This window comes from Natator depressus, chromosome 24 (assembly GCF_965152275.1).
Source record: "Natator depressus isolate rNatDep1 chromosome 24, rNatDep2.hap1, whole genome shotgun sequence".
In the NCBI taxonomy this organism is placed as follows: domain Eukaryota; kingdom Metazoa; phylum Chordata; order Testudines; family Cheloniidae; genus Natator; species Natator depressus.
The window spans coordinates 11482466-11552120 of record NC_134257.1 but is presented as its reverse complement, the minus strand read 5'-3'; the positions used below and the strand labels follow the sequence as shown (position 1 = coordinate 11552120).

The 69655-nt window shown below is 57.5% G+C and overlaps 1 protein-coding gene across 4 annotated transcripts; it reads left to right on the top strand.

The window, feature by feature from the left end:
- The first annotated feature begins 11316 nt into the window (after positions 1 to 11316).
- On the top strand, positions 11317 to 62846 carry IGSF9 (immunoglobulin superfamily member 9). 4 transcript variants are annotated; one of them, XM_074938971.1, is made up of 22 exons: positions 11317 to 11465; positions 12821 to 13242; positions 14405 to 14596; positions 28373 to 28525; positions 32513 to 32664; positions 33354 to 33509; positions 34234 to 34351; positions 34813 to 34954; positions 37386 to 37531; positions 38130 to 38272; positions 38365 to 38505; positions 48148 to 48264; positions 49227 to 49377; positions 50274 to 50397; positions 50721 to 50896; positions 51827 to 52086; positions 52926 to 53010; positions 53322 to 53492; positions 54485 to 54530; positions 54901 to 56394; positions 60624 to 60769; positions 62021 to 62846. In XM_074938971.1, exons 2-22 carry the CDS (start codon positions 13185 to 13187, stop codon positions 62248 to 62250), a joined length of 4401 nt encoding a protein of 1466 aa, XP_074795072.1. In that variant the 5' UTR covers positions 11317 to 11465; positions 12821 to 13184; the 3' UTR covers positions 62251 to 62846. The 4 variants fall into 4 exon arrangements, with proteins under 4 accessions (XP_074795072.1, XP_074795073.1, XP_074795074.1 ...); XM_074938972.1 differs by having other exon boundaries at positions 51827 to 52077; positions 62021 to 62845; XM_074938973.1 differs by lacking the exon at positions 33354 to 33509 and having other exon boundaries at positions 62021 to 62842.
- The last annotated feature ends 6809 nt before the right edge of the window (positions 62847 to 69655 follow it).

Below are 69655 nucleotides of genomic sequence, written 5' to 3'. Positions count from 1 at the left end.
CAAGACTCATCAAGCCCTAGGATCGCTACACCTTCCTGCTTCTCCATGTGGGCACCAATGATACTGCCAAGAATGACCTTGAGCGGATCACTGCGGACTACGTGGCTCTGGGAAGAAGGATAAAGGAGTTTGAGGCGCAAGTGGTCTTCTCGTCCATCCTCCCCGTGGAAGGAAAAGGCCTGGGTAGAAACCGTCGAATTGTGGAAGTCAACGACTGGCTAAGCAGGTGGTGTCGGAGAGAAGGCTTTGGATTCTTTGACCATGGGATGGTGTTCAAAGAAGGAGTGCTAGGCAGAGACGGGCTCCACCTAACGAAGAGAGGGAAGAGCATCTTCGCAAGCAGGCTGGCTAACCTAGTGAGGAGGGCTTTAAACTAGGTTCACCAGGGGAAGGAGACCAAAGCCCTGAGGTAAGTGGGGAAGTGGGATACTGGGAGGAAGCATGAGCAGGAGCGCACGAGAGGGCAGGGCTCCTGCCTCATACTGAGAAAGAGGGATGATCGGCGAGTTATCTCAAGTGCCTATACACAAATGCAAGAAGCCTGGGAAACAAGCAGGGAGAATTGGAAGTCCTGGCACAGTCAAGGAATTAAGATGTGACTGGAATAACAGAGCCTTGGTGGATAACTCACATGACTGGAGTACTGTCATTGATGGGTATAAACTGTTCAGGAAGGACAGGCAGGGCAGAGAAGGTGGGGGAGTTGCATTCTATGTAAGAGAGCAGTATGACTGCTCAGAGCTCAAGTATGAAACTGCAGAAAAACCTGAGTGTCTCTGGATTAAGTTTAGAAGTGTGAGCAACAAGGGTGATGTCGTGGTGGGAGTGTGCTATAGACCACCAGACCAGGGGGATGAGGTGGACGAGGCTTTCTTCCGGCAACGAACGGAAGTTACTAGATCTCAGGCCCTGGTTCTCATGGGAGACTTCAATCACCCCGATATCTGCTAGGAGAGCAATACAGTGGTGCACAGACAATCCAGGAAGTTTTTGGGAAGTGTAGGGGACAATTTCCTGGTGCAAGTGCTGGAGGAACCAACTAGGGGCAGAGCTCTTCTTGACCTGCTATTCACAAACCAGGAAGAATTAGTAGGGGAAGCAAAAGTGGATGGGAACCTGGGAGGCAGTGGCCATGAGACGGTCGAGTTCAGGATCCTGACACAAGGAAGAAAGGAGAGCAGCAGAATACGGACCCTGGACTTCAGAAAAGCAGACTTTGACTCCCTCAGGGAACTGATGGGCAGGATCCCCTGGGAGAATAACATGAGGGGGAAAAGAGTCCAGGAGAGCTGGCTGTATTTTAAAGAATCCTTCTTGAGATTACAGGGACAAACCATCCCGATGTGTAGAAAGAATAGTAAATATGGCAGGTGACCAGCTTGGCTTAACAGTGAAATCCTTGCTGATCTTAAACACAAAAAAGAAGCTTACAAGAAGTGGAAGGTTGGACAAATGACCAGGGAAGAGTATATAAATATTGGTCGGGCATGCAGGAGTGAAATCAGGAAGGCCAAATCACACCTGGAGTTGCAGCTAGCAAGAGATGTTAAGAGTAACAAGAAGGGTTTCTTCAGGTATGTTAGCAACAAGAAGAAAGTCAAGGAAAGTGTGGGCCCCTTACTGAATGAGGGAGGCAACCTATTGACAGAGGATGTGGAAAAAGCTAATGTACTCAATGCTTTTTTTGCCTCTGTCTTCACGAACAAGGTCAGCTCCCAGACTGCTGCGCTGGGCAGCACAGCATGGGGAGGAGGTGACCAGCCCTCTGTGGAGAAAGAAGTGGTTAGGGACTATTTAGAAAAGCTGGACGAGCACAAGTCCATGGGGCCGGATGCGCTGCATCCGAGAGTGCTAAAGGAGTTGGCGGATGTGATTGCAGAGCCATTGGCCATTATCTTTGAAAACTCATGGCGATCGGGGGAGGTCCCGGACAACTGGAAAAAGGCTAATGTAGTGCCCACCTTTAAAAAAGGGAAGAAGGAGGATCCTGGGAACTACAGGCCAGTCAGCCTCACCTCAGTCCATGGAAAAATCATGGAGAACGTCCTCAAGGAATCAATTCTGAAGCACTTAGAGGAGAGGAAAGTGATCAGGAACAGTCAGCATGGATTCACCAAGGGCAAGTCATGCCTGACTAATCTAATTGCCTTCTATGATGAGATAACTGGCTCTGTGGATGAGGGGAAAGCGGTGGACGTGTTGTTCCTTGTCTTTAGCAAAGCTTTTGACACGGTCTCCCACAGTATTCTTGCCAGCAAGTTAAAGAAGTATGGGCTGGATGAATGGACTGTAAGGAGGATAGAAAGTTGGCTAGATTGTCAGGCTCAACTGGTAGTGATCAATGGCTCCATGTCTAGTTGGCAGCCGGTATCAAGTGGAGTGCCCCAAGGGTCGGTCCTGGGGCCGGTTTTGTTCAATATCTTCATAAATGATCTGGAGGATGGTGTGGATTGCACTCTTAACAAATTTGCGGATGATACTAAACTAGGAGGAGTGGTAGATATGCTGGAGGGCAGGGATAGGATACAGAGGGACCTAGACAAATTGGAGGATTGGGCCAAAAGAAATCTGATGAGGTTCAACAAGGACAAGTGCAGAGTCCTACACTTAGGACGGAAAAATCCCATGCACCGCTACAGACGAGGGACCGAATGGCTCGGCAGCGGTTCTGCAGAAAAGGACCTAGGGGTTACAGTGGACGAGAAGCTGGATATGAGTCAACAGTGTGCCCTTGCTGCCAAGAAGGCCAATGGCATTTTGGGATGTATAAGTAGGGGCATTGCCAGCAGCTCGAGGGACGTGATCGTTCCCCTCTATTCGACATTGGTGAGGCCTCATCTGGAGTACTGTGTCCCGTTTTGGGCCCCACACTACAAGAAGGATGTGGAAAAATTGGAAAGAGTCCAGCGGAGGGCAACAAAAATGATTAGGAGACTGGAACACATGACTTATGAGGAGAGGCTGAGGGAACTGGGATTGTTTAGTGTGCGGAAGAGAAGAATGAGGGGGGATTTGATAGCTGCTTTCAACTATCTGAAAGGGGGTTCCAAAGAGGATGGATCTAGACTGTTCTCAGTGGCAGCTGATGACAGAACGAGGAGTAATGGTCTCAAGTTGCAGTGGGGGAGGTTTAGGTTGGATATTAGGAAAAACTTTTTCACTAGGAGGGTGGTGCAACACTGGAATGCGTTACCTAGGGAAGTGGTGGAATTGGGGACTGGTCCTGCTTTGAGTGGGGGTTGGACTAGATGACCTCCTGAGGTCCCTTCCAACCCTGATATTCTATGATGTCATTTTGTTGCCCAGTCACGCAGTTTTGTGAAATTCCTTTGTAATACTTCACAGTCTGCTTTGGACCTAATGATCTCGAGTAGTTTTGTAACATCTGCAAATTTTGCCCCTCACTGTTTATCCCTTTTTCCAGATCAGGGGTTCTCAGGACAAATTTTTTGGTGGCCTGAGAATGCAGCCACCAACTTTTGCTGGTGGCCGCTCTCATATTTTTTTCCCTAAAATACTTGATTAGCTTTAGGAAAAACTAATAAATATGCACAGAAACATGTCTAAATTATTGTAATTTATTCATTGCTAGGTAGTAAATCTGCTGTGAAAAGTGATATTAACAAACATACAAGTTTCACTTTTCACAGCAGATTTACTCAGCCCTAGCAAGCCTGGGGACAAATTAAACCCTAAATGGGGGGCACTCAGCCCCAGAGACAGGAGGTACTCACAGCCTGGGGGGGGCACTCCCATCCCTGGGGACAGTGGGGCACTCACAGCCCCAGGGATAGGGGCCATGGCAGGGTATCCCAGCCCCAGGTGCCTGGAGATCCGCAGAAGGCGATCCTGGCCCCAGGAGGAAGGCAGGTTGATAAGGGTTCTGTGCTTTCCTGGTGCGCAGGACCAGGTGGGGTGTGAGTCTCAAGGGTCATCTGAGGCATACGGCCCTCCCAAGGCTGCAGTGGGGGAGCCTGCTCCTGCGGGCCTTACAAAGTACTCAGCAGAAATGGGCAGCACCTGTCTCTGGTCAGAAACCCCAAGCCCTCAACTGCCCAGGCTTGCTACCCCCTCCCCCCCCCCACCTCTGCTGTTCGGTACATCACAGGCTCAGACTGAAATTCTCAGGGAAGGGATGTGATCTTTGGGGATGGGAGAAAGCCAGCTGCCCCCTGCCTCCCATCTCTCCCCACAGCCCTGCATCTCCTGAGGTAAGCAGGGCAAAACCCACTCCAATGCACCAAAGGCAACCAGGGATGGCACCTGCTGCTGCAGCCCTTGGGAGGGCAATGGCCCTCTGCTGTACTCCCCACCCTGGCAGAGGCAAGGGGAGGACTGACCTCTCTGCAGCATGCTGACTTGCGTATATCCAATGTGCCAGGCTTTGCAGTGTTCTGCACTGCCCCACTGGGGAGATTTGGTGCATGGAACTCACATCCCCTGAGCAGCTGCTTCTGAAAATTGAATCTACCCTCTGCTGCTTAGACAGGCTAGCAGTGCCAGGAAGGATGTTGCTCCCAAAGTCACCAGGCCACATTCATAGAATATCAGGGTTGGAAGGGACCTCAGGAGGTCATCTAGTCCAACCCCCTGCTCCAAGCATTGACACATTCCACCCGGGCCTGGCCTCACCTGGCCATTGCGTCCAAACGGCTGCAACTGTTCCAGAACCCCTAAAAGGCCCGGTCCTGCCAAGTGCATGGCATGTCACGTTCAACCTGACACTTCGCTGCTATCTCCCATCTCTGCTCCAGGCAGGAAAACGGGTCAAGGCTCTGCGGAGCACAGCACCTAGATCTACACTGGGAATAGCTGCTCGGAAGCTGACGTTGCTGGAGTGGTAAAGTGGCAACCCTGGCACCCTACCCTCAAGAGCAAAGATTCATGGATTCCGAGGTCACAGGGGATCACTGTGATCATCTTCTAGTCCGACCCCTGTACAACACAGGCCAGGAAACTGCCCCAAATAATTCCTAAAGCAGAGCTGTTAGAAAAACATCCAATGCTGATTTAAAAATTGTCAGTGACAGAGAATCTACTACAACGCTCCCTAAATTGTTCCAATGGTTAAATACCCTCACAGTTAACAATTTACACCTTATTTCAAGTCTGAATTTGTCTAGCTCCACTTTCAGCCACTGGATCAGGTTAGACTTTTCTCTGCTACTTGAAGAGCCCATTTGTAAATATTTGTTCCCCACGTAGGCACTTGCAGACTGTAACCAAGTCACTCTTTATCCTTCTTTTTGTTAAACTAAACAGATTGAACTCCTTGTGTCTATCACTATCAGGCCTGTTTTCTAATCCTTTGATCATTCTCATGACTCTTCTCTGAACCCTCTCCAACTGATCAACATCTTCTTGAATTGTGACACAGGATTCCGGCAGTGGTCACGCTAGTGCCAGTACAGAGGTAGAATAATCTCTCTATTCCTACTTGAAATTCCCCTGTGTAGGCATCCCATGGTTGTATTAGCACTTTTAGCCACAGCGCTGGGTTCTCATGTTCTGCTGATTATCCACCTGTAGTGGTGCACAGGACCGGCTCTAGGCACCGGCAAAGCAAGCACGTGCCTGGGGCGGCACAATTCCGGGGGCGGCATTCCAGCCATCCTTTTTTTTTTTTTTTTTTTTTTTTTTTTTTGCTTGGGCAGTTGCGCTCTTGGAGCAGCAAAAAACCTAGAGCCAGCTCTGGTGGTGCAAGTGGCCCACTCCAGTAGGGGATGGGGCAGAACTGGTCAGGGAGGCTGTGGAAACCTGCAGCTAATTGGGAAAAGGCTTGTTAGGAGCCACACAGGAGGCAGCTGCTGGGGCAGCCCAGATCTAAGGTGCTGCCCAGCAGAGCAGAGAGTCTCTTCCTGACAAGGGGGGGGGGGGGGGGGGGCAGGACTGGCTCCTAGGGATAGCACCTGAGCTAGAAAAGTGCTTGGCATGTTCAGGGGAGCCCAGGGTGAGCTGTGGCCCATTACCTGATAGGCTGCAGGCTCCTGCCAGAAAGGGCCAAGAAGGTGCAAGGGCCAAAGGGAAGTAGCCCAGGGACGATAGGCAGACAAGTGGAGAGAAGGAGGGCAGAGAGGCTGCCGCTAGAGGGTCCCTGGGTCTGGACCCAGAGTAGTGGGTGGGCCTTGGTCCCCCCCTTGCACTGCACCTGGCCGCAGAGGGGCATGGCCAATACAGACTGCAACTTGCCAGTAAAGTGGAGGGCTAGACTTTGGGTTGTGGTTGGCCCCTGCGGTGGGTGCAAGCCAAAGGACTGCCGTGACCACTGGAAGGGGGGTAAGAAAGAAGTAGTGGGCAGTGGCAGAGGGCAGTGTCCTGAAGAGGACACCACCGCGTGGGGGAGCAATGTGGGTCTGAAACAGCGGAGTAGAGCAGACAATGGGCAAGACACCACCCGCTGAGGGTGCTCTGGAACGGGACTGAGCTAATTCCTGGGGCAACCACCAGGAGGTGCAGCAGTGGTGAGTCTGCACCTGGTCACACCACCACAACCCCCAAATCTTTTTCAGAGTCACTGCTTCCCAGGGTAGAGTCCCCCATCTGTAAGCATGGCCTACATTCTGTGTTCCAGATGCATACATTTACATGTAACCATATTAAAAAATGCATTTTGTTTCCATGTGCCTAGTTTACCAATTGATCCAGATCGCTCTGTGTCAGTCACCTGTTCCCTTCATTATTTATCACTCCCACAATTTTTGTGCCATCTGAAAACTTTATCAGTGATGATTTTAGGTTTTCCTCCAGGTCATTGATTAAAAATGTTAAATAGTCTGGGGCCAAGACTCAATCCCTGCGGGACCCCACTGGAAACACACCCATTCAATGATGATTCCCTATTTACAGTTACATTTTGAGGCCTATCACTTACCAGCTTTTAATGCATCCGATGAAGTGAGCTGTAGCTCACGAAAGCTCATGCTCAAGTAAATTGGTTAGTCTCTAAGGTGCCACAAGTACTCCTTTTCTTTTTGCGAATACAGACTAACACGGCTGTTACTCTGAAATCCATTTCATGTGTATCATGTTAATTTTGTATCTGTGACCAGTTTGGTCAGAGAGACCCCCTTGGAACTGTCACCTGATGTGCTGAAGTTACCTCTGAGCCTGTTTTCCTGCCAGCTTGGGACTCCAGAACCCTGCCTTGTCGAGCGAGACATGATAGCCTGCTGGAACATAGACCCAGGTCTGGTCCATGCCCCCAAAGCTGCAGACTTTAACCAAAAACTGCTCAGCAGGTCACCTATCTCCAGCACCCAGACACCCAGTTCCCCATGGGATCCAAATCCCAAATAAATTCCTTATACTCTGTTGTGACGATGTGATGCAGCAGGGAGAGGGGAGTGTTGACCTGGGAATGTGCCCTGGGGATGGGAGACCTGAGAGCCTGTAACCTGAGCCAGGAGGGGGAGGGGGAGGTGACACCTCTGCCCAGGAATGGGATCAGAGGCTGCAGGAGGGAGCCTGCTGGGGGGGTTTAGGATGGCTTGCAGGTAAATAAACACAACCAATTGTCCTATTTAAGGGTAGCCATCAAAATTCTAAGCCACCATTAATGGCCCACACTTTGCATAATTACAATAGGACCTCGGAGTTATACGCCATATTTCTAGCTTCAGATACAAGAATGATACATTCATACAAATAGGAGGAATATATTCAGTAGGTTATAACCTTTGTTATAATATCTTATTGCATAAAGCATATTCCAGTTGCATCATATTCACACTCATAAGCATATTTCCATAAAACATATGGAGTGCAAGGTTACAATATCATTGAAGTTTTTTAATCAAAATGTTGAGTGGTACCAAGCCAAACACCTTACAGAACATCAGCACTTTGCCTTTCTCAACCAAACTTGTAATTTCATCAGAAAAAGTTATCCAGTTATATCCACAGAATCTATTTTCCATAAATCCATGTTGCGTGGCATTAATTATAGTACTCTCCTTTCATTCTTTATTAATCGAGTCCTGTATCAGCTGCTCCATTATCTTGTCCCGCTCCCAGGCAGCACACACCACTGGGGGGGGGCGGCTGCTTCACCCAGCCTGAGCTCAGCTACCAGGGCAGTGAGTTGCCAGAGCACAAAGCAGCCCCATAGGGATGGCTCCTGAGAGAAAAAGAGACAGACACAACCCCTAGGCACCCATTGTCTCCACTGCACCCCGGGCCCTTTCCATGTATGCAATCAACCAGGACAGCTCCAGGGAAACATGCATCATCCTGAATCCCAGGCAGGGCCCAGTCCAGGGAAGATAGGCATCTCCTGGCATCAGTTCATCCCACAGTGATTTCTCAGATATGGACCTTTGGAGAAGATCTATCACCAGACACCTTCATTCTCTCTCTCTCTCTCTCTCTCTCTCTCCAACCATCTGTCCCCTACACACCCATCTATCTATCCCTATACACCCCCTCTATCTGTATACCTATCTATCCCCACACCCTCATTCTATTGGGTTGGTACTGGAGCCCATCACCATGTGATCCGAGTGTCAGAGAATATCCACACAGTGGGCGTCTCTAGACGGGGCTGCAGTCATTCACCCTTATCTGTACATCATTGCTGCATCTGGCCTTGGTGAGTCTTGGGGGTTGGAAACTGAGGATGGGGAACACAAATAAATTTCACAAATTGGCACTACCTTCTGGGATGCTATCTGATGTACTGGGGTTTCACTGATCCCCTCCTGCTCCACCAGCCTGGATTCCCTCTCCCTGGTTTGCTGAATTAGGCTCTCCGGCCTCTTGCAACACACACACACACACACACCCCGGTAGGGCCACACCCAGCTGCAGACACAGATTGAAGTCAGCTCTGTGTGAGAGGATTTACCCAGCACTCACTTGCACACCCTCTTTGGGGAATAAACCCAAAATAATACTGTCTAATAATACCGTCTTGCGCTATATAGAAAGATCTGCACAGCGCAAGCTCATAAAAATTTGTCCTCTCCCTCAATGTGAAGAGAGATATGCACAACTTCTTGCCTCCCCCATTTAGAAATTGCACAAACTGGGTTTAAAAATAAACAAAACAAATTTATTAACTATAAAAGGCATATTTTAAGAGATTATAAGGGATAGCAAACAGAACATAGCGATTACTGAGCAAATAAAACAAAACACGCATACTAAGCTTAAGATCTTAAAGAAACTGGTTTCAAGAAGAAATTTCTCACCCTAAATGTTATTTTAGGCAAGTTGCAGAGTTTCTGTAGTTTAGAGTTCCAGGTATTTCTTCTTAAAGACTGGACCCCTGTTTCAGTCTGGCTTCACCCCTGCCTTTCCTCTCAGGCTAGTTCCTTTATCCTTCAGGTACTTTCAGCAGTCTTTCTTCTTGGGTAGGCAATGGAGGAGAAAGTCCTGTTTTCCTTATGCCCCAGTCTTTAATAAGATTTACATAAGGCGGGAATCTTTTGTTTCCCAGTCTTGATGTCCCCCTCCTTTTAGTGGAAAATATCAGTTGGAAGGGACCTCAGGAGGTCATCTAGTCCAACCCCCTGGACCAATCAAAGCAGGACCAATCCCCAACTAAATCATCCCAGCCAGGGCTTTGTCAAGCCTGACCTTGGTGACAGGACCACCTGACCTAGAGTGTCACAGCTAGGTCCCAGGACACCTCTCAGGAAGGAGAGAGATTAGTATTTTTAAAGTCTTATTGTTTCTTCCTAATGGCCCACCAAAACTGATGGCTTGTTGTCTGGCAGGTGTCTCCCAAATACATACACACACAGCTGTGATTATTACATAGTCAATATTCCTAACTTTAGATACATGCATACAAATTGGATAATCACATTCAGTAAATCATAACCTTTCCAATTGTATCTTACAGGAGCCATCTTGCATAAAGTATATCTTAATTATGCCGTATTCATATCATAACTATATTTCTGTAAAGAGTATGTAGCATAACTTCAGAACTATGATGGGCACAGGCCTTGGAGGAGTGTGCCCACCCAGCATGACAGGATGAGTGTGTGCAGGCTTGTAGTTATATTGATCTCAGGATATGGACGAGACAAGATGGGTGAGATAATACATGTTCCTGAACCAACTTCTAGTGGTGGAAGAGACCGACACAAGTTTCCAAGCTACACAGAGTTCAGGTCTGGACTGTGTGGCATCTGTGCAACAATGCAAGGTTCTAGGAGGCCTACGGGGCATCAGCTTGGAGCAGGGGAGGAGAATTGGAGAACCAGAGTGAGCTGTCCTGGTGACAGGCAGGATGAGGGGAGACAGACTGGTCCCTCCTAAGCTTCTGTGATCTCTGTGCCTAGGCCCCAAGCAGCCCTTGGCTTACCTTGGGGGCAGCTGGGTTAGAACATCCCAGGACCCAGGATGGCAAAGCCCAGCTGGCTCCCGCGGTCCCTCTTCCTAGCTAAGGCAAAGGCGAACTCGCTCCTAATCATCCGTGTCTGGTTCAGTCTAGTTTCTAACTCCCAAAGCAGTGAAGCAGGTGGATGGTCCCCCTGGCCAGTGAGTGATCTCTGTGCCGGGGGGCTGTTCAGGAGAGAGCGCCCTGCACTGGGCTGGACGATCCGCTGGTAACTCCCGAGCAGACAACACAGCACTCTGCGGCTGGGCTAGGGGAGGCGGTGGGGTTTGACTGGGAACGCAACCCTGGCGTACCTAAGACCCCGCTGCCGGGCGCTAGCAGAAATGCCTTCAGCCGCACACGCTCACAGACAAGCTCCCTGCTGCCGCTGGGGAAGTTGAGGCACGAAGAGAGGACGCACTTCGCCCCGAAGCCAGAAGCCCTGATTGTTCCCAGCACCGGGTCAACGGCTTCCCACGCTCAGCCAGGGGTTCCCAGCTGGCCGCGCTGCCATCACCTGGCTCAGACAGGAGCCAAGCGAACTTCACACGCCAGCTCCTGCGCTGCCCGGGGGGCGATGACCGAGACCCCGGCCCGGCCCGCCCCGCTGGCCCGTCGGGTCCCATGCGCGGCGCGCACCGCCCCAGCTGCTGTCTGCGCCCCCGGCCCCGCGCAGGGCAGACGCAGCCACCAGGCGGAGCCCGGGACAGTCGCACCCCGCCGGCTCCCGGAGCGGCAGGGCGGGCCCGGCGATTGGAGACGCGGAGGGCGCCCGGAGCTCTCGCAGGGCATTGGCTGTCCCCGTGGCAACGCGCGGCTTGGGGGGGAGCGGAGGCGCCGCCCCCTATTGTGTTGCTGGCGGGATCGGGGCCACGGGGGCCCTGGCTAGCTCCCTCCTGCCCGCCAGGCGCGACCCAGCGAAGCGGCCGGCCCGGGCTGGGGATGAGCGCCGGGGCCCCGGGAGCTCGCGCGGCGCCGACTCGCTGCCCGCCGGATGCGGGTGCCCGGGGAGGCCCTGCCGGTCCCGGAGCGTGTCCGGGCGCAGGCCGGGGGGACTGGCGACCGGACCATGGCGCTGAGGCTGCGCTAGCGCTGCCCGCGGAGGAGCCTTGAGTGCCCATGGCGAGCGCGCGCGCAGGTATCCGGGGGCACCGGCCTGGGGGAGGCGGTTGTGCTGGGGCCGGACTCCTGGGTTCTGGGGGCCGGGGGGTTCTCTAGGTACCTTAGCAGGGATGAGGGACTCCTGGGTTCTGCTCCCACTGCACCCTCTGTGCCTCCGCTTCGCCGTCTGTAGTGACCCAGCCTGGATCCCGTGGGAAGGGTGAGCACAGGGAGGTGCGAGGGAAGAGGCTGCGGTGGGGGGCGAGCCTGGCCAATGGGGGCTGCCCGCGCCGGACGCCACCGTGTTTGTTTTTGAATGTTTTGCACCGGCGATGGCAGTGGGGCGGGGCGGGGGTGGCTGGGCGTGGGCAGGGGCTGGCCTTTGCCGTTGGCTGCAGGCACATTCGATCCCCACAGGAAAGTTGGTTTGTTTTCCGCATAAAAGCAGGGAAAGAAATCTCCTCTCGGGGCCCTGCATGGCAATCGGATCCGGGACCTAGAACAAAGGCAGCGGTCAGGTAGGAGCTCTGCTCAGCGCTGCTCCCCTTGCATGTGCCCAGGAGCACTGGGCCCTGGCAATGCCAGGGACAGGGAGTGGGGCTGGCAGAAAAATGGCCTGGTGGGAAAGGACAGGGAGAGCCTCCCCTGTCGGGTTCTGCCAGGCCGCATGCCCAGATCTCAGCACGAGGGCACTAGGGAAGAGAGGCAGGTCCAATGCTACACCAGGGCACTGAGCTGGAGAGGGTTCCTGCCGGGCATGTGCTTCTTATTAACGGAGTCATCAGCTGGGAAGAGCCCCAGCAAAGCAGAATGCAAAGGCTCCCAACCGCCAGAGGACTGGAGGAGCAGGGCTGTGCCCCCACCCCCATATCCAGGGGTCCCTGGGCTGGGGATAGGTAAGGTACCCAAAGGGGCTGGCTGGCTGAGGGCTCCATGCCTGTCCCCGGGGGGGCTCTTGCTGTACCTAGAAGGGCACAAACTCTGGGGGAAGTAGGTGAGAGAGAAGTGATGAAAAGAGAAGAGCAAATGAAGGATGAAAGAAGGCACGGGAGGGGAGAGCTGTGATGGGAAGAGGAGAGGGGGCTGAAACAGCTGCAGGCAAGGATCTCCCTTTGATTGCCCCACTCTGCAAGACCTCCTCCTGCTCCTCCACAGACAGCTGGCTGATTGAGAGATGGGCTGAGGGACTCTCCTGAAGTAAGGCTAGCAACTCCCTGCACGCCATGTTGCTATTAACAGAGCAGGAAGAGAAAGGGGTGCAATTGGGAGGCAGATGCTTTCTGAGCGCTTGGCTATGCTGTGTCTAGCTAGGGCAGGGACATGCTGGCACTGCTCTGCTCGGACCAGCTAGGGAGCTGCTCCCTAAGGGCTTTGTGCTGGTTTATTTCCTAGGTGTTTCTTCGAGCTCCCGATAGTCCACAGGAGACCAAAGGGCAGCTGGGAGGTGAGACAAGCTGGATCTTGCCTGGACTGCAGCGCCTCGTCTGTGCTAGCTAAGGGCTCTTGGTTTGAGGAGTGGCACTTTCCCATCAGGCCACCAGAGCACAGAACCTAGGAACAGTGCCAAGGAGTCTCCTGCACTCCTGGCCCTAACGGGCCTCACCAAGGGGGACACCAGACCCTTCTGTCCCATCGCACAGCCATTCGGTCCTCCCACCCTCCTCCCCCACCCTGGGTCTGGTCTCTAATTGGGCAGTGCGGCGAGCCGGAGGACTTGGGACAGGGGGTGCAACGTGGCTGTAAAGGGAGCTGTGCTATGAATTGGTGTTTATGGATTGCCTACCTCAGCCTGTTCACCAACAACTTTGCTGAAGGTAAGTGGGTGAACATAGCACGCTGTATTGTGCAGCTCCACAGCTGTATGCACCAGGGGCCTGACCCGGAGCCACTGAACCCAATGGAGCCTTTCTGTGGGTTTGAATTGGATTTGATCAGGCCCCAGAGCTTGGGGTGTGCAGCGGGGAGGGTGCAGGAGCCACTGAGGTCATGATTAGAGCAGCAAAGAAGGCTAGTGCCCCTCTGGGGGACCATGTTCATGAAGAGCAGAGACAGTGATGCTGCTGAACTGCCAAAGAGGAGGGGGTGGGAGGGAATCCGAGACGTTCACCCCTTGCCAGGGAGGTGGTGCCCTGCCCAGTTGCCCAGGCAGCAGGTTACATTAAGGGAGCTCTACTGGGGATGCTCAATCTCACTGACCATGACGACTGGATGCCTGAGGGCCTCTGGCACTGCCCCTGCCCTGGAGTTCCAGCAAGCAGCCTTCAGGGCTATTCGAGAGAGTTATTTCCTGCTGCAAAGGGTCTGGGGTGGGGGATGCAGTACCCCCCCACACACTTACTCCATTCCTTTCCCTTCGGCCCTGCATTCTGCAGTGATGTGGATGTCGGTATCCACGGACCATGTTTGTGGATCAGTTGTGGTTACAGACTTTGTATCCATGCAGAGCTCTAAGAAGGGGGGTGAAGACGGTGCCCTTCTTCTGTGAAGGGCGCTGGGATGTGGGGATGGAACACACTATGTTGTTGTGGCACACACAGCAAAGCCAGGGCCCGAGGCAAAGCCGAGCAGGACGCAACCTTAGCTCTCACCTTCTTCTGCCTTTTTGGAGTGTGAGTTGCACCCCACGGGGCTCCCTCGTCATCAGCAGAGTAGTGCGAGGCACTCTCCAGGAGTCACTTATGGCCCCAGGAGCCGTTCCCTCTCAGGGTTTTGAATCCTGCTCCGACAGCGCCATGCCCAGGGTGCTGGGTGTAATGGGCCCTGCCTCGCTGCAGGGTATTGGGCGGGGCAGGGTACATGGGCTCTCCTTGCATAACCTGGATACCTGTGGGAGCATCCCAACTTGGGGCTTGGCTGGCTGATGTGGTGCTGTGTCTGAGCTCCAGGACATAGCAGGGGCTCCACTGGAGATGGTGGGCTGCAGCTCATGGGATGTCCTCCCCATGAGTATGAAATCTCCCTGTGCTGGCCCTACAGGTAATAGCCAGGTGAAGTCTCAGGCTGTGGTTGGGCGTGTCGGAGAGAGCGTGATCCTGGGCTGTGACCTCCTGAACGCAGAGGAGGCGCGCCCCCATCTCTATGTGATCGAGTGGGTCCGCTTCGGCTTCCTCCTCCCCATCTTTATCAAATTTGGGCTCTATTCCCCACGCATCGATCCGGAGTACGTAGGTGAGTGCATGCTGGGACAGCAGTGAAAAGGTGAACCCGTTGGGAGGACCTGGGGGCTGGGATGTAGCAGAGGGGATGCTGGTGTGTATCTGAGTAGAAGAAGTCTGGGGGGAGGAGGAAGGCTGGGACGTAGCAGAGGGGATGCTGGTGTATATGGAGGTAGGGTAAGTCGGGGGTAGGGCTGGGAGGTAGCAGAGGGGACGCTGGTGTATATGGAGGTAGGGGAAGTAGGGGGTGAGGCTGGGACGTAGCGGAGGGGATGCTGGTGTCTATTGGGGATGGAGAAGTCCTGCGGGGCTGGGAGGTAGCAGAGGGGACGCTGGTGTACATGGAGGTAGGGGAAGTTGGGGGTAGGGCTGGGACTTAGCAGAGGGGATGCTGGTGTATATCGAGGTAGATGTGGCAGGGTGGAATGTAGCAGAGGACATGCTGGCATGTCTCGGGGCTGGAGGCTCTCTAGGTGGGACACACCGATGGGGGAGCAGTAGGGCAGTGGCTGGTTCTGTGGCATGTGATCCAGTGTCTGAGGTGCAGTCTGTGGGCTGGCCTTACACAGCTGCATGGTGTTTGCCTTCCCTGAGGCGAGCCCATCCCACCCTGGGGCCCAGAGGAGTTTCCTGGCAGGAGCCCTGGTTTCCCTCCCATGACTGCAGTATCTGGTGACTGGCCAGGCCCCAGGAGGGTGAGGCTATGGCATTCCCTGTGCTGGACTAGCTCTGGGTCTTCCTGTGTGTACAGCGCACTAGTGCTCTACCTGCCACACGCTCCTCCCCGCCCCCCCGGCTGGGCCCCAGCCGAGGGCTGCTGCTGTCAGGCTGCATTAGTCACGCCCCATGGGCTGTGTAGTGCAGCAGGCAGGTCTCTCACCCTGCCCATGCCAGCTGGAGGAAGGGATGGCCATGGGGCAAGGCAGGGAGGTGAAGGGGTCCGTCCCTGCAGCTTGGACTGACTGGTCTGACCCTCTCCGCTGGTAGGGATGGGAGTGTGGAGGAAGTGGGGGGAGGGGCGCTGTGAGGGGCTGCAGGGGGGGTTCCCTCCCCCACCCTCTTATGCCTAAGGCTCTGTGCTGAGGGGGGTGGGGGAGGCAAATCTGGCCTCAGCCACACACAGCCTAGCTGAGTGTGGGGGACGGGATGGGGCTGTGGACACATCAATGGGCACCTGCTGAGGCAGGAAACTCCCATAGTGTGACCCTCCCCTTATTGATGTGCTGGTGGCCTCCACTTGCAGGGAGACGCTCCTCCCTCCAGCCTGGGAACAGGCCTGTCTGGGGCTTTGTGAGACAGGTGCACTGCCAGGCTCTGAGCCCGCATCCATGCATGGCGTCACATGTCTGCACTTGAATGGGAGTGTTTCAGTGGCTCGGTGGTACATCTTTGCCTTGCATCAGAGTGTACTAGTCTCTGCTGGTCTGTGTCTTGCTGCCCAACGTGCAGGCGTCCTGCTCGGCGCAGGGCAAAGGGAAACTCGGAGGAAGCGGCACACCACACGGGGAGCTGGACTCCCTGCAGCACAGAACCTTGCGGGGGCATCATGGGGCTGGGGCTACTGAGAGAAGGCAGGCAGCAGATGAAGGTCCCGGCCTGAACAAGTCACTGGCCCCTTTGTGCTGTGTGCAGGAGCTGGGTGCCTTGGGCCTGGGCCACACAAAGGCTCTTTCTTGCCAGGGTCAGAGGTCAGATTGACGCTGCTCCTGGGATCTTTGTTACATTCTAATCCCATAATCCCAACTGGGGCCTGCTGCTGCCAGGGGAAATTCATGCCTGGGAGCCAACCACCACCTGGGCCTCCTGGCAGTTCCTGGGGCTCTGGGATGAGCTGGGATCCCGTGGGAAGAACTGCAGGGAGCCCTTGGCACAACCTGGAGCGTGGGCTTTTGTGTGACAATCACAGCCTCCTCCTTTCCCCAGTTGCACTGCCCTTGCATCACAGCCCCCAGCCCCTGTGTTACCACTCACCCCCCATACTTCTCTTCACAGCCTCCTGGCTCCTGTTACAATCCCCGAGCTGCCCCATCCACAGTGCCATGTGTCACACCCACCTTCCAAGTCACAGCCCCCCCACCCCCATCTACACCAACCTGCATCACAGCCCCCGGCTCCTGTTACTATCCCCACACCCCACCTGCACTTCTCTTCACAGCTCCTCCATCCCCCACTCCTGTGTTACAGGCCCCCCCGCTGCCCCATCCACACTGCCCCTGTGTCACAGACCCCCGCCCCATCGTCACTGCCCTGTGTTACAGACCCCCACTCCTGTGTTACAGCCCCCCCACTGCCCCATCCACACTGCCCCGTGTCACAGCCCGGTGTCACAGCCCCCCCGCCCCATCCACACTGCCTTGTGTCACAGCCCCCCCACCCCATCCACACTGCCCTGTGTCACAGACCCCCACTTCTGTGTGACAGCCCCCACCACCGCCCCATCCACACTGCCCCTTTGTCACAGCCCTCCCGCCGAATCCACACTGCACCTGTGTCACAGCCCAGTGTCACAGCCCCCCAACCCCATCCTCACTGCCCTGTGTCACAGACCCCCCACTCCTCTGTTACAGCCCCCCCTTCCCCCACTGCCCCATCCAGCCTACCCCTGTGTCACAGCCCGATGCGCACTGTCTGTGTCATAGTCCCCTGACCCGTGTCCCACCCCTCCACCTCATCCATGCTGCCTCGTGTCACAGTGCTGCCCATCAGCTACACCTACCCGGTATGTCCAATATTCCCTGCTCCCCACCCCACCCTTGTTGCCCTGAGTACCAGACAGCTCCCCCTACAGGAGAGGACTAAGTCCTACAACACCGTGGAACTGGGCACTGTCCTGCCTGTTCAGGCCCCAGCCAATCGCAGCTCCAAGAGTCGTTCAGTATCTGGGGACAAACAGAACTAAAATCTCCTTGGGAGACACAGAAGGACACACACATGCACACCACTCCCTCTCTCAAGCCAGCCCTGGGTTAGGATCTCTGTGTCTGAAGGGTCCTCTAGCCCCTCTGTCCCCGCCACACACACTGGGACTGAGCCAGCCTTTCGCCACACTTTTGTGGCTTGATCGCTGCTGGAGTCCTGGGGCTGTGTGTGCTGCCTGCTCAACCCTGCCTGGTGGGTCACTTGAAGGTTGAGCTTGGGGAGGGGATTTCAGCAAAGCTGCTAATTGGCAGTACTGGGTGGAGTGGGATTTGGAGCGAAGCTGCTGGAGAGGGGGCAGTGGCGTGGGAGGGGGATGTTCTCCTACTCAGAGGGTATTTAAAGTGGAACAGTGGCAGATTTTCGGGCTCTTTGCAAACGCAGAGGCATGAGCAACAGGATCTTCTCTTAGTGAAAGGGAATGCTGAAAGCTTTGGCTTGGGGCGGAGTGGGAGGGCCGGCTATGGGGCTGGGGACTGACAGCCCTGCAGGCCCGGGCAGAGGCTGGGGACACTAACACAAACCACATCCCAATAAAGGTCTCAGAGTAACAGCCGTGTTAGTCTGTATTCGTAAAAAGAAAAAAGAAAAGGAGTACTTGTGGCACCTTAGAGACTAACCAGTTTATTTGAGCATGAGCTTTCGTGAGCTACAGCTCACTTCATCGGATGCATAGCATATTGTGGAAACTGCAGAAGACATGATCATGGTCTCTGTGTGTATATAATGTCTTCTGCAGTTTCCACAATATGCTATGCATCCGATGAAGTGAGCTGTAGCTCACGAAAGCTCATGCTCAAATAAACTGGTTAGTCTCTAAGGTGCCACAAGTACTCCTTTTCTTTTTTCTTTTTACAATAAAGGTCTGTTACAGCCAGACTCCGGGGGACAGGGTGAGATAGATCTGGGGCACCCAAACTTTGCCCAGGCAAGGCTGCATTGGCAAGCTATAGCAGGAGTATCCCTCCAGCGTGAGCAGGGCTGGCTGCAAAAATATTGCTGGACTTTGTTTCAAAAGCAAAAATTTAAAAAAAAGTAAATCCCTCCTGTGCCCAAGCTGGCCAATGAGAGCTGGCGTCTTGGACACCAAAATGCAGACCAAGAAAAGCCTGTGGCCAGCAGGGTGGCCCTGCACCCATAGAAATCGCAGCTTTCAACATGGGTTGAGTTGGGGAGGATTTAGGAGAAAAATGATCATTATATTTCAGCCAGCTGGCGTGGGAGAGACACTGTCGTGGAGGTGGGAGGAGTTGATATACACTATTTATCTGAAAAACTTGGCCCAGCTCTGCTGCTCAGCTGACAATTATGGAGTGCTGCCCCCAAGCTCTTGGGCGAGTCCCACTGGGCTTCCCCGCCCACTCTCAGATCACCAGCAGGAAAGACTCTGCCTTCAGAATGGAGCTAATTCCACCTGTCTGTCTCCTAATGCCTTTAAGCCCATCCCCACTGCCAGGATGAAGCACAAGCCAGACTGGAATCCAGTTCCTCTCCTGTGGCTGTGCTGACTTGCAGGACTAATGAGGGAGTTGATGGGACTCTGATGCCTGGACAAAGGGAGTGATTTGTTGAGTAGCAAGATACTACCTTGAAATAGCCAATCTTCAGAGTAGGAGTGTGTGCACGTTAATATTTAGGGGCTTGCTCCCAGCATGCACTGCTCTGTCCTTGGTTTGTGCAGTTGAGCTGCCCTCTGGGCTGCGGGTGGGCTGTAGAGTCCCTGGGTCAGGCTCTTTCCCGGCAGCGGGGACCACACATGGTTCAGCTTGCTCGTTCTGCACGGCTGGCCATGGGAGGGGAGCCTATGCCCAAGCTGTTCACAGTCCTGCTTCCTCACCACGGCCCCTGGCTCACAGCTGCTGGCCGGGTTACTGCTGGGCAGCTGCACACCTCCCCAGTCTGGGGGGTCTCTGCCTCTTGGTGCTCACTTATGACTGGGGGATGGTCTTGCATTGCCTTTTCCCCTGCACTCTGACCTAGTCTCTGTGGAGACCAACTATTTCCTCCCCACACCTCTCCAGGGCCTCTGGCTCCAAGTCTGTCCTGAGGTCTGGAAGGCATTCTTGGCTGGCCGGGCTCTGGGATCCAGAGGCACCACCAGCCCTGTTGGTTCCCTGGTCAGAGAGCTGCCCCAGCTGCCCCACTCAGCCTGTGGCTCAGAGCTGGCTCCTTTCTCTCTGCAGCCATGGCTGCTGTTCCTGGTATGTGAGCTGCTGAGGGCAGGGGTCTCGCCAGGGCCGTTGAATGCAGGGTTCAGTGCTGCTCGCAGGCATCTCTGCAGCAGTGAGGGGCTCCCCCGATGCTACCTACTGGCCAGGCCTGAAAGCACAGCAGCTTGTGGGGCCCCTCAGGGACAGCCAAGCCAAGGCTCCCAGCATGCTACATAGAATCATAGATTATCAGGGTTGGAAGGGACCTCAGGAGGTCATCTAGTCCAACCCCCACTCAAAGCAGGACCAGTCCCCAATTTTTGCCACAGATCCCTAAATGGCCCCCTCAAGGATTGAACTCACAACCTTGGGTTTAGCAGGCCAATGCTCAAACCACTGAGCTCTCTCTCCCCCCAAGATGGAGAGAGATGCTACAGGCATGTTTGTCAGTGGTTAAGAGCCTGGTTTGGCTTAGCTCCCTGGAATCATAATGCAATGCCAACCAGTCAGTGCTTCATCCTCCCAGGGCACCATCCTGGGCCTTTAGGTCTCTTGGAGGAGGATTTAAAAGCCTTGGGTTCTGTCTGCTTTGTGCAGGCAGTTCAAGATCCCAGGCAATTCCTCTTGATGCTAAACTTTTGCTGTGTTGGCCGGTTGCCACCTCCCCAGAGGTGGGTGCACTTCAGTACTTCTGTGTGCATCAGCCCTAATGCAGGTGCAGTGCCATGCATGGAAGCATTCTCCAGCGGCGGAGACCATGTCGGGGGGATGATGTATTTCGGGGTGGGCTGGGATACTGACAGTGTGTCTCTACTCCCAATAGTGACTGCGATAACGGCACATTTCCTCCTCGCCCCAGCCAGCTCTGCGGAATGCAGCAATTCCCAGCAGCCCGGCATGCTTCAGGAGCCACTCCTGCGGGGGCAGCGGCAATGCAACTGGGGAGAAGTTCAAGTTGGCCACACTGGGGCAAAAGGGCCACCCAGGGGAGGGCAGCAAGAGGTTTGCCGAGCCCCTCTCCTGGTACTGATGGGGGAAAGAGAAGAACCTGGTTTGACTCATGGAGTGCATGGAGGGAGCCTGGGGCTGGCAAATGGAAAAGCAGATAGATACTGACCAGAGGGACCCAATTAAGGGCAGAGGGGGTGCAGCTGTGACAGTCACTGGCCTCAAGGCAGAGTTGCACTGGGAGTGTGTGGGGGGTGGGTAGGCTGCCAGAGGCTGCTAGGCCTAGAGCTGTGCTGGGGGGAGAGGCTGGGAAGGCACTGGGCTCAGGGCAGAGCCGGGCTGGGGGGAGAGGGCAGGGCTGGGTCCAAGGTAGAGCCAAGAAGGGGCAGGGCTGGGCCCAGGGCAGAGCCGTGCTGGGAAGAGGAGGACTGGGAGGGTGTTGGCTGCGCTGGGGGAAGACGGCAGATCTGGGGGCTGGGCCCAGGGTAGAGCCAGGAGGGGGCAGGGCTGGGCCCAAGGCAGAGCTGTGCTGTGGGGAGTGGCTGGGAGGACGCTGAGCCCAGGGCAGAGTCCTGGGGCTGCTCAGTGACACCCTTGTTCCCATGGCAACTGGCTGCTTATTTTCAATCTTCTGTGGGGGATGAGGGTGAGTTAGGAGTGGGGTAGGGGCGGGGCCTGCCAGTGGGAAGCGCCTGCGGTTTCAGCAGGGAGGTCAGGCTGGGATTTCACATGGGATTTCAGTCCCGTTGCCGCAGTTCCCATGTGGCGCTTTTCAAACAGCTCCAGCCGTTGGTGGGAGCAGCTGGACAGGGGCCAGGAAGCATCTCACGCACACCCCCTCCTGTGGCATGCCCCCCGGGCCCGTGATCAGGGGAAGGCAATTCCTCAGGATGCAGCTGCTGCTGGTGAGGCAGGTGCATCTGCTGGGCCTGGGGCAGGTCATGACTCTTGCTGTCTCCTGGAAGGTTGCTTCCTCCACGCTCCCATGTGCTGCTAGGTGGGCTCCCTGTGAAATCAAGGTGGGGGCTTGGGGGCCGGGAGTCACTCTCCCTGCCCAGAGGCCCAAAGACGCAGGATCTTAGTGCCACTAGACAAAGCAAGCCCTTCCTAATCTAGGCCCTAAAGCCTGAGCCATGGCCCTCTGTCCCTGCCTGGCAGCTGCGCGCAACCACACGCAGACAGGACTGGCTAAGGCAGGGCATGGAGTTCCTCTCTCCCTAGGGGCCTATGAGGCTGGCGGCAGGTGTCCTGATCCTGCCAGCCTCGGTCTGCCTGACTTAGGGATGGCTCCATGGGGGCTGCTTTGGGGTGGCATTTGGAGGCCCCTGGGAATGGATTCAATCCAGACCAAGTGGTGCCTGCACACCATGGATACAGGTGAGTAGAGCAAGGTCCAGGGGAGTTGCTTCCGGCCTGCTGCAAGGAACTGAGTGTGGGGCACGGAGGGGGCAGCCGCCGAGCCCCATGTAAATCCCCGCCTGGGACAAGGATGTGGCACCAGTGCTGCTGCCTGGGGAGGTGTGAACAGTTCTTCCACTCTCCCGCCCTCCTTTTCCTCCTCCTTTCCCCATCTCCCCCATGTCCGTCAGTGCAGCCCCTGCCTTCCTCTCCCAGCCCTGACCTGCCACTCCTGCTTCCAGACACAGGAGCAGCTAATGGGGGGAGCTGCAGCCTTTGAAAGGTGGTTGCTAAGCAATGGGAGGCTGGGGTTGCTAAAGTCAATGATGTTTTGTTGCCAATCCTCTTGGTGAGTGAGGGGGAAGGAATGGGCAGAGCCAGTGCAGGGGATTATGGAGGGGTTGGGGGAAGGGATCAGGGAGGGGTCCCCACCGCAGTCTTTTTGCAGGGTTTAGTTCCTTCCAATGGGGCCTTTGTTTAGGAGCCTGGCTGCTGCTCCAGGGTGGGGGAGGGGAATTCCCCGGCGCTCCCCGCCTCACTGACTCTGCTACCCACCCCCACCTGGCCCTGCCCATGTGTGATACCCAGCACCCCTCCTCCTTGCCTGGAGGCCTGGGGCCTCTCAGTAGGCAGGCACAGAAAGGGCAGAGTGGGATGGGGGAGAAGGATTCCAGGCAGCCCGGGGCCTAAATTTGAGCAGTCCCAGGGGCTGCTCTAATTGACCCAGGCTGCAGACCAGAATTGCTGGAGCATGTTCCCCTTTGCCAGGCAGTTGCAAGGGGTTAGCAAAGGGGATGCTGGGCCTGTACTGCACCCGCACTGGGCACCGTTATAGCAGGGCTGGGATCTGGCCCCTTATCTACACTGGCAATTTGCCTCAGCTCCCCCTGGTGCAGCCCCTCTGGCAATCAGTCGCAGCTGGGGGAGCACTAGGCGTACCAGCATTACCGACTCACCTGGGCCCGCTCTAAGCAGGGTTAGGCCACGTGGCAGTTAATGCGCTACTGGCTGGTCTACACTGGTGCCCTTCACTATGGATGCAGCAAGTCCGGTCATGTAGTTGAGAGTAAACCTGGGTAAACTGAGTTTACCCACTTCCTGTTTGGGGCTGTGGAGTTTAGGTTAGGTTAGTTTAGCCATTTCATTGTTTATGTCTACAACCCTGCAGAGGGGTTGGTGCAGGGACAGGGAATCCCAGCAAAATGCTGGTATGTACCCAGCCTGAAAGGGGATGGTGAGTGTAAGGCTTGGGGCAGAGGGCTGGTGAGCACATACATATGTGTGAGTGTGCACGGACGTCTGGGGGGTGGGGGAAGGCGGGGGAGTATGTAGCAACCTGCCACCAGACCAGGAATGGACACTACTGACAAATGGGCACAAACACAGCAGGACACCCTCCTGGTGCACATCTAAGCCCTGTCACTGGGGTCTCTGTGACATGTGGGCTGCAGCTATGCTAGAAAGGGTTTGCCAGTGGAGCTTAAAATCATAGGGTTAGAAGGGACTGCAAAGGTCATCTAGTCTAACCCCGTGCCAAGATGCAGGATTTGTTGTGTCTAAACCATCGCAGACAGATGGCTCCAGCCTCCAGTGAGGAAGCTTCCACAACCTCCCTAGGTGTCTGTTCCATTGTCCTACTGTACTTACCATTAGGAAGGTTTTCATGAGATTTAATCTAAATCTCTGTGCTCTAGTTCGAATCCATTGCCTCTTGTCCTTCCCTCTGTGACAAAAGAGAACAACTTTTCTCCATCTTTTTTATGGCAGCCTTTCAAGTTTTTGAAGACTGCTATCATGTCCCCCCTTAATCTCCTCTTTTCCGAACTAAACATACCCAGTTCCTTCAGTCTTTACTCATGTTTTGCATTCCATCCCTTTGATCATCTTTGTCGCTTGCCTCTGGATCCCTTTCCAGTTTCTCTACATCCTTTCTATACATTGGTGACCAAAATTGGACACAGTACTCCAGCTGAGACCTAACCAGCGCTCAGTAGAGCAGTTCTATCACTTCCCATGGCTTGCATGCTTTGCTTCTGTTAATGCAACCTAAAATTGCATTTGATTTTTTTGCAACAGTTTTGCATTGCTGACTCATGTTGAGGCTGTGATCCACCACCACCACTCCCAGATTCTTCTTAGCAGTGCTGCTGCCAAGCCAGGTATCCCCCATTCCGTATTTGTGCATTTGGTTTTTCTTCCCTATGTGTAGCACCTTACATTTATCTTTATTTAATTTCATTTTGTTGTCTGTAGCCCAGTTCTCCAATTTATCAAGATCCCTCTGCATTTTAGCTCTATCCTCCAAAGTGTTGGCAACCCCCACTAGCTATGATCTGCAGATTTGATCAGTACGCACTCTACTCTTACATCCAGGTCATTGGTAAAGATATTAAACAATACTGGATCTAGAGCAGATCCCTGTGGAACCCCACTTGAGACCTCACTTCACTCCAACATCATTCCATTAATAGTTACTCTTTGTTTGCGATTGTTTAACTCAGCAGTTCTCAAACTGTGGGTCAGGACCCCAAAGTGGGTCATGACCCCCTTTGAATGGGGTCGCCAGGGCTGGCTTGGACTTGCTGGAGTTTGGACTTGCTGGAGCCCAGGGCCAAAGCCGAAGCCTAAGGGCTTCAGCCCCGGGTTGCAGGGCTTAGGTTGCAGGCCCCCTGCCTGGGGCTGAAGGCCTTGAGCTTTAGCTTTGGCCCCCTTTCCTGGAGTGGTGGGCCTCAGGCTTTGGCCCCCCACCTGGGGCAGTGGGGCTCGGGTGGGTTCAGGCTTCAGTCCCCCCTCTGGGGGTTGTGAAGTAATTTTTAGTGTCAGAAGGAGGTCGCGGTGCAATGAAGTTTGAGAACCCCTGGTTTAACCAATTATGTATGCACTTAATGGTAGTTCTGCCAAGCCCGCGTTTCTCCAGCTTACTTATCTATCAGAATGTCATGCGGGACTGTGTTGAAAGCCTTGCTGAAGTCCAGGTATATTTTGTCCACCAAACAGTTACCTTGTCAAGAAGGAAATCAAGCCAGTTTGGCATGATTTGTTCTTGGTAAATCCATGCTGGCTGCTAGTGATCACCCCATCATCCTCCAGGTATTTGCAAATTGAATGTTTTTACATTACTCTAGTAGCTTCCCAGGTATTGAGGTCAGCCTGACTGGTCTATAGTTCCCTGGCTCCTCCTTTTCCCACTTTTTAAAGATGGGGACTACGTTAGCCCTTCTCCAGTCTTCCAGGACCTCTCCTGTCATCCATGAATTTGTGAACATTGTTGCCATTGGCTCCAAGATTTCTTCAGCTAATTCCTTCAGTACCCAGGTGAATAGCATCCATCCCCGCTGATTTTAATTCATTCAGATCAGTCAGATCTCTGATATGTTCTTTACTTATCCCAATCTGCATCCCTTGCCCTTTTTTGTCTATGGCAACTTCGCTAGTCCTAGTTCCCCAAACCAAATGAACTACCCCATTAAAGGACTTTTTTGACAGTATAGCTCTGTCTACACAGGAGCTTTTGCCAGCACAGCTGTGTTGGTCAGAGATGTAGGATGGTTTTCCCTCCACATTCCTAATAGATACGGCTGTGCCAGCAAAACTTTGTAAAGTGGACCTGGCCTTTGATAGCTTTTTAGGCCAAGGGAGTCTTGTGGAATGGGATTGTGCTGAGCTGGTGGGGAGTGTTTCTCAGTGAACTGTGTGGTAAGCCCATGTTGCAGAGTGTTCCTCTCAACCTGCAGAGGCCTACTACAGATCCCACCTCCATGCAGGAGAGGGATTGGGTGATGAGCTGTAGCCCTGGGAGCTTTGTGGGGCTCTGGGGTGTGTAACCCATGCAGCCCGAGTCAGCACCATCATTAAAAGGGACGAGCCTCAGAGACTGCTAGGTGGGGAGCCAGTGTGGGTGTGAAATGAGGGACAGTTGAGTAATGACCTATGTTGAGACAAAGTGTGTGTGCTCACTCACGTTTATATGGGTGTGTGCAGGTAGAGGTAGGTATCTGTGGGTAGGGATCCTGGTGTGCACATACAGGAATGTGGCCATAGGCGAGGATATGTTTGGTGTACATGCTTATGGGTGGGTGGCAATGCATGTGTGTTTGTGGGTTGCATGCAAGTGTGTATGCACACTTGTGCAGGTGTGGGTGTATGCATACAAGTCCTAAGCAGATGTCTCTCTTTCCCTGAGACAGTCTTTTTTTTTTTTTTTTTACACTTCGTGAACCCTTGCGTAGCTTGTTGTGCCCATGACGTATTATTGAATTGTACTGTATGTGTGTGCATGTCAGTGTGTGAGCATAAAGACATGGATCTGTATAGGTGAACAAGGTGTGTGTGGTGTGTGTTAGTATGTGTGTATTAGGGTGTGTGTGTGTATATGTCTATATCTCTGCGTGTGTGTGTTGGGTCGATGGATAAGATATTGGTGTGTGTAGTATATGTATCGGGTGCGTGTGTATCAGGGATGTAGCAGTGTGTATTTGGTGGCGTGTAGCGTTGTGTATTGGGGTAGCTGTGTGTATTATGTGTGTGTCTAGCAGTGTGTGCATGTAGCAGCATGTATTGGGGTAACTGTATGAGAGGAGTGTAGCAGTGTGTATCTGAGTTGTAGCAGTGTGTATTTGTGTGGGGAGGATCTAGCAGGGTGTAGTGGGGGTACCTGTGTGAATTGGTGATGTGTAGCAGTGTCTAGCGGCGGTTGTTCAGCAGTATGTATTGGAGTAACTATGTATGGGAGGGTGTAGCAGTGTCCATATGTGTGTGTCGGTGGGTGTAGCAGTGTGTATTTGTGTGGGGGTATGTAGCAGGGGTAGCTACGTGTATCAGGAGGATGTGTAGCAGTGTCTAGCAGGGAGTGTTTAGCAGCATGTATTGGGGTAACTGTATGGGAGGGTGTAGCAGTGGTCATGTGTGTTTGTTGGGGAGTGTAGCGGTGTGTATTTGTGTGGGCGGTGAGTAACAGGATAGCTATGTGTATCGCAGGGGGGTGCGGTGTAGCCCTACATAGCAGGGTGTGTGTACACGTAGTGCATCACAGCCCCTGCACTGAGCCAATTGCCCGCTGTGCTGCTGAGCCGATTATGGCTCTGATAATAGCCCTGGGGATTAGGGGGCTGCATTTGCTGCTTCTTTAGGGTACTTATCCTCCTGCTCATGAAAGAGGCTGCGCACTGGGCCCCCAGTTGGGTGCTCTGCAGCCCCAGACAGTGGGACTGGGGGCAGCCCCTGCATCTGGCTTGCTGCCCCCCGACCCTGCGCACACAAGTGCCGTCCCAGCCTGCGGTGTGTATTACAGAGCAGGGACTGGGACGCAATGCTTGAGGCCCGCAACCCCCACGGGGGGGATGGGGTCAGGCTGGGAACCAGCAGCTCAGGTGGCTGGCAGGGGTAGGGACTGCTGGGGGAGGGGAGCTCCTGGGGGAGGCAGAAGTTACTGTAGCAGAGGAGGGGAGGTTCAGACTTTCAGGGGTTCAGTGAGGGCTCCAGGAATATGGGGGGAGGGGCAGGGGAGAGTGGATTGGCCAGAGCTGAGGCAGGGTGAGGGGCAAGGGCTTTCTGGGGATGCTGGAGAGGGGGAGGGGTGGCCTCAGGCTCCCAGGGAGGTGGGGTTAGCAAGGACTCTGGGGGAGGGGGCAGGCTGAGGATGGGAGGGGGGTTTGGGGGGTGGCACTGGTGGTTGTGGGCGAAGGGGGCTGGAGGGGGCTCCCTAAGGAGGCAGCAGCTGCTGGGGAGGGGGCCCTCAGCGCACAGCAATCTGCAGGACTTGCGGCCAGGGGCTCCCATGCCATAGTAGGTAGAGGAGACTGGTACTAGAGGATGATTCTGGGGGGTCTCATTAGTTCCTCTGTCCCAAGCTCCCTTTCTGCATCTCCCCTCCCCCACTGCCTTGCCCCTCCTGCCCCGCTGGGCCAGCAGCAATGTGTCTAATGCTGAGTCTGTGTATCTGACCTCGTCCTCAGCCAGGCATTTGTTTGCTGGGCAGTTCCCAGCCCCTCACCCCAGCCTGGAGCAGGAACAGGGCTGTGAGGCAGGGGGTTGAGCTGTAGGGCCTCAGCCTGGACCAATAGCCAGCTGGCCCCTTTGGGTGGGTTGGGGAGGAAGCTGGGGTACTGCGCTGGGAGAGGCCAGGATGTGCTGAATGGGGACTGGATAGAGCTCACTGATCTGGAGTCTAGAGGGCTGCGAGATACTGAGCTGGCACTGCGAGCGTTGCACAGAAAGGGTTGGCGCAGGCTGGGCATGTGCCCTCCAGCACACGGCTGGCCCAGGCAACTGCCCTCAAGTAGGGGGTGTTCCCAGGCCAGGCAGCTTCCCCTGTTGGTGCCTGGCACTGCCCCCAAGCAGCTCGGTGGCTGAGTGACAGGCTGGCTTTGTGTTGGCAGGTCGTGTGCAGATCCAGGAAGGCGCCTCACTGCAGATCGACCTCCTGCGTGCCGAGGACCAAGGCTGGTATGAGTGTCGCGTCCTCTTCCTAGACAGGCACAGCAACGACGACGAGTTCCAGAATGGCACCTGGACCCACCTCACTGTCAACTGTATGTGCCAGGCCAGGCGATGGTGTGCCCTGGTGGGGAGGCCGGGCAGTGCCACAGGGAGATGGGGAGAGATAGAGGCAGTGCCAGCCATGACCAGCCTCCCCCATGCAGGGACACTAGGGGTCTTGGTGCCAGCTGTGACCAGCTTCCCCCATGCAGGGACACTCTGGGTCCTGGTGCCAGCCGTGATCAGCCCCCTGCCCCTCATGCCAGAGCTGTCTGGGTCCTGGTGCCAGTGAAACCGAATTCCCCCCCACTCCCTTCCTGGGGCATTTTGGGTCCTGATGCCAGGCATGATCACCCCCATCCCTGTGCCAGGGCACTCTGGGTCCTGGTGCCAGTCATGTCCAGCCCTTGCCTGCATTGGGGGTCTCTAGGTTCTGGTTCCAGGCATGACCAGTCCCTCCCCTGTGACAGGGCACTCTAGGTCCCTGTGCCAGGTGTGTCCAGCCTTTCCCCATGCAGGGGTGCCCTGGGGAGTGACCAGAGCTCCCTCCCCATCCTGGGCACAAGATTTGCCTGGCACCAGCAGCTATTACAGCCTTCTTTGGCACCTGCACTGGCACTGGTCTCCCCAGCTCTGTGTGAAGGAGGCATTGCCTCCCCTATGTAGGGCCTAGGTTTCCTAGAGGCAATGCTGTGGGTGCCTGCCTGCACCATGGCAGGGGAAGTGCTGGGCAGGGCCTGCTGGGGCCATCGTGGCCCCATGCCATGTCTCGGGCTGGGCCTGATGGCGCTCCAGGGTGATTGCAGGTGTTGGATCCCAGTTCCTCAAGTTGCAGTGGGGGAGGTCTAGGTTGGATATTAGGAAAAACTTTTTCACTAGGAGGGTGGTGAAACACTGGAATGCGTTACCTAGGGAGGTGGTAGAATCTCCTTCCTTAGAAGTTTTTAAGCTCAGGCTTGACAAAGCCCTTGCTGGGATGATTTAATTGGGGATTGGTCCTGCTTTGAGCAGGGGGTTGGACTAGATGACCTCCTGAGGTCCCTTCCAACCCTGATATTCTATGATTCTATGATTCTTGTATTGGAATGGGGGGGGGAGGGGGTTGGGGGTTCCCAAACGCTGTGGCAGACTCAAAGCAGCTGTGGGCAGGGTGCAGCGAGGGCTGAGTGTGCTGGGGACACACTATGCTCTGGGTCTGATCTCTGCTCCCTGTCCCGTCTCCCCCCCTGCTGCACTCTGGGCCTGATTCTCCTCACCCGGGTACACACTGCGCTCTGGGTCTGATCTCTGCTCCCCATCCCCCGCTGCACTCTGGGTCTGATTCTCCTCCCCCGGGTACACGCTTGCGCTCAGGGCCTGATCCTCCTCCTCCGCATTCTCCAGGTATGCTCTGGGCCCAGTTTCCCCCCTCCTTCCCCCCAATACACTATGGGCCCAATTCCACCCCACAGTGGGTACACCCAACACTCTGGGCCCAGTTTTTCCCCCACCCTTCCCCTGGGTATGCTCTAGGCCTGATCCCCTTTTCCGGATATGACCTGGGCCCAATCCTCCCTGGGCTCCTCATTTAGCCCTGAGCAGAACGAGCACACGGTCAGGGTAAACACGGCTGAGTAGAGTGAGATCATCACACCTGCTCCAGCCCGGGGGACAGCAGCAGTGAGGCAGGTCCCTGTCCAGTCCCCGCCCCTCTTGCCTTTGCTAGCCTCTGTGAAACCCTGGCAGCTGCTTTCCTCGAAAGCTCCACTTTTCCCCTCTGTGCCAAGCACATTAGCAGAGCAGCCGGCAAGCTTATTGCTCCATGAGCTGAGGAGCAGGGGGCAAGCGCCTGGCTGGACCCTCCCCCAACTTGGGGCTGGTTACCTGCTGGGGCCCAGGCAATGCGTCTGCAGGAAGCAGCCCAGGGGTCCCGCTGTGCTTGGCTGGGCGCACCCAGCCCACCCCAGAGTTTGCACTGCCCACGTGGTGTCTCCAGCCTCCTTACATGAAAACACAGAAACTCCTGGCCAGGGCTCCAAGGCTAAAGCACTCTGACAAGGTTCCAGACTGGGGGGGCCTCAGTTCTTGGGAGCCCAACTTGAGACTCTTCCGGGAACCCTCTGCACATGCCTGAGGCAGCCCCCGTTAGGGGCTCCTGGTAGACATGTGGGTGTAATTCTCCTGTGCCCACTGGCAGTGCTAGCTCTGGGGATGTTGGCCAGGCTGCACTGCCATCACAGCCCTTGGCTTCAGCATTCCACACTGGATCTGAGCACGTGGGCCCCATGGATGGGTTACAGGGTCCCATTCCAGGTCTGTACAGCCCAAGTTGCTCAGCATAAATATGGGGGGGAGCCAGAGCGAGCCCCTAGCCCGGCGGGGATCATCCTGCCTTGGCCTAAGGATGCTGTTCCTGGAGCAGACACAGCCCCTGCAGGGCCCCGACCTCCACTCCCCCTTCCCAATCCACCTTCCCAGAGAAGCCTGCAAAGGGACGCAAACCCGCCCTCCTGAGTAAACATTTGTAAAAGGCCCAGCCTAACTATTAAACCTCCCAAAGAGCTGGGCCCGACCCTTGGACCCCAGGCAGCACACAATGAGCCTTTGTGCGGAGCCTCTTCTCCATTTATAGCATCAGGGGGTGGGGACTGGGAGGCCTGGATCCCAGGGCAGGTCCATCCCTGCCCTGGCCTGCAGGAGCCACCCTGACCCTGTACTTCATGCCTTGTGGGCTTTCCCATCCTATCCAGCTGGGGAGGCAGAGGAGTTACCCGAATGCCTCTTTTCTGGCTCAGCCCAGCAGCCTGGCCTGGGGGCTGCAGGCACCCTGCCATCATCACAGGCCCAAGGGAGTGAGCCCTGCTCAGTACGAGGCGTTTGCACAGTCTGTGCCTCCCCTCTCCTTTGCCACAGAAACCCAGTGGCTGCCCCAGGGTCCCAGCAATCCCGGACCCATCAGGACCAGCACAGCTGTGTGCCTGGATGCTGGCTGGGCCCTGGGTGTAGTATGGACAGTGCCCTCTGCACTCTACAGCTGAGTGCAATGGACACAGGCCCTGCCCCGAGGAGTCTGCCATCTCCCTGCAGACAGGCCCTGCCCCGCAGCTGGTGCCACCAGCGACAGCTGTGCACTGAGTGCATCAGTGTTCTGCACTCCCATGGGAGGAGTGTTCGGCACCCACTGCGCATAGCAGGGTCATGTGTCTGCACCAGCTGCTCACTTCCCTGAGGGGCTGCCTGACCCCAGCTCCCCTTGCGGGGGTGGGATGAGTGCAGTGTTCCTGGAATTCAGGATTCCAGAGACTTAGAGGCTGACTCATTCACTTCTTCAAGCTTGTGTGACACCCCCCCGCACACACACACATACACATATCAGGGTCACTTAGGCTGCTAAAGGTTAAAAGGGGCTGCTCCTCCTCTGGCCCTTTGTTTGCGGATCTGGCCCTTCATTTCCTTTGCTTTTATTTTAAAAAAAAAAATAGTTTAAAGCATCTGGGAACAAACAGTCTAATTCCGCGTCACACAACAGACTTTGTTCACCCCAAAACAAATCTGTCGATATTTCCCATTTGCTGACATTTCTCAGCGTTGACAGTTTCAGTTTGGGCTGAATCAAACTTCTTCCAGTTTGTTTATTTTTTTCAGCACTGCCAGTGAAGCCCCCAGTCCATCCTCGGCCCCACTCTGCTCCTCACTTCCCCACATGCTCCCTGCACAACACTGCACTGAGTCTGGCAGGGTTACTGGGGGGAGGGAGTGGAAGGAATTTGCCCAACGCCACAGACAGGATTGGACTCCAGATGTCCCGCCCCCTGTCCATACCCTCACAACACCCTTTCCCTGAGCCAGGAATGGAATCCAGGAGTCCTGGCTCCTAGCCCTTGGCTCTGACCCTCAGATCACACTCCCTGCCCTGTGCTGCCAGCCCACCAGGACTAAGCAGAGTGGGTGCCTGGGGCTCTCTGCAGCAGAACCAGCTGGTGTGGCTGCATGAGGGAGCCCAGCCTGCCCTGGGGCCAGCAGCGCGGTTCTGAAGCACTGTTTCCGTGTCCTCTCCGCAGCTGCCCCCACCTTCCTAGGGACCCCGCCAGCTCTTGTCGAGGTGCCAGACAGAGAACCCCTGAGTCTCACCTGCTCAGCCATCGGCAACCCCCAGCCGGTCATTGTCTGGAAGAGAAACGACCTGGCCATTGAGAGTGGAGAGAAGGTGCAGGTAAGGGAGGGGCAGCCCCAGAGAGGGAGGAGATCATGTAGCTTTCCCAGGCTGTCTCCTGCATCTCCCCAAGTGCTGCTCACTCGGGGCTTCCTCCCCCAGCAAGTGCTAAGAGGGGGTTGGGGCTCATGCAGACATTGTGCGGGGAGGAGAATCCCCCTGTCACCACTACAGAGTTCTCCCAGCCCGGGGGGCGAAGCTTTGTGTGGGGAGGTAAGTGCACCAAGGGCCTGTTTTGTTGGAGACCCAGGCCCGAGCTGAGCCCCTGAGGCATGGGCCCCTCTCTGCCTCCCCCAGAGCTGCCCAGCTCAGCATAGAAACCAGGGTGGGGCCAGTCCCCACAGGCCACCTGCCTCAGGCACTGGCCACGATCCCCTCTCCCCCAAGAGCTGTCTGGGAGTGATGCTGATTTACATGCATCCCAGCTTGTCCTGGCCGCTTCCTGTCACAGATCCTCAGGACTGGTGGAACAGCCTGTTGGTGGAAACGCTTTGATGGGCCAGGCTCCCAAAGGTCTCACTATTCCTTCAGGGTCACCTTCTGAGACTGACCCCTGGGCTCCAGCACTCCTGCTTCATGCTGTGAGGTCTGCTCAGCGAGTCCAGCTGAGCCGGACCCCTGGGAGAGAGCTAACGCACCTCCCCCAGCATTCCCAGTGACACTCAAACAGCCAGATTTATCCAAAACAGGCAGATTTATCAGTCAGCTGGAACACAGCAGCGGTAGCCCGGAGGTCAGCACAGAGACAGGAAGACATTCTGGTCAGCCCAGAGCCCAGCCACGCTGTAGTGAAGCCCATGTTCAGGCTGTGTTTGTATCTGCCTGGCCTCCTCAGTCAGTTCCAGGTGAGAGAGCTCCCAGCTTCCTCCAGGAGCCAGCACTTATCTCCCCACCTCACACCTTCCAGTCATTTGTTCTTCCGCTGACCTCTTTGCTCAGCTTCCCTGTGGAGAGGTGGGAAAATTCCTTGACCTTGAGTCATTGAAGCTTGCATTGTCTCGCTGGTCTCCTTGTTGATCTGGGTCAGTTTCAGCCATTTCCTTAAGGACTCTTCATTCCACCCAGCCTGCCCTAAGAGAAAACGTTGTCCTTCTTCTCCCCCCTCCCCCCCCCGCCACTGGGTAGCCATGCCAAATATAGGGGAAACTGAGGCACACACAGCGTTCATACAAATAATTCTCATTTTGTCACACTTCCATTCTGCCTCCCTAACCCACACTGTAGATTCAGTTGGATACAGGAGTCTTCTTCATTTCTTGTCCTGAGCTGCTGTGTCATTTTGCTGTTAAACAGCCACCATGTTGTGTCCCAGAGGTGGCTGTGTTTTTGTGCTGGGCAACATGACTCTTGAATATCACTGGGGAAGGGGAGGTGAAATACTGGCCCCATCTCGCAGCACCGTGCTGGGGTTGGCACTGTGAGCCTAGGGAAGGCAAGAGATTTAGCTCCTTGGGATGCTGAAATGGCCTGTACAGCTCATAAATCCGAGCCCTGGTCTGCTGCTAGGCTGGGAGTGCCTGAGGACGTCCTTCCCTGCACTCCTGCCTGTACTGCTTTGTGCCTTCACAGGTGAGCAATGGGACGCTGAGGATCACCAGCGTGGAGCGGGCCAGCGCTGGCATCTACACGTGCCACGCCTCCAGTAAGGAGGGCTCTGTCACCCACACCACCCGGCTGCTTGTTCAAGGTAAGGGGAGAGGGCTATCTCTGGGGTTCTGATTGATCTGGGGCGATCTCCATAGTCAGTGAGGTCCTGTCATCTGGGCACCTCTTACCTTCCACTGAAGAGACCAGCCTGTCAGACCAAGAGCTGGGTGCGGGTGCGTGTGCGTGTGGGTACACACCCAGCACACGCAGTGAGATGTGGGAGTCTGTTAACAGATGTGGGAGTCTGGGCCTCTCTCATGACCCAAAGAAGGATCTTGCAGGGGTAGTCCTCTCCCTCCCCGTCAGGCCGCGTTAGCCCCCCACATCCCCTGCAGCCAGACCTTGCTCACTCCCCTTTCCAAGTCTCTGCAGAGGAATTGAAGCCTCTCTAGGAATCTGTTCTCCATGTCCCATTGGTCCAGTCAGCGCTTCCCCTCCTTGTCAGAGTGAGCTGTCGCCCCCTTCTGCCCAGAGCCTCACTCTGTGCCCTGTGTGCGCCAGGGCCGCCGGTCATCGTGGTGCCGCCACAGAACATCACGGTCAACATCACCCAGGATGCCTTCCTGGCATGCCAAGCCGAGGCCTACCCTGGCAACCTCACCTACAGCTGGTTCCAGGGCAGCAGCAACATCTATCACCTCAGGTACACAGTGCCGGGAGCCGAAGGGGTGGCACAGGGGCAGCGGGCAGGGGCAGAATGGCCTCTTGTGGGGATGGACAGGAGCTTCGTCAGGGAACTGGAGACTCCACATCCACACACACATCCATACCTGTGCACTCACTGACACGCACCTGCGCACTCACACACTGCCGCACACTCATACACTGCACACACCCATTGCATTCACACTGCTGCACGCACACACACCTATGCACTCACTGACACACACCCATGCACTCATACACTGCCACGTGTGCATACACATGTGCACTCACATGCTACCACATTCACACACATGTGCACTCACACACTGCCACACGCACAGACACCCATACACTCACTGACACACACCCGGGCACTCTCACACTGCCACAGAAGCACATACCTCATAGATGTTAAGGTCAGAAGGGACCAACATGATCATCTAGACTGCACATTGCAGGCCACCAGTGCTTAATTTGTAATGAAAGAGTTCCCGGGACTCAAGCAATTTTTTTACATTCATAACTGATGCAGCAAGCCTAGCGGTGCCGGGGCTATGAACTGCCCAGCCTAGTGGGGCCGGGGCTCAGCCCTGGCACAAATTAAGCACTGCAGGCCACAGAACCTCGTCCACCCACTCCTGCAATAGACCCATAACCTCTGGCTGAGTTACTGACGTCCTCAAATCATGGTTTAAAGGCTTCAAGTTATAAAGAATCCACCATTTACACTAGTTTAAACCTGCAAGTGACCTGTGTCCCAAGATGCAGAGGAAAGTGAAAAACCCCCAGGGTTTCTGCTAATCTAACCTGGGGGAAAATTCCTTTCCGACCCCAAATATGGTGATCGGTTAGACCCTGAGCATATGGGCAAGACCCTCCAGCCAGACACCTGGGAAACAATTCTCCATAGTAACTCAGAGCCCTTCCCATTTACAATCCCATCTCCAGCCATTGGAGATATTTGCTGCAGTCGCAGATCGGCTACATGCCAGTCCCATCACACCATCCCCTCCAGAAACTTCTCAAGCTCAGGCTTGAAGCCAGGTAGGTTTTTTCCCCACTGCTCCCCTTGGGAGGCTGTTCCAGAACTTCACTCCTCTGACGGTTCGAAACCTTTGTCTAATTTCAAGCCTAAACTTGTTGATGCCGCACACACACATCCATGCACTTAGTGACCCACACCTGTGCACTCATACGCTGCTCCCCCACACACACACACCCCTGCACTCAGTGACCCACACCTGAACTCCCCTCAGATACGCACACTTTGGCACGTGCACACACACACCATACACACACTCATGCACTGATTCATAGAGAAGTGTATACACCACGAGATATACACCTGTACACACACACACACATACACAACACAATGGCAGAGGTACTGCTGCACATGCACACACGGAATGTTGTGGAGACATATGCATGCAAGCACACACCTGAAGAGACGTGCGCACACAGATGTATAGTTGCTGACACACAACAACGGCATCGGATACACACCAAGAGATGCAGGCATGCACACAGACCTACAGCAAGGGAGGTGCTCAGAGTCCCTAAACACACAGATACGTGCAAGAATGTGTGTGCACACGGATACCAGCCCACGCAAAGCTGTGTGGCAAGGCTGATGCACACAGGCTGTATGGTGCTGGTGACGGGACCGGTGACCCCAGCTGGGTCCCTGTGATGTGCCAGTGCTGGTGGGAGTGTGGGGACTCCCTGTTAGGCCTGGTGGTGCTGAAAAGGGGACTCAGATCCTCTGGTGGCCTGACAGCTCAGACACGGGTGGTGATGCATGGCCTGTGATGCTGAGAGTGCTGGCAGCACATGGAGCCCGGGGCTGGAGCAGAGTAGAGGGAGGAGATCGGGGCAGGGACCCCCCCGCAGCACCATCCAGATCATACACACCTGGCCAAGGGCTTGCGCGGTGAGTGCTGAGGGGGTGATTTGATTGGCTGGTGGCGGGAGGGTGAAGTGGTGCCGCTGGAGTCATAGGAGTCAGTGGGACAGTCAACAGCGATGAGAGTGTGGACAGGGCTGTGATGATGGCAGCTGTAACAAAGTGATGGCAGCCAATGCAGAGCTGTGGGACTGTGGGGAGAGTGGTTGGGTCCCAGTGGCGTGGCCATGGCTGGACTGTGGGGATTTGGCTGGACAGTGGTGTGGCCGTGGTGATAGTAGCCGGGTCACAGTGTCAGGGCTGTGGAGGAAATGACTGGGTGCTAGTGGCAGAACCGTGGGGGCAGCGGGCCGGGCCCTGGGAGCTGGTCTTTGGGGTGCTGCTGAGCCGTTGTGATGTGCTGGGATCAAGTTGCTGTGGATGTGCCCTGAGCCCTGCAGTGGAGACTGCCAGCAGTTTGGGTGCTGGCTCGTTGAGGCAGCTCCTGCTGGGCTGCTGACTCTGCCCCCTCCTTTCCTTCCAGCCACCTGCAGTCTCGTGTTCGTGTCCTGGTGGACGGGAGCCTTTTGCTCCAGAAAACGACCCCAGACGACTCTGGCAGATACACCTGTGTTCCCAGCAATGGGCTGTGGAAACCACCCTCGGCCTCGGCCTTCCTCACAGTGCTGTGTAAGGCCCCACTGCTCCTGCCCTCCCTGTACTGTGTAAGGGCCACCCCGTCCCACACCGCCCTCTCTCAGGGACCCTACCGTACCCACACATCCTGGCTCCTGAGCTGAGCCCTGGTGGCCCCATTTGTTTGACGGGAGTAGGGAATCGCCTCTGGCCTGTGGCCTCCCCCTTTGTGGCCTGAAACCTGGAAGAGAAGGGCCCATCCCCTGCCATGGTCCTTGGCTGACCTCCCCATCCGCCTGCCCTGATTTGGGGTGTGCCTGCCTCCCACCTGGCCCAGGTCTCTGAGCTGAGGAGCCCATGTGACCATGGCCCAGACGCACCCAGGGGAGCAGTGCTGAATTGCCAGGATCTGGGCTCCCTCCATGGGTAGATCCCAGGGTGTCCCTAGCTTTCCGAGGGCTTTGCCTTGGAGAAGCCCATCGGATAGAGAAGGCACCGTCCCTGGTGCTGCTGCCACCTGGGCTCATCTCTGCCTTGTGGGCCGGCAGCATATTGTGCATATGGCCGCCACACCCCATTCCGCAGCCCCTTCACTGCGGGTCAGGGAGCTCACCCAGGCCTTGACCACGTCCTCCCTGTTGGTGCCTTGCAGATCCAGCCCAGGTGACGACCATGCCACCGGAGACCCTCTTGCCCATGGGGATGCAGGGCATGATCCAGTGCCCCGCCAAGGCCAATCCGCCTCTTCTCTCCATCAGCTGGACCAAGGACGGGCATCCCCTGGAGCTTGATAAGGTACTGACTACGCCAGGCTTCTCTGGAAACTCAGCCTCTGCCACACACCTGCTGACAGGGGGCCGCATTCTGACCTATCTCTCCCTCTGCAGTTCCCTGGCTGGTCCATGGCACCCGACGGCTCCATTGTCATCGCCACGGGGAACGATGACGCCTTGGGGCTTTACACCTGCACCCCCTACAACAGCTATGGCACAGCTGGTGCCTCAGCACCCACCCGCGTCTTGCTCAAGGTGAGAGAGGGGGGCAGCCTGCCCTCCACACTGGCTGAGCAGGGGCATGGCTGGGGAGCCCTTTCCTGGTGCCCTCATGCAGCCATGCAACCAGGTGTATTAATTTTGGTGTAACAAGTGGGCCCAGAGAGTCAAGGTGTGAACGTGGCCCAGTCATTGTATAGCACTAAACAGTCAAACGTGGTCGGGGCTTTTGAGTGCAGAGAGTTTTTAGGTGGTATTAAAGATAGTGATAACTGTCCTTGTTGGGGGAAGGAAAAGAAGTTAGTTGAGATGGGCTGGAGCTGTTGCTGCTGCTCTTAAAGTCTGATTCTTCTTCCTGTAAGACAAAACAAGGCAAGCGCACAAGAGGGGTGAGAAAAGACGAGCAAAGATAGAAAATGCAGCTTCTGTCTCTGGTGCTGACTCTCACTTGCAACCTCACTGCTGGAGAAACGCAGGCCCAGCCCATGGTCTGATCAGCTACTCCAAGCCCTGGCAAACTTGTACCAAGGCATTGCTTTTAGCTGCCTCTCTGGTCATGGGCTTAGAGCAGCGTTGCAAAAAATGCCATTGTCTTGGTTGGCTGAACCAGACTCTTGTTAGAAGGTGAAAGAGAGAGTGTGGGCTTATCTATATGAACACTTAAGTTTTTCTAAGTTGTTGTCCCTATGGGTGCTCCATGTGAGGATACGCATGCCCATAAATTCTCGATCAGAGGTTTTTCTGCTAGTAGTGCCCGGTGCACCCTCCTCCCCGAGAAAGGGACTCTAGAAGGCAACAGATGTTTGACCAATAGCCCTGGTGAGACCACCCATGAGGTCTAGTACCTTTCCCTTATGCCCCTCCACAGTGGGTTTTTTGGAAACCCTCGGCTTCTTTTGGGGACTACAGGGTACCCTCACGCGCAAGAGGTCCTACCAGAGTCTCTTCTGCCAACAACTGAGGAGCCTCCTTACTCAAGAGGAGGCATCAGCGCATTAAGAGTTGAGAATAGATGGGGAGGTGCCACCATCCTCTTTCTCCCCAATAAGGCGACTCCCCCCACTGCCATCCAACGCAGATGACTTCAGGGCCTTTCAGGGCTTGATGAAACGCACAGCAGAGGCTTTGCAGAATCCCTTGGAGGAAATCCAGGAACAGCAGCACTCCCTGGTGGACATCACCCACGCCTCTACCCAGGGCAAGGTAGCCTTACCTATTAATGAGATCCTCCTCTTGCCAGCCCACTCAGCGTGGCAGACTTTAGCCAGCATCCCATCCACCTGTAAGAGTGCCGATAAAACGTATTGTGTCCAGCCAAGGGCCCAGAGTACTTGTTTACTCATGCCACGCCCAACTCCCTGGTCATCAGTGCTGCCAACAAAAGGAGTAGGCAACATTGTTTCAAGGCAACAACATCTGACAAGGAACTCAAGTGTCTGGACCTTCTAGGACAAAAGAGCCACAGTTCTGAGGCGCTTGCTCCCAAACCCTGATGGCGAATGTGACTTTACCAGCTAGAGTAAATTTTCACACTAAATTGAGTTTTTGCCTTAGGACAAGACAGAGCTGTTTCATGCTCTTATTACAAAGGGCCAGACAATAGCCAAAGCCCTCCTGCGGCCTCCCTGTATGTGGCGGATATGGCCTCTTTTTAATGGCTACTGCCATAGTCGTGTGTCAGGCCTCCTGGCTACAATCCTCCAGCTTGCCCAGGGAAGTGCAAAATACTGTGGAGGACTTGCCATTTGAAGAGCCTAAACTCTTCAGTGGCACTACAGATGGCTCTCTTCTCCCATTCAAGGGTTCCAGGGTGATGTTGCACGCTCTTGGTATCCAGCTACAAGGAGGAAATACAGCAAGTCTCAGACAGCACAACGCTGCCCGAGAGAACTGCTGAGCCACCCGGAAAGAGGTTTAGGCCATACAAGAAAGGCCCATCCTCCACTGTCACCTCTCAGGTGGCTGCCTCATCCAAACAGCCATTTTGACACCTTGGTTGAGGCCCACAAACCCTCCCTACTGGATCTTCAGCTACATCATTCCATTCACCAACTCTTTGTAGACCGTCTTGCCCATGTCTTCCCTTCTTCCCAAAGCCCTGGCTGGGATGATTTATTTGGGGTTGTTCCTGCTTTGAGCAGGGGGTTGGACTAGATGGCCTCCTGAGGTTTCTTCCAACCCTAATCTACGATTCTTGGGAGCGTAGCACCTCAGACAAATGGGTACTGGCAGTAATCTTGACTGGCTATTCCATCTAGCTCAGCTCCATCCCACCTCCCTGTTCATATTCAGGAACCCCACTCAGGAGGGGCTCCTTAAAGCAGGAGGTAGAATCCATTCCTCCAGACTTCATCATTAAGGGTTTCTTCTCCTGGTACTTCCTGGTCCCAAAGGAAAAAGGAGGGTGGAGACCGATTGCAGACCTTCCATCTCTAAACACTTTGATTCACATGCAGCACTTCCGGATGGCCACCCTAGCGGCCATCATTCTGTTGTTAGATCTTCATCACCCTTGACTTCCAGGATGCCTATTTCCATGTAGCCATATACCCAGCACCATGGTGTTTCCTCAGGTTTGTAGTGGGCACTGACCATCACCAGTACTGTGCCATGCCTTTTGGCCTATCAGCTGCCCTGAGGGGAAAGTCCCCTCCAGCATTACAAAAGTCCCCTCCATCATCACAGCCCACCTTTGGCATCTGGGAACAGTAACTTTTCCATGTCTGGATGACTAGCTCTTCAAAGGCCATCCTTCACGCAAAGGTCAGTCCACCACCAAGAGGGACCTAGCTCTGTTCCACTCCTCAGGCCTTCACTTCAGTGTAGAGAAATCAACCCTATGCAACGCATAGACTTTATCAGGGCCACCATGGACTCTGACAGCTAAAACATACCTGCCTGTGGATAGGTTCACCTCGATGTCTCACCTGATTTCCGCATGACAGCAGAGCCCACAAACCATGGTGTGGGCTTGTCTTTAGCTCCTGGGATGCATGGCAGCCTGCACTTTCATAAGCCCCATGCAAGCCTGGCTTAGGACAGCCTACACCCAGTAAGCACAAGCTCTCCAGGGAGGCATCAGTCCCTTGGATGGCACCTGACTCCCTCAGTTGATAGAAGGACCCTCAAAGAGTCTGCGTGGGAACCCCCCTCACATCCACCTCTCACACGTCATCCCCACAGACGCCTCTCTTCTAGGCTGGGGCGCTCACTGACAGAATCATACAATGCAAGGCAGATGGACTCCTTGAGAGTTGTCACTACACATCAATGTCTTCAAACTTCAAGCCACCTGTGATGCCTGCCTTTGCTTCCTACCTTATGTGGGGCCAGTCAATCAGAGTGAGGTTGGACAACGACGCAGCCACATACTATATAAACTTCCAAGGAGAAGCAAAATGCCAATTCTTATGCGAAGGATCACTGAGACTATGGAACTGGTGCATACCCCAGTGCATAGATATCTCCATGGTCTATTTGCCGGGATCACAGAACACCATCGCACATTAGCTGAGCAGAATTTTCCATCAAGACCATGAGTGGGAGCTGACCGATGTATTCTTCGAGTGATTGCTCATGTCTATTCCACAGTAGGTGGGCGTGCTTGCCACGTGCACTGGTGCCGGAAGTTTTTCCCCTAGCAGTACCTGTAGGGGGGAGCACCCCCCCCTGCACATGCCTGGCGCAGTATAAGGAGGGCTGCGCTCCCCCCACCCTCAGTTCCTTCTTGCCGCCAGTGAAGGTGCATCGGAACTGCTCGGCTCCAGCTTTGCTGCAGCTCGTCCCCAGAACTCTTCGTTTGTCCCCAGAACTCCCATTCCAAGTCTCTGCCAAGGCACCGTAGCCCGGGTGTCGATCGCTGGTGTCTCACCAACGCGGGTCCACCCATTGAGGCCATTCGTGGAGCAGCTACTACCATCGGTGCCGCTCCTCCGAGTCGAGATTGCAGTCCTGTGGCCGACATAGGTCCCGGCACCGCTGATACTCCCGGTCCAGAGGCAGCAGTGGATCATACGCCAGGCCAGCCTCCCCTCACAGCCACCCGTCTACAGACCAAGCTAGCCAGCCGGCCCCGCCGGTGCCTCAGCAAGCGCAATGGCACCAAGCGTCGTGGCTCGCCCAGTGGTACCAGTGGGCACCGTGGCCTCCGGCGCAGCCCCCAGTGGGGGCTCGCTCAGTGGCCGGGGCCTTGGAAGCATCATTGGCATCCATCTTTCGACCGCCAGAAAAAAGGTCAGGGGGACCTGTGTCCTTGGTACCGTGCCCTGAGTCCATCCAGGTGGTGGATCCTCCAGTGCCGGACGACACCCAAAGCACCGCACCGGCCTCACCTTGTCCAGAGGAACTGATTGTGGCCCCGCCCCCTTCGTCCCGCAGGAGGACTTCCAGGCCCACCAAGACCTCCTAAAAAGGGTGGCAGCGAGCTTCCAACTCCAGGCTGAGGAGATGGAAGAGCCCTCAGACTCCCTGTTCAATGTGCTGTCCCCTTCAGCACTGGGCAGGGTGGCCTTGCCGCTCCATGAAGGAGTGGCAAGAATTTCAAATGCCCTGTGGCAAATACCAGCCTCGTTGACCCCCATCTCTAAAAAGGCGGCGCACAAGTACTTTGTACCCACGAAGGGACACGAGTATCTGTATACCCACCCGGCGCCCCGCTCCTTGGTTGTCGAGTCAGTCAACCACAGGGAGCGGCAACCAGCCCCGACCCCCAAGAAAAAGACTCTCGGAGGCTGGATACTTTCAGGAGAAAAGTTTATTCGTTGTCAAGCTTTCAGCTACGAGTAGCAAACCATCAGGCTCTCCTGGGTCCCTATGAGTTTAACCTCTGGGAATCCCTCCCCAAGTTTGAGGACTCCCTCCAGGAGCACGATAAGAAGGATTTTAAGGCGCTCATGGAGGAAGGGGAGGTGGCCGTCGCAAAGGCATCCCTGCAGGACGCTTCGGATGCAGTGGACACGGCCACACGGTCCATAGCCTCAGCGGTGTCCATGAGACGAGCGTCATGGCTTCTGCTCTCTGGGCTCTCCAGTGAAGCGCAGTCATCCATGCAGGATCTCCCTTTCGACGGGAAGGCTCTGTTTGCTGAGGAAAAAGACACAAGGCTGCATGACATGAAAGACTCCCGCACGACCCTCCAGACCTCTGTGTCCCTCCTCCAGCAAAACCCAAGTTCAAGCCGCAGCAGGCTCCTGCCCAGGCCGCCTTCCCGAAGTACGAGGCCGCCCACAAAAAGCATCGGGACTATAGAAAGTGCCTGCAACGACAATCCCGGCCTGCCCCCCAGCCTGGCTCTTCTAAGGGCAGGCAGGCGGGCAAAAGGCGTTTTTGACGGACGCTCGGGGGTACCCCACCAGTTCTCAGCAGGGACCTACCCCCAATAAAGCTCCTTTTCTCCAATCGGTTGTGTGCTTTCCTCCCAGAATGGTCGCGGCTCACCTCGGACCGATGGGTCCTCAACACCATCTCCTGAGGTTACACCCTTCAGTTTACCTCCTCCCCACCCAACCGCCCTCCGCCCCCGTCCCTCCTGGGGGATCCCTCTCACGAGGCTCTGCAGGAAGTGGGGCGGCTCCTGGACCTAGGAGCTATAGAGGCGGTGCCCAAGGAGTTCCTGGGCAAGGGGTATTACTCCCGGTATTTCCTTATCCCAAAGGCCAAAGGGGGGCTCAGGCCCATCAGGGACCTGCAAGGCCTGAACCACTACATGGTGAAACTCAAGTTCCGCATGGTTTCCCTGGCCTCCATCGTCCCCTCACTGGATCCCGGGGACTGGTATGCTGCCCTCGATCTACAGGACGCGTACTTCCACATCCACATATTTGAGGGGCACAAACGCTTCCTCCGTTTCATGGTGGGACAGAGTCACTACCAATTCACGGTCCTACTGTTTGGTCTGTCCACTGCCCCCAGGGTCCTTACAAAGTGTATGGCAGTGGTAGCGGCCAACCTCAGACACCAGGGGTCCAAATATTCCCATATCTGGACGACTGACTAGTCAAAGGCACCTCCTGGTCGCAGGTTAGGGATAATGTGGCACTCCTCCTGTCCACATGTACTGCCCTGGGCCTGTTGATAAACAGTGCCAAGTCCACGTTAGTCCCGGTCCAATGCATAGAGTTTATTGGGGCGCTACTGGACACAACGTCAGCCAGGGCCTCTCTCCCACCAGACAGGTTCGAGACCCTGAAAGAGCTCATTGACTCGGTCACAAGGTTCCCGGTGGCTTGCCTGCAACTGCTGGGTCACATGTCTGTGTGCACATATGTGGTCCACCATGCCAGACTCAGAATGAGGCCCCTCCTGCTTTGGCTGGCCTCGCAGTTCTCCCAAGCCACGGACAGAATGGACAAAGTCCTCACCGTGCCGAACTCGGTGATCACCTCCCTGTGGTGGCGGTCCACCCCAAACAACATGCTCCAAGGGGTCCAGGGCCCCGTCATTGGAGCTGGTGTCCGACGCATCGGACCTGGGTTGGGGGGCCCATGTGGGGAATTTTCAGACCCAAGGCCTGTGGTCTCTACAAGACCTACCCCTTCATATAAACGTCAAGGAACTCAGGGCGGTGCGACTGGCGTGCATGGCCTTCTGCTCGCACCTGGAGGGCAAGGTAGTCAGGGTCTTCATGGACAACAAGGCCTCAATGTTCTATATCAACAGGCAAGGCAGGGCCCAATCCTCTGCCACGAAGCCCTCAGTCTGTGGGACTTCTGTATAGCCCACGACATCTACTTAAAAGCCTTCCACCTGCTGGGCGCCCGGTTCTGCTCCAGGGGGTGCCTTTACCCTGTCCTAGTCAGGCCAGCTCCTCTACGCCTTTCCCCCGTTCCCTCTGATCAGCAAGGTCCTGGAGAAAATAAAGACTGACAAAGCCAGGGTCCTCCTCATTGGCCCGGCATGGCCCTGGCAGCATTGGTACAGGACCCTCTCGGGGCTGGTGGTAGCTCCGCCATGGCAGTTGCTGCTCCGCCCGGACCTGCTCTCTCAGGACCAGGGCCGCTTCCTCCATCCCAACCTAGCAATCCTTCACCTCGCTGCGTTGCTGCTCAGTAGCTAGGTGGCGAGGAAAGGACATGCTCGGAACAGGTTCAGCGCGTCCTCCTTGAAAGTAGATGGCCCTCCACTTGCCGCTCCTATGTGGCGAAGTGGTCTCGGTTTCCGCGATGGCCGCCCCGATCCAGCTTATCCTTGATTACCTCCTCCACCTGAGGGCCCAGGGACTGGCACCCTCATCAGTCAGGGTACACTTGGAGGCCATATCGGCCTTTCATCCCCTGGTGCAAGGGCACACGGTGTTTTCCCATGCTATGACCGGCCAGTTCCTTAAGGGTTTGGACCTTCTCTACCCATATTCCAAGCCCCCTGGTTCCACAGTGGGACCTAAACCTGGTGCTGGCTCGTCTCATGGGGGCCCCGTTTGAACCACTGGCCATGTGTTCCTGGTCTCACCTCTCGTGGAAGGTTGCCTTCCTGGTAGCATTCATGTTGGCCAGGTGGGTCTCGGAGCTCAGGGCCCAAACCGCCGTATACGGCTTTTCATAAGGACAAGGTCCAGCTCCGCCCACACCCCGCGTTCCTCCCGAAGGTGGTCTCCGCCTACCACATGGGTCAGGACATTTTTCTGTCAGTCCTCTGCCCCAAGCCTCACGCGACTAGTGAGGAACGCCATCTCCACACGCTCAACAAGAGGCGAGCTCTGGCTTTCTACTTCGAGCAAACCAAGCCGTTCAGAAAGTCGCAACTGTTCGTCGCCTCGGCTGAGCGCGTGAAAGGTCAGCCATTTCCACTCAGCGGCTTTCTAAGTGGATCACTTTGTGCATCCGTTCCTGTTATGAGCTGGCAGGGGTTCCCCCGCCGCCCATTGTGAGGGCAGACTTGACTTGGGCACAGGCCTCGTCAGCTGCCTTTGTGGCCCATGTCCCCATCCAGGACATTTGTAGGGCCACCACGTGGTCTTCGGTTCACACGTTCACCTCGCACTATGCGATCGTCTCCCAGGCCAGGGATGATGTCGGGTTCAGCAGGGCGGTACTCCATCCCGAGAACTTGTGAACTCCTACCCACCTCCAACAGATATAGCGTGGAATCACCTATTGTGGAATACACATGAGCAATCACTTGAAGAAAAAAGAGAGTTACCTTTTGCGTAACTGCTGTTCTTCGAGATGTTGCTCATGTCTATTCCACATCCCACCCTCCTTCCCCTCTGTCGGAGTTGTGTGGCAAGAAGGAACTGAGGGTGTGGGGAGCGCAGCCCTTCTTATACCGCGCCAGGCAGGCGCAGCTCCAGGGGTGGCGGGTGGCGGGAGGCGGGGGGGGGCTCCCCCCTACGGGTACTGCTAGGGGAAAAACTTCCACCACCAGTGCACGTGGCGAGCACACACACCTATTGTAGAATAGACATGAGCAACACATCTCGAAGAACACCAGTTACAGAAAAGGTAACTGTCTTTTCTTTGGAGAGATCTGCTTTGCCTGGGTTCTTCAACAGAAAGACCTCTTTGCCACAACTTCCAACTCAAAATGCCGCTACCTATTCTCAGCGGCGGGGTGGGAGGGGAGGCACACGGTCGTGACTCCCTGGGGGATGCACTCCTTGCCTCTTAGCCCTGGGGTCTATTATATGCCTTCCATCCAACTCCACTGATCCACAAAGCCCTGCTTAAATTGAAACAAGAAAGCAGCAATCATTTTCATGGCTCTGGTGTGGCTGAGACGGGTGGTTCCTGACCATGATCCAGCTGGCAAAATATCTGCCTCTGCAATGTCCTCTAATGACAGAACTCCTGACACAGGAGTTGGGCTCCATAACCCACCCTAACCTATCTTGCCTGACTTCGCAATGGTTCTCGGGCCTAGAACAGGAATGTTCTAGTACAGACAAGTCCTGAGAGATAGGAAAGTGAAGAAGTAAGGTGGGGAAGGAAAAGGGAGAGAGCGACAGCCGGAGGACTTGAAGCTGCTGTGGTCAGGATTCAGGTGGAGGGGGTGATGCCCTTGCTCTGGCCTGCTCTGGTCAGGACACTTTGGACAGTGAAGGCCCAGTGGAGTCACAGCAACTCCCAGAAGACGGCGGGGGTGGCAGCCACTATGGGGAACCTTGCTCCTGTTGGTCCCAGCCAGTTGCTAATTTCATTTGAAGGACCTCAAGAGGGGGTTGGGTGGAATAGCTCATCCCCTCCTAATCCCCAACACACCCATTCTGGTGCATTGATTTCCGTCCCACATTCCTCTTGTTTACCAGCTGTGAACATAACACAGTCCTGGAGTTCCATGTGGAGGCCTTTTTTACTTGTACTAATCCAGCCTGTCTGTCTCCCTCTTGTACCTTTTCCCATCAACACCCATGGTTACAGGTGACTGGGACATTCTTTAACCTTGGATTAAGCTCACAATTGGGGTAGGCCTGCCAGGGCTGTTGTTACAATACCCACCCCATCTGTGCACCCCACAGAGCAAGCTGGGTAGCCGTGCTCAGGCTGGTCTCTTCCCTGCCCTGAGTGCCACTGTGCAGAGCCCTCTGTCTGCTCTGCTCCCTGGACCTGTCGGATCTCTTGCCCATGAGTCCAGGCCAGCACCACCTCCCGCTTGAGCTGCTGAGCCCTGACCCCTTTGTCTGTCTGTCTTGCTCCCCCTGCCCCCAGAGTGGGGTGCTGAGCTACCCCAGTGTGTCTGTTCCAGGACCCTCCCATGTTCACCATGCGCCCCAAGGAGGAGTACTTCCAGGAGGTGGGCCGCGAACTGGTGATACCATGCACCGCCCAAGGAGACCCCCCACCCACGGTCACATGGGCAAAGGTAGGGGGCTGCAGCTCTGGGTTCAGATGGCAGGATGGACTGCGGAGCCTGGGTTCTCCATGGCTCAGGGACTGTGGCTCCTTGACATCACACCCTCACTTCCCCCAGCCTGTGGTTTGGTGCCGGCTCTGCTGCTGGCCACCCATATGGCAGATTCCCCTTGGCAGTGGGGTGCAGCCTAGAGCTTCAGGGCTCCACAAGCAGGACCCACTGTGGCCCAGAACTCGGCTCAGTGCTGCAGGGGGAGCCAGCCCTACGCGGCCCAGCTGCCCCATGCAGCTCCTGCCTTACAGACACCCCCAGAGAGGCGGAGCCCTGGGGATGGGGGTCATCCACTGAGTTATTCATTCCTCAGGCTCTCCCTGTGAAGAGACTTCCTGTGCCCCAACCCTTCCAGAGCTCGCGGCGGGGTGGGGGTCTCCTTCCGGACAGCCCCCTCCCTCTGAGAAAGCGATGACCCAGGACTCTGGGGCTTTGTTCCTGTTCTGCCCCTGTCTCTCAGTGAGACCTTGGCCCAGTCACTGCCCCTCCCTGTGCCTCACCTTTCCCACCTGCCACTGGGGTGGCAGGTTCAAGGCTTTTCGAGATGAATGCAGCCCTGGCACCAGTGTGGTGGGAAGCAAGCTCAGCTTGGTCGCTGGCTGGATTACTGCCTAGAGACTCTCCTCAGCCCCCATCTATGCTCATGGCCCCCCTTTTCTCCCCAAGCTGCTCTCCCCCAGCCCGGCGCCACCCTATCTCCCCACCAATCTGTGCACGCCTGCCGGCCTGGCCCCCCCAAACCCCCCCCCCCCCCCCGTCTGCACGTGCAGGGCCCAGCCCCCCTCAAATTTGCACTCACAGCCCTGTCCACTTCAGGCTCTCCCCTGGTTGGTGGACAATGGCACTGGTGGGCTCAGGGACCCGTGGGTGGCAGAGGGCTGGGCTGCCGGTGTCAGTGTGGCTGCGCCTTTGCTCTGCAGCTTGGAAGCACAGGGAGGAACGGTGCCCAAGTGGATGGGAACAGCAGCCTCGTCTTCCGGCCACTGGCTAAGGAGCAGCACGGGGCCTGGGAGTGCACAGTCAGCAACCAGGTGGCCCGGATCAGCACCACCACCTCCGTCTACGTGCTGGGTGAGTTGGGCCATGCCAACACCACTGCCAGCTGCCCAGGGTGGGTGGGAGGCCTGACCCAGGACCTTTGGGCTCTGAGGAGGGAGCTGTGTGTGTGTATGTATGGGGGGGATGCATTGGCAGTGTGTCTATGGGGCTCGAGATGGAGGTGGACGACTCTGTGGGGGGGGGTGTGGAGAGGTGGGCAGCTGTGTGTGTATGGGGCTCAGTGTGGGGGTGGGTGGCTGTGTGTGTCGGGGGAATGGGGCTTGGGGTGGGGTTTGGCAGCTGTGGGGGGCGGGGTGTATGGGGCTCGGGGTGGAGGTGGGCTGCTGTGTGTCGGGGAGGAACGGGTGTGGGGCTGGGCGGCTGTGTGTCTGTGTATGGGGCTCAGGGTGGGAGTGGGTGGTTGCGTGCGGGGGGCTCAGGGTGGGAGTGGGTGTGTGGGGTGGGTGTGGATATATCACAGGGTGGGGGTGGGTGGCTTTGTGCCTGTCGGGGCAGGGGGGGTGCACTGGCTGTGCATGGGTATGCCTGGCGGAGTGTACATGAGACAAACACCCAATCTCCATGTCCCAGACCCCGTATCGCGCTGGAATCCATGTTGGATTCGGCCTGTGCCCAGCTCCATTGGGCACTGTCAGGGACTCTGCAGTGTAAGGCCAGTGTGCCCTGGTGAGCAGCATCCCAGCCGCTCCCACCAGCACAGCCACTGCCCATTGTGAGCCCACAGATGCAGGTGCCTCCCCTGTGGGCGTCCTGTGGATGGCGCCTGCCCATTTCATCTGTGGGGCGGGGCATTCGTGCTGGCCAGGTGGCACTCTGCCCCTGGCAGCTCCCAGCCAGAGCCTGAGCCCTGGGAGGGGCAGGGCAGAGATGGCCCCTGACTCACCCCCCACCCCGGCTGTCTCCACCAGGCACCAGCCCTCACGCTGTCACCAAGGTCTTGGTGCTGCCGCTGCTGCTGGCAGCCAACGTCTCCTGGGAGCCAGGGTTCGACGGGGGATACTTCCAGAGGTTCAGCGTCTGGTACACGCCACTGTGAGTCCCATGCCAGGCAGGGCTCTCAACTGCCTGGGGTGCCCCCTGTCTACCTGCTCTGGAAGTGGGCTGGCACGGCCATGGGGGCACAGGGCACAGGGCCCATGGCCCAGGCTAGCCCTGGGTGTGAGCGCGGGGATCCCTGCCCCACGCAGGACGGATACAACACAGGGAGTTCCCAGCTCTCAGCACAGGTGGAGGCTGTGTCCCTGCGCCCTCATGAGGGGCAAATTTGGGGCTCTCAGGCACAGGCCCTCACTGAGGGGGGCATGGGGGGGTTGGGCCCTAGCGCTGGCTCCAGCTTGTCTGCTCTGTCTCCTCAGGGTGAAGCACCTGAACCGGCCCCATCATGACTGGGTGTCGCTGACCGTGCCTGTGGGGGCCTGGCACCTCCTGGTGGAGAACCTGCAGCCAGCCACTGGCTACCAGTTCAGTGTCCTGTCCCAGAACAAGCTGGGCAGCGGCCCCTTCAGTGAGATCGTCACCTCCTTCCCCCTGGGTGAGAGAGCCTCTGCCCCTCCCCCCCGAGTACCACTCCCGCACCAGCACCCCTGGGAACTGAGCTCCCCTCTTCCCCCACCAGCCCCCACTGCCTGCACCCCTGAGAACTGGGCCCCCCATGCCAGCCATGGGAATGGCCCCACCACCAGCAGCACTCTAGAGAACCGCCCCACCACCAGTCCCAGGAATGGCTCCCCCATTGCCAGCACCCCGGGAATGCCCCCCGCCCCACTGCCCCCACCTCTGAGAACCAGGCTCCCCTCTCTCCACCCACCAGCCCCAGGAATGGCCCCACCACCGCCAGCAACCCTGAGAATCAGCATCACCACCACCAGCCCGGGATTGGCTCCCCCCTGCCAGCACCCTGCCTCCTGGAAATATTCTCCTCTCCCTTACCCCAGCCTCCGGGAACAGCTCCCTTACACCTGGGAACAGCTCCTCCACCTAGAAGAGGGACCTCACCTGTAGGGGCACCCTGACCTTCGCCACCCCCCAGAAGCCATTCCCACTGGCTGCCCTTTGGGCGGGATCCCTACCCCCTGAACTCCTGGGAAAGGAACCCCCACCCCTCAAGTGATGCTGGAAAATCCCAGGGCTCTAGGGCTGCCCCTTCCCGTGTCCCCTTCCCATGTCCTGCCCCCCAGGGAGGTTCCGATCACTAAGGGAAGAAGGAACATGCTTCCCAGCCACCCACTCAAGCTCACATCCCCTGAGTGGCTGCCCTGGGGTTCCCCCTGCCATTTCCCCCAAACAGCTGCCTGGGGCTACCCCTCTCCCTGAATGGCGGCTCTGAGACTCACCCCCACCTTGAGTGGCTGCCTGGGGTACCCCCAGCACCCCTCCTGAATAGCGTCCCTGGGGCTCCTCCGCAGCCCCTTCCCCCAAATGGCTGCCTGGTTCCTTTCCTCAGTGTCTCCTTTCTTTTCAGGTTTCCCGACGACCAAGGTGCCTCCTGAGCTGCCTACCACAGCCACACACGTCTTTCTGTCCCCCCCGCAGTCCCTGATGGCCAATGAGACATCGCGCGGGGTCCTGCTGCAGTGGGAGCCCCCGTTGCAGTTCTCCGTGGCCCTGACAGGCTACGCACTGGAGTTACGGCAGGACCAGGGTGGCTGGGAGGTACTGGATGGCTCCATCCCCAGCACGAAGACCCAGGTCCTGGTGCCAGGACTCATCAAGGTTGGCTGGGTGAGGGGGGTTGAAATGCCAACCTCTGGGTCTTGCAATGGATGTTTCTGCACCGGGTCTCTGCCTGCCACTGCTGAGATTGGCAGCCTGAGCCCCTGGCACTGAGCTGTGAAGGATGCAGCCCCGGGCTTGAGGAGCAGCCCCTCCCTGGCTGGGTGGCACTAGATGACTGCACGCCCGGTGTGCTTTGTGGCCTCTTCATTAGTGCTGTGCTGATGTACCTGCCCCTGGCTGGCTCTGTGGAGTTCGGAGACCCCTGCCAAGCGGGACCCCCGGGTAGGGAGGGGAGACCTGCACAAGCAGGGGGCTGGCAGCCCATGGGCTGAACAGTGGCTCCAGGCTGGTGCCTGGTGCTCCCTGCAGGGTGGGAAGCCCTGGGCCCTGGCTTGCAGGGTTCACTACGGAGCCTGTGCCCTGGTGCTGCAGGCTACTGAGCTCTCAGGACAGCAGCAGGGCCTAAAAGGGCTAGCGGGGCCCAAACAGCCTGGTCGGGCCTGGGCCAAGGTGCATCATGGGAGTGTCCTCTTGCCCAGCGGGCCACTGAGGGTGGAAATGGGTTTCTGCTCGGCTCTGGCACTGGCCCCCTGGTGGTGAGTACTGCTTGGACGAGGCTGGCCGGAAGGGCCTCTGCTTGTCCCCAGGTGTCTCTGCAGAGTTGCTTTGAGAGGTGCTTTGAGACAGAGTGGGTCTGGTGCTATGGAAGCCCTCAGCTCGCTGCACACACGGCTGTGGCACTGCAGGTCCTGTGGCAGGAGCTGCCTCTGGTCAGCGCCCGACATCATGGGGGAGAGCTGGCCGGCACAGGCGGTAACGCTAATGCAGCCTCTCTGCTCTCCCAGGACGCCTACTATGAGTTCCGCCTGGTGGCCTTTGCCGGGAGCTACATTAGTGATCCCAGCAACACCGTGAACGTCTCCACAGCAGGTAAAGCTCTGTGCTGCCCCGGACAGCCAGCCACGCCCTGGCGGGGCCCTGGGTATCCTTGGGGTGCAGGGGAGGGGACCTGTACTGCCACAACTCCTGTGCTGCCCCCTCAGGCATGGGCCTACCTCCATGCACCCAAGCCAGGCCAGCCTGGGTGTGACCAGGGCAGGAATTGAACTGGCCATTGTGCCCAAGCAGAGGGCCCCTCCCTGCTAGGTAAGTGTCTATGGGCTAGTTTCCTCCTAAGGGAGAAAGACGGTATCCCCTCGCCCTGCTGGCTGTCTGAGGCCTCTCCCCGTCACCTTGCCCAGGTATGGAGGTGTATCCATCCCGCACTCAGCTGCCTGAGCTCCTGCCGCAGCCTGTGCTGGCCGGTGTCATCGGGGGCATCTGCTTCCTCAGCGTGGCTGTGATCTTCAGCACCATGGTAGCCTGCATCATGAACCGCCGGCGTGCCGCCCGCCTCCAGAAACGCAGGCAAGGTAGGGACCCAACCCTGGCATGGAAGGGCAGTTGCAGAGGCCGGGAGCACAGCAAGGGGCTGGGATCCTGCTGGGCAACCCAGAAACACACTGGAGGATGGGGTGAGGTCTCAGCGGAGTCAGGGGTCATTCCCTACATAGGGGTAAGGGATTGTAGCCCAGGTGGGGGGCACAGGAGGCAAGGGACATGAGGTTGTAACTCAGATTGGGTGACAGCCCCCTCTAGGTTGGCTGGGTGGGAAGAGCCCAGAGGAGTGGGGAGCTGAGGTCAGGCTGGCATGGGACACGCAGAACCCCAGGACTGTTGCAGCCAGAGGGGTGAGTTCAAAGTGGTTCAGTTAACCGGGTGCCCTGTTGGTGGGGCTGCTCTGACTTTGGTTTGACCCAGGCTAGTTAAGGTTAGCTACAGCCATTAGGAACCAACGCAGGCTAAACAGCAACTATCCACTGCGGTGAGCCGCAGTCCCCGGGGGCTGCCCCGAAGTCACTGAACTCCTGGGGTTATACTGGTGCCACTTTCCCCAGTCGACAAGGCCTGGGAATGATGGAGTCCCCTTGATCCCAGCCTCTCTACCTGTCCCTTCATCTGCTGCTCCCTCCTGGAGGAGCAAAACCTGCCCAGAGCAAGTCCCCTGCTGGGAATGGGGCTGTGGGGAAGGTGAGCTGAGATGCGCAACACCATTAGGTCAAGGGACTGGCTGGGTCAGCGGAGTGGGAAATGGGACACGGGGCCTTTCCTTTCTAGGGGGCACCGGTTCTGATCCAGCCCCAGGGCAATAGGGGCTGTAACCCATCCCCTGATGGCTGTCTGGTGGCCCCTGGGCGCTGGTGGGTTTCATGCCCGTTGTCACAAGCAGGTTATCACCCCCCCAACCCATGGGGGCCCTCAGGGCATGTCTGGGGGCCAGGGGCAGGCACAGGCCACTGCACTCTCCTCATTTCACATTGAGTTGCTTGCCATGTGATCCCCTTGTGTTCTCATGACCTTCCAGATCCACCACTCGTCTTCTCCCCCAACAAGAAGCTTCCACCTCCGCAGTAAGTCGCGCCATTCCACAACATCTTCCTGTCTCACCACGCTCCCTGTGCCATGCTGTTCTCCTTGCTTTCCTCATTTGCTCCCCGCTGGCTCAGGGTGGGGCTTCAAGCGGGAGGGAGGGGGGCTGGGTCCTGGCTGCTGGGGTGGGGCTGAGGGGAACGGGCCACCCCTCTACTGGCCATGCTCTGGTGTGGGGCTAGCTCCCCAGCAGTGCACTTTGACCCTTCCCTCTCGGGGCTGGGGGGTTGTCCTCAGTTCTTGGAGTGAATGTGCAGGCCAGGTTGGATGGGGGGAACAAGTAGGCAGGGGCTGCCCCGTGGCGGGAGGCAGGGGGATTCCCCCCACAGTAATCCCTCTCTTTCTCTGCAGAAATTCTCTCAGCTCTGGTAGCCCGGACAGCACCATGAAGCTGAAGCTGCAGGCCTCCCCATACCAGAGCTTGCGCCGGACCCTGCTGTGCGGGGAGAAGGCTGGCACCAGTCTGGGCCTCACCATTGCTGGCGGTCCTAGGACCAGCTCCAAGTACACGGTGTACGAAAGCCATATCGGGGATGCGATGCCCCTGGAGCGCATCTGCCGGGGCCCGGACGGGCGCTTTGTGGTGAAGACAGACAGGCTGCCCCAGGAAGCCTTCCCCTGTGCCCTCAAGACGGAGCTGTTCCCCGAGCTCCTGCAGCGGGATCCCTCCCCCACCCCTCCTGAGCCCAGCCTGCCAGCACCCTACCTGCAGGTGTATGCTCCCCCGGAGGCAGAGGAGCCCATCTGGCAGAGGGGAGTGCCGCTACGGCCCAAGGCCACAGGCCAGGCCCGTAGAGAAGCCAGATCCTCTGGCTACCGCCAGGGACGCTACTTCAGCTACAGCAGCAGCCCCACGGAAGAAGCCAAGCCCTTGTGCGTCATCAACCTCAGCCCAGTGGCCTCCCCGATGCCCCTGCCCCTCAGCACAGTGGAGGAGCCGCGAGATGGCACGTGTTGCGAGGGGTGCTGCCAGAGCACTGTGAGCACGCTGCGCAACTCCCCAGGCCCTGTGGGCTCCCCTGTGCTCAGCAGGCTGCTGAGCACCCCAGCTCTGGCCAGCCCCAAGCCACTGGACTCTGGGTCCCCGAGCAGCCAGCAGAGAGCCAGCTCCTCGGCCCAGAGTGGGATCCTCCAGTACCTGAGCCTGCCTTTCTTCAAGGAGATGAGCGTGGATGGGGATTGGCCGCCCCAGGAGGAACCCTGCGAGCCCCAGGCCCTGGGCAGCATGGAGCCCACCCTGCTGGGGGAGGAGGGTCCCATGCAGAGCACAGAGCGGGTGGCCTGCCTGGACTACATGGACGCACATGGCACTGCAGAGTCTCCTTTGGAGCAGGCACCCAGCAAGGCTCTCCTCAAACCACCAGAGCCACAGGTGGTCCTTGCCAAGGCTGCCCTGCCTGGGAGCACGGTGTGGCCAGGCTTCCTGGGCTCCGACCCGCTCCCGGCCAAGGAGCAGGCCCCCTGGGGCCGGGGGCCATCGCCCACGGACAGCAGCAGGACCGAGCTGATGTACACAGCCGTCTCCTCAGAGTCCAACTGGGCCCTGAGCCTGCCAGGGCAGCCGCTGCCTGCAGGGCTGCTGGAAGCTCAGGTGTCTGAGAAGCACCAGGCCTCAGGGCCACCTGCCGAGAAGCTGCTGCGGGGCAGCCTGACCAGCCAGAGCAGCGGCCGGGGCAGCGTGTCCTTCCTGAGACCCCCCTCGTTGGCGCTGTCACTGGGGGGCACCTACCTCAGCTCCCCCCTAGAAGAAACAGCAGGCTGGCAAAGCGAAAGCGAGTCCCGGGGCTCCATGGCAGAGGAGGGCAGGCCAAGGAAGGAGCTGGCCATTGCCACTGTCAGCAAGAGGTGAGCCACATGGGTTGGGTTGGGGGAGAGGGGTGGAAGAAACCCCAGGACTCCTGGGTTCTATTCCCAGCTCTGCTGACTCATGCGGTGATGGGGATAATAACCCCAGGGCCTGTTTTGCAGCCTGGATGCTGAGAGCCCAGGACAGTGGCTATGGGGAGCTATCCGAGGGAACCCCAAATCTGGCATTACCAGCCTGGAAACCAGCTGCACCCAGACACCTTACCCACCCAGGCCCCGAACACCCTCAGCTCTGCCCTGCCCTGGCTCCCGGGGAGAACTAGGGATGAAAAGCCCTTCTCTGTGTAATGGAATCCGGGACTGTAAAGTGTCCCAGCATGGCCAAATGCAGGGGCTGGAGATGGACCTAAGCTGCTTTGAACAGAGCTCCCACTGGCCTCTACCCTCTTGTGAGTGATTCTTTCCTTCTCAGTGTTCACATGAGCCGATGCCCAGCTCCTAGGCTGTTTGTCCGCTGTGGCATGGGAGGGTGAGGGAGGTCCATGCTGCCATGGGCTTTGCTCTGGAGCAGGGCGTGGGAGCCTGCCCAGACCCCCACAGAGAGCCGCAGAGACTGCTGGTGGCTGGTCCATGGGGTGAAGAGGGAGCACAAAGGCTGTGAAATTCCTGGAGACCTGGCATGGGGCAGCCTGCCCTAGACACTGCCCAGTCCATGATTTTGAGAGAGACTGGATTTATGGCTCTTTACAATTATTTGTTTCCCACTAAGAACTCCCCTGTTCCCAGGTGCTTTCCCCCACCGCCCTCCTTTCCTCCCTAGGCTGGAGGGATGGTAATGAGGCACTTCACCTTGAATGGTTCCTTGATGGGTGTTAACCACTTATGCTAAACTCTCTAGTCCCCCTTGTATTTTGCTGTGACGCTGGGGGTACCTTTCCCGGCCCTGTGTAGCTTGAAAGCTCATCTTTCTCACCAACAGAAGTTGGTCCAATAAAAGATATTTACCTCACCCCCCAAATCTCTTGAACATCCCAGAACAACCAGCTAGAGAGGCCTGGGGGGCAGCATAAGCCCTGGGAGGGTAAGGGCCATCAGCCTGCAGCGTGGCCAGACAGACTGATGCTGGTTCTTAAAGTAGTTTCATGTTTGAGCTCCAGAATCTCTTCATCGCTATGGAAATATCTGAGCCCCCTGGCTACCAAGAGCCCTCAGGCTGGCCACAAGGTGCTCTGCAGGCAGCCTGGACCAATAGCTCTGAGAGCAGGGGGACTGTTCGAGTGCCTCAAGGTGGTGTTGACCCTTAACCCTAACAATGGCACATGTCACTGCTGATTGCTTTAGCAGCAGCCCCCAGTTAGGGTGCATTCCCGAGACTGCTGAACGCAGTGTCAGATACCCAGCTGGGAGCAGCTTGTCAGTGTCTGAGATCGCTGGGAGGAGACAAAGGCATGCAAATGTCCCTCCCTTGAAATCTCCAGGCCTCTTTTGCCCTGATCCAAGCAGGTGAGGAAAGGAGGGGCTGTTCCCCTCCCCCCACCAGAGCCCCCAGAGCTTCTGAAACCACCTCCCAAGCCCTCCAGGTGCCCCCCCATCAGCGGCTTTGCAGTTCCGGGGCAGGGCATGGCCCACACCATGGGAGATGTGCTGAGCCGGGGAGGGAGCTCTGGGGGTCCTGGCTGCATGTCAGAACGTGCTTGTGGAGCTGGCGCCGTCCTAGCAGCCTGCTGCCTTGGGGGCCTCACTGGGTGTGTCGGGGGAAGCCCCTCAGTAGATGGAGCAGAGCTTGTGTCCACGCCCTGCACGCCACCCCACAGCACAGGTCCCCTGGCAGACCATAGCTTGGCCTGCTCCCACACAGCCAGCTCCCACCAATGCTGGAGGCCAGTGGGATCATGGGGTGTGCAGGCCTCTGCTGCCCCTGGCCTGGATTGTCACCAGAGCATCCATCGACCCCCAGTGGCCACTGTGTCAGCTGCTGCTGTGTGCCTAGCTTGGTCTGAGCTCCTATCTTTGCTGCCATTGCAGGGGAGCAGGTCAGGCCAGGCCAGCGGTGGCACCGGGCTCAGGGGTGTGTAATGGGATCACACCCAAGTGCCCCTCGTTTTCAGGGCTCCTCAAACCCAACTCAGGCCAAAGGAAATTAAAATATTTCCCCACCCGGGCTCCACTTTACTCTGTCCTCAGCTGTGTCCTGGCTCTCCAGGTCCCAACCCCATTCAGTGTGTCTCTCCCTTAGCTGGGGGGTTCCCAGAGCTGGGCACAATTCAGTGTCTGTAGGAGCCGGACTGGCTCCCTGCAGCCACTGCTTCAAGCCAGCTACAGCTCCTCAGGCTCCTAGCTCCTGAGCATCCCCCTCGCTGCAGCCAGCTGCTGCTCTCTGCTCACCCAGGTGCGCCTCCTTTGGGAAGGGGTGCTGGCTAGCCACAAGCCTCTAGCCCTGCAGGGGCGAGCCACTCGGCACGCTCTGCATGAGAAAGGGGGGCTGGATTGGTCCCTTGTGGCCAGATGGGGCCAAGCAGCAGCCCTGGTGTCCCTTCTCCCAGTGATCAACTTGCTCACTACCCGGGGAGGGGAGAACCCTGAACCCGGCTCGGCTCACTCCCCCAGGGAGGTGGGGGGGGCACTCCACGCCCGGCTCGGCTCACTCCCCCAGGGTGCTATGGGGGGGCACTCCGCGCCCGGCTCGGCTCACTCCCCCAGGGGGGTGGGGGGGCACTCCCCGTCCGGCTCGGCTCACTCCCCCAGGGGGGTGGGGGGGACACTCCGCGCCCGGCTCGGCTCGCTCCCACAGGGCGCTGTGAGGGGGTGGGGGGGCACTCCCCGTCCGGCTCGGCTCACTCCCCCAGGGCGCTGTGCGGGGGGGGCACTCCCCATCCGGCTCGGCTCACTCCCCCAGGTGTTCAGTGCTGCCAGTTGTCAAGTGTTATGGGCTCAGGGTGGGTTTTGGGGCTCAGTGGCAGATCTAGCTGTGGGGCAGTGTGAGTGACCCCTGTGTGGCCCACGGAGCAGCATGTGCGCCCCATAGGGAAGGGAGGCTAAAGGTGACCCCAGCAGCCCAGGCAGAGTCACCGCCCCAGCCCTGGGGCTCTGCTGTGTAGCCTTGTGCCGTTGCTGACGCCAGCGCACAGGAAGGCCTCTCTCTCCTATGCCGGGGGGGACGCTCGCTCGCTGGCCTGGGGACCCGAGCAGCAGGGAGAGTCCAGCCCAGTGAGCTGGGAGGGAGTGAGGAAGATTGTAGGCTACATCACAGAGCCCAGGTCAAGCCCAGCAGCAGGCTGTGCTTCTTGGGCCTGTCCGTGAGGTGTTACCCTGGGCCCAAGCCATGCCCTAGGTCTGGGATGGATGGGGCATTGGGACCTCGCTCCCATCCTGCACCACGTGGCCCCACACTGCTGGACCCAGGGGCGGTCAGGCCCTGGGACCTGCTGGGTGCAATGCCAGGCCTAGGGCCCTGGAGTTGGAAGGTCGCTTGGCACCCACTGTGGGAAGCGTCAAGCTGCCCTGGGACAGAATCATAGAATATTAGGGTTGGAAGAGGTCATCTAGTCCAACCCCCTGCTCAAAGAGGACCAATCCCCAACTAAATCATCCCAGCCTGGGCTTTGTCAAGCTGGGCCTTAAAAACCTCTTAAGGATGGAGATCCCACCACCTCCCTAGGTAACCCATTCCAGTGCTTCACTACCCTCCTAGTGAAATAGTGTTTCCTAATATCCAACCTAGACCTCCCCCACTGCAACCTGAGACCATTGTTCCTTGTTCTGTCATCTGCCACCTCTGAGAACAGCGGAGCTCCATCCTCTTTGGAACCCCCCTTCAGGTAGTTGAAGGCTGCTATCAAATCCCCCCTCATTCTTCTCTTCTGCAGACTAAACAAGCCCAGTTCCCTCCTCTCCTCATAAGTCATGTGCCCCAGCCCCCTAATCATTTTTGTTGCCCTTCACTGGACTTTCTCCAATTTGTTCACATCCTTCCTGAGGCACTCCCTCACCCCAGCAGCCAGCCCCTTGTTGGCATCCTCTCTGCTCTCCCCTCACCCTTCGCTGGGCATGGCACTGGGGCAGTGGTTCGGCCAGCCCCCTGGGGCAGTGTTTCCCCTGCTCCCGTCTCCCCGACGCTGAGCATGGCACTGGGGCAGCCAGCCCCCTGTCAGCCTCTCACTGCTCCCCTCCCCATGGCATTGGGGCAGCCAGCCCGACCCCCAGCACTGGACATTGTCCCACATTAGAGCCCCAGCTCCTAACGCTTGCTTTTGCCCTCTGCCCGGCAGGAGGAACACATCTGTGGATGAGAATTATGAGTGGGACTCGGAGTTTGCGCTGGAGTCAGACATCCTGGATGCGCTGCAGCTGTACCGCAGCGGGAACCCCAAGAGACCCGTCTCCACCATCGCTGTGCAGGAGCTGGAGCGGCAGAGTGAGTGAGCAGGGTGCTCCTGCCTGCGGGCTGGCCACCCAAGTCCCAGAGTCCTGCCCCCCCGAGCCCTCCCTGCTGTTCCAGGTGCCTGTGGGGCCTCCCTAACTCTCTTCCCTGGACTCCTGTACAGGGGCATGAGGATGTGAGTATAAACAGCTGCCACATCCTACTCCGGAGGTGGCTGCATCTCCATAGGGGAGGTGAGCAGAGCCTGTATTGTGATTTGAGATTCCGGGGCCTCCGCTGTATCCCAGGGATTAGCACAAGCCCTCCCCTCCAGAATGAGGCATGCAGAGAAACAGAAAGTTACAGCATGGTCCATCTTGGCCAGCACAGAGACCTCTGACCCCTCTTTAGTCCCAGCCCAGGAGTATCTGCTGCTTCCAGCAGCCCACACTTAACAACCCCAGGAGGCCTTTGTTCTCCAGCTGGTCACACTTGCAGAGGGTGGGCCATCCATGGTCATTAGTTGCTAGGTGCCAAATGTCCAGGCAATGGGAGAGGCCATTGTCTTCTGGGACTTTCCATGGGCTTGGGGCCCCAGGCCCCACACAGCCAGGCGTCAGTCACACCTGGATCTCTGCCAACTAAGTAAAGGCCTATCAGTTGAACAACCTTTTCCCACCTTTGACTTAACCATGCGCCACCTAGGGGAAACTGAGGCACATACAAAATATTACAAAAAATTCCTACTCTGCCCCAGGGCTGGCTTCAGACCAAGCTTCCCATGTCCCTGCTGTAGGCCTAGCAGTGGGTTAGCTAGGCACAGTGTTGTATTCCTACCCCACCACACAGGAGGCCACCAGGCCCAGTCTAGCTCCTCACCTATCCCCCTCTGGAGTCAGAGCCCCTCAACCCCACGGGCTGCTGTTTGGTGCTTCTCAATCCCAGCCGGGGGGCCAGGCTCACCAGCTGTTACCCCAGCCATGAGCGGGCACCAAGACAGGGCTGTGAGCAGTAACTCTACCTCCAGGAGGGACCCAACCCATGGATGAGCCATGCTGAGCCGGTCCCAGCTGGGAGCCCCTGTGGGCGGGCCCGTGTGAGCTGCGCCGGTCCCAGCTGGGAGCCCCTGTGGGTGGGCCCGTGTGAGCTGTGCTGAGCTGGTCCCAGCTAGGAGTCATTCTTTGCTTCCCTTCCCCCGGCCCTGGAGCAGCCTCTTGGGGACCATGATGAGGGAGGGCAGGACTGGGGTGGAGGGTACTTCCTGCCCTCCCCTCCCTTGACGCCGTCCCTGTTGCTGGCTTGCAGGTGCCAAAGCTCCCAGTGACGGCAGTGGCTCCCCGGGGAACTCTAAGTCAGTGGATGCCCTGGAGGCGTCGGGCTCAGAACAGGCCCGTGCCAGCCCGGAGGCTCGCTGCGTGGCCCTGAGGGAGGAGTTCCTGGCATACCGGCGCCGCAGGGAGTTTGCCCAGCAGCGCAGGCAGAGGATGAGCAGCCGTGGCTACGACGAGCGCTTCGAGCAGGCCACACTGCTGTGAGAGGACGCACCCCGCTCTCTCGCACGGCCTGGCGTGACTGGGCTGCAAAGAGTCTGCCGGGTGGCAGGGCATCCCTGCAGCGCCCCGGCTGGGCAGATGCCACGCCCCACCATGGGATCATCAGCAGATGTGGGGTCAGGACTCAGGAGGCCCCTGCAGTGGCTGGTCTGCCAGGCTGTCCTAGGGCCTGTGATGCGGGGAGCCCATGCCTGATGCTCAGCCTGCCAGGTGCGTTTCGGCCTGGCCGGCCCTTCGTACAGCACGTGGTTGAACAGCTGTGGGGACCGAGCTGAGCCCAGGCCCAGCCCCAAGCCAACAGATAGCACTTGCCACAGGCTGCTTGTCCCTTGCTCCTGCCCCAGGAGCTCGCACGGGCTGGGCCAGGGAGTGGGCCAAGGGCTCCTTGTGGGGGATGGGCCAAGGGGTCCTATCAGGGGATGAGTGGAGGGCAGAGGCATTTGTAACGGAATAAAGAGAGACTTGCACAGACTTTAGCCCCCATGGGAGTGACAGACCATGCCGGAAGGGGAGACAGGCGCCAATGCCAGGCGAGGGAGCCTCCACCCCATCTGCCAACCCCCTCCCACCCAGCTCTGTAGAGCTCCCTCCCACGTCTCCCCCCGTCACCCCCCAGCCCCACAGAGTGTCCTCCCCCATCTCTCGCTGTCGCCCCACGGAGTGCCCTCCAGCCATCAGTCCCCGGCCCCACGCAGCGCCTGCCCCCATCTCCCACCGTCACCTCCCGGCCCTGTGGAGTGCCATCACCCCCACCTGGGGCCACGCAGCCTTTCACCTCCAGCACCCTGCTGCTTCCAGCTGCCTTGGCTCAGGAGGGCTGGGGCCTGGGCCTACCTCCGGCTCGTCTCTATTTGGCAGGTGCCCCCCTCCCCTCTGGCCCTAGCTGCTGCAGGCCCTGTGGGCAGAGGGGGGGCAGGCTGACCAGGCTGTGGCCTCCACGCAGCCACAGGGGGTTGGCAACATGAAATCTAGCAAGGCTGCTGCTGTAGTGGCCAGCAGGGCCTGTTGGGGTGATCCCTGGCCAGCACCCAAGTGAGGGGCAGGGCTTTGGTGCAGCCCCTGCGGCGGGGGCACGGGCTAGAGCAGGCCCTGGAGCAGCACCTGGCATGGGCAGGGTTAGCGGAGGCCACGCCCGGCTGCTGGGGCCGGATGGGCTGCACTTCCTCTTTCCCCAGATTTGGCCAGGCTCAGGCAGGTCATTTGACAGGGAAAGTGGTTGGGCCGCAGAGCTCCAGGGCCACGGACCACCCAAGCCTGCCCCATGAACCCCTCCCTCCCCCACGTCGGCTGCCTCCCTCAGCCCTGCCCCATGGACCCCTCCCCTACTCCGGGTGCCTCCCTTTGCCTTCCCCTCCCCACACCCTTCCCCACAGACTCCCCTGTACCATAGACCCCTCCCAACTCCCCCACCCCATGTGCCAGCCCCACCGCAGCACCACACACACCATGGACCCCTCCCCGTCCCATCCCCTCCCCGTCCCGCCCCATGGTGCTCCCCCAGCCCACCTCCCTCCACCACTCAACCCCTCTTCCCTTGCAACCACCCCCATACACCTCTGCACCATGAACTCCACATGGCATCGCTCTGTGTCCCCTCCCGCCCACTACCAACCCCTCCCCAGCATCCCTGCCCCGAAGACCCACTCCTGCCCCACCCACCCCACAATCCTCCCCCAATACCCCTCTGCCCCACCCCCATACCACAGACTCTTCCCTGCAGTTCCCCCTGCCCAGCCCCCACTTCCTTTGCTCCCGCTGCCCTGGGATCCCTCCCCCCACAACCGAGCCAGGACAGGAGCAGCATGACGGTCCCTGGGGGAAGAGGTAGTTTGGGGTGAATGAACTCAGGCAGCCTTGTCTGTCCCCCCAGAATGCCATCTCCTGTGGGCACTGCCCCCCCCCAGGCAGAGTCCCCATTACATTACCCCACACATAGGGAGCAGGGATTGGCCCAGAGAGCTGGGGGCACCTGCTGGCTGCTTGGGAGCCTGGTCATGCGGCAGGAGCAAGTGGGGCCAGCTCAGGCCGCAGTGCCGCTGTTGCTGGGTTTGTAGCTGCCCCAGAGCTTGCTGCCTGCAAAGACCTCGTGGGCATATGCCTCCCCCCATCCCCAGGGGTGACAAGGGTTGCTTGGCCCTGCTCTGTGCTGCTGCCCAGGATACCCTGGGCAAGGACTCTGCCAGGCACCAGGTGCCAATGGGCACCCATCACCGTGAGATCAGGGCACTGCTCCCTGGCACTGAGGGTGGGAGCTGCTGTGCCAGCCCAGCCCATAGGCCCCAGGACACCGTGTGCTGGGACCAGGGGCTTGCCCTGGCTGCTGGGACTGGGGACAATCAGTGCCCAGGAGGTGGCACTGGACTGAGACCCAGGGGAGCAACGAGCCTCCTTCATGGGTGAGAGTTGGACTCTACCACCCCCAGCTCCCCAGGCTGCTCCCTGGCAGCAGAGGCTGGACACATCCTCTGGGACAGGACTAGAGTCTCGAGCTGGCGGGGAGAGGGGGCTGTCCCTGCTCCCTCCACTCCCCCCACATAGAGGGGCCTGCTGGCAAGGGCATCAGACAAACTGCTGGACTTCAGCATCTCCCACGGAGGGGCACAGGGCCTGGAGCATGAGCTGTCTGGGCATGAGTCTCTGGCCCGCCCTAGCACCATGTGCCCTGGGATGCGGGCACCCCCCACATCATTGCCAGCCTGGCTGGGCTGCGGGGGCCGGGCTGGGGGAGCATATAACCAGCCCCAGTGCGCACCACAGCATGAGCGTCCCCAACCCCCTGCAGCTGCTTCAGCAGCTGGGGCCTATTCACAACAGTCGCTCCATGGGGCTGCCTGCCCTCAATGCCAGGGTACCAGGGGGGCTTGATGGGGCTGCCTGCCCTCAATGTCAGAGCACTGGGGGGGGCCTCCATGAGGCTATCTTAGCTGTCCTCGATGCCAGGGCACCGGGGGGGAGGGGGCGCCTCCATGGGGCTGCCTTCCCTCAATGCCAGGGCATCGGGGGGACTCCATGGGGCTGCCTACCTTCAATGCTAGGGGACAGGGGATGGTCCTTCCCTCAATGCCAGGGCACCAGTTGGCATCTGGGCAGAGCTCGGAGGAGATGGTCATAAAAGTCCCCTCTGGCCTTGAATCTAAGGTGATTTCCCCCCATCACCACGTATGGCCCTTGTGGGGGCAGTGATAGGAAGGGGGCTGAGTGGGATGGGGTCAGAGAAGAGATGGGTTGAAGAGGAAGAGAAGGGGAGGGCTGTGGGGGGCAGGAGACTGGTGAGCAGGAAGGGGGGGGCTGGTGTGATTGGCCAGAGGGAAAGAAGTTGCACCCCTCCCTGCCTTGGAAGGGGAGGGAAGCAGTCCAGGCAGTGGAGATAACACCTGTGGTTTTACATGGGCATTTAAGGTTGAATCCTGGCCCCGAAATCCTCCCTGCAAACCGGACAGCAGCTGCCCCCAAAGGCTCGAGTTGTGCTCGAAGCTGGGGTTAGCCGCAGGCATTCGGCTCTTGGGCACTGGCAGCATCTGCCTGGAAACACTCCGAGCACCAGCGACTGCAACAGGAAGCCATGAACTCAGTGACTGGGCGCCTGGGCCAGCCCTCCCTGGTCTCAGCCACGGGGTGGGGGCAACAGCAGGGCCTTGGCATGGCTGGGCTGAGCGACAATTGGATTGTGCCAAAGTAATTCTTTTCATTTTAAAAAAGTTGTTTACAACCTCCACTATCGTATTCACCTTTTCCACCTCCCCTCCTTCAGCCCTGCAAATGCACATCAGCCCCCTCTTAACTCAGCCCTGGGCTCCCCTTTACACAACCTCCATCCAGACCCTCAGCGCCCCAGAGTAGCCCTTGGGCCGGCTGCCCACCCTTCGTGCCTGTGACTCTCAAGGCTCAGACCCAAAGCTGGATTCTGGCTGACCCCTAACCTGCCTAGCCAGCTGCTCTCTGCCTCCACAGCAGCAAAGAGTCCTTCAACTTCCCATGCCACAGACAGTCCCCAGCTGGGCTCTTGCTGGGATGCTCAGGGCCCCAAGCCACCGTCACAGAGGAGCCAACTCAGCCCCATGCAGTGGGTTCGTAGCATCTAGGGGTCCCACCCCGCTGTACTGGAGGGATGCGTCACCCTGACTCACTTCCTCCTGGGATGGAGCCTGCAGTGATGGCCACAGCCACATTGCTGCCATAGAAATGCCTCCCCCACTCGTGTGGGATCAAACAGCAGGAGAGGGTGGGAGCATGGCAGGGAGGGTGGAGTGGGGCAGCAGGAGGAGTGGAGCAGGAGGTTCTTTCCTTTCCAGCAGAGCGCGAATAGTTGACCCATTGACCCAACCCCCAGACTCAGCCCCCAAGGGAACACATCACACTCTGCCGTAGTGATGGGCCACAGGAGAGACCCTCGGGGTTAGCGTCACAAACTAACACGCTCAGCATCACAGTGGCTAACACTGGGTGCCCTGCCACTGAGGGGAATCTTCACCCTGTTACCTGCACAAAATTCTCAGTTACTCACACACTCCAGGACATCCCACCTCTACCTAGTTCCTAGGGCTCAAGATGTAACCCAGTTAATTTAGGCACCCCCCACCCTTACCCCGTTCCTAGGGCTCCAGGCAAAAGGCACCTAACTTTACCCCTCTGTGGGCTCCAGGCTATACTCCTCTGGGTAAACACCCTTTCCATGCCTGACTAACCTAATTACCTTCTATGACGAGATAACTGGCTCTGTGGATGAGGGGAAAGCAGTGGACGTGTTACTCCTTGACTTTAGCAAAGCTTTTGACACTGTCTCCCACAGTATTCTTGCCAGCAAGTTAAAGAAGTATGGGCTGGATGAATGGACTATATGGTGGATAGAAAGCTGGCTAGATCGTCGGGATTAACAGGTAGTGATCAATGGTTCCATGTCTAGTTGGCAGCTGGTATCAAGGGGAGTGAAACCATCTTGGGGTTTTCCTGCTCCCTTTCCCTTGGCGATAGGCTTCTTCTCTTCCTGATAGGGGCACCCTCTCTTGAAGTGTCATAGAATCATAGAATATCAGGGTTGGAAGGGGCCTCAGGAGGTCATCTAGTCCAACCCCCTGCTCAAAGCAGGACCAATCCCCAAATAAATCATCCCCACTGCCTACAGGCATAACACTGCCCTGCTTGGGCTTCTAGTCTGATCCTGGGACCTGGCTTCTTGCCCCAGGCTCTCTGGCCCCTGATCACCTCCTGGAGGGTCTTGAGCAAATAATGCTGCTCTTCTGCTAGTTGCCTCAGGCATTCCTGGAAAACCAGTGGCAACAGTAAGTCTGCCTCACCAGGGCCTGAATCGCCCCTTGGTTGCTCTTCAATCCCCTTCAGTGGAAGTGGCAATGCCAAAGTCCATCCCGGGAAGGTACACCTGCCTTCCGCCAAAAAGGCCTCTGAACACGGCAGCTCCATCGTTCCTTTAATAGTCTTCCAAACTCCCCTTCTGGCAGCTGCCCCTGATAAACAGTCTGGGTCTCTCACTCTTCCCTCGGGGCAACCAAATGCCCACATTCTCCAGGGTGCAACTCACCACTCCAGTGCCTCCTGCCGGCTGTCACACAGATTAGCTCTTCTTGCCAGTGCACCCTCTTCTGGTGGCGCCTTGCCACCGTCACTTCTGCTCTGGGACACACGTCACTCCCAGGTCTGCAGCGTCCTCTTCTGTGACACAGCCCTCCAGCCATGTTATACCTGGGTTCCCTGCTTCCAGGTGGGATAGTATCACAGTCCAGCCACTTCCTCAGTGGTGAGTGGGGGAGGGGACCTAGGCCCACCCACTAATCTGGGTCCCGACTCCCGGCCCAGGGATCCTGTAGATGGCCACTGCTTTCAGCGCCCCCTCTGACTTCTCCTTGGGAGACTTCCCCACAGCCCCTGCACCCTCTTTACCCTTGCCTCAGGGCTTCAGCCTGTAGATATCTGCAGCCCACGAGGAGCTGCCTTTAGCTCTCCAGGTCTTTGCCTGTAGCACTGCTCTGTCCCAGATGCTTGCTGCCTTCAGCCTGCAAGGCCTTATTGGAAATCCTGGGAGGTGCGCCCGCCCACGTCTAAAGGCCCCTCCCCCAGACTTGTGGGAGGGACCACTGGACCTGGGAACCAAATGAAAATGGGGGACAACTAAGGAATAACAGGGTCAGGAGTGAAGGTCACAAGTTCAAAACTAGGGATCCAGAGCGGGACACTGAGCAGAGAACCCCGGACAGCACCCACTGCTCCTCACAGCTGTTTGGGGAGCCAGTGGATGCTGCCCAGAGGAACTCTGCCCGGATGCGTGAGACCAGGGAGGAGCAGAAATAGGCCCCATAGTCGCAGAGCACCCCCTCATCTAACATCCTCCTCCTGATGTTGTAGATGGCCACCTTGGCCAGGGCTAGGAGTAGGCTGACAAGGAGGTCTCGCGACTTCATAGGCAAATGTAAACAGGTGTGGGAAAAAGTGCAGCCAGAACCTCAGCAGAAGGTTCTGGAGGAGCTGGAATAGGGGCTGCAACCTGGTGTATTCTAGATAAGCATACGTCAGGTTCTCCCTTACACCGCAAAAGGGGCAGGCAGCGGGAATGGGGGTGAACCACATCAGGTACACACCCGTGCTCACAGCTCCATGAAGGAGCTGCCAGCTGATATCCCCAGCAGGCCGTGGGACCAGGGTGGAATTGAGGCTGCCCACCGGGGTTCCTCACCCTCCACAGGTGGTAAGTAGTCCCGCCATTTGGTATCAGGGCGGGACACGAGGGTGAGGAAGTGAGCATCTATAGTTGTTTCCTAGGCACGGTTCGGAAGTGAACTGGCTGCAGGGCGTGCAGCTAGCTCGGATTGTGGATGGGAGGGGACCAGGAGGGCTCGCAGGACAGTGGCCCGATGAAAAGGTCCGGAGGGCCCGGGTTGAGGGGTGGGCGGGGAGCTCCCTCTTGCAGTAGCCGCTTGAGAAAAACCTGAGAGGTGGGCAACAAGGCTGCCCCCACCTCCTGGAGTATGCGCAGGGGGGTCAGGAGGATGGAGAGCACCATGCTCTGACTGAGCGCTCGAGGGTCCACCGAGTCCACCTGTCATAGTCCAGGTGGTCTCCGATTCTGGTGGTTTCTGCCAGGATCAACCTCCGGTGCACTGAGGGGGACTCCACCACCTGCACACGTAGGTTGGAGTTGTGCAGCAGGGGCTCCGCGAGGAGGTCTGCCCCCTCGGTGGCCTCAATGGACCTGGTTGCCGAGAATAGCTTCTAGGTCTGGAGGAGGTCCTCGTAGAAGACCGGCAGCCTGGAGAGGTCTCATGGAAGACCTCTTGGATGGAGATAAGGGAGCTGCCGGTTGTATCGCAGGTGGCAGAGGAAGGCATGCGCCAACATGCTCCACGTCGGACTACCTGCACCATAAAGGAGTCTCTGC

What these genes read in the sequence shown, in the direction of transcription:
- IGSF9 (XM_074938971.1), top strand. Translation starts at nt 13,185, where the DNA reads ATGAATTGGTGTTTATGGATTGCCTACCTCAGCCTGTTCACCAACAAC. An exon ending in CATCGATCCGGAGTACGTAG is followed by an intron (nt 14,597 to 28,372) that starts GTGAGTGCATGC and finishes TTGTGTTGGCAG; the next exon opens with GTCGTGTGCAGATCCAGGAA. An exon ending in CCACGGTCACATGGGCAAAG is followed by an intron (nt 48,265 to 49,226) that starts GTAGGGGGCTGC and finishes TTTGCTCTGCAG; the next exon opens with CTTGGAAGCACAGGGAGGAA.